Source organism: Epinephelus fuscoguttatus, linkage group LG20 (assembly GCF_011397635.1).
Source record: "Epinephelus fuscoguttatus linkage group LG20, E.fuscoguttatus.final_Chr_v1".
Taxonomy (NCBI): Eukaryota; Metazoa; Chordata; class Actinopteri; order Perciformes; family Serranidae; genus Epinephelus; species Epinephelus fuscoguttatus.
Genome location: NC_064771.1, coordinates 30,695,206 through 30,766,554, shown reverse-complemented (window position 1 = coordinate 30,766,554; position 71,349 = coordinate 30,695,206). Strand labels below are relative to the sequence as shown.

At 39.1% G+C, this 71,349-nt stretch overlaps 7 protein-coding genes across 17 annotated transcripts in view; 5 read left to right on the top strand and 2 right to left on the bottom strand.

Moving 5' to 3' along the window:
• Positions 1-3,171, top strand: part of tanc2b (tetratricopeptide repeat, ankyrin repeat and coiled-coil containing 2b) — a 265,575-nt gene extending 262,404 nt beyond the window's left edge. For all 11 annotated transcript variants that reach the window (XR_007448045.1, XM_049562620.1, XM_049562630.1 and 8 more), the window contains one exon: positions 1-3,171. This exon is cut by the window's left edge. The gene's annotated coding sequence lies outside the window, so the exon portion shown is untranslated.
• Positions 3,172-3,274: 103 nt separating this feature from the next.
• On the bottom strand, positions 3,275-12,499 carry g6pc3 (glucose-6-phosphatase catalytic subunit 3). The gene is made up of 6 exons (XM_049562631.1): positions 12,179-12,499; positions 9,499-9,605; positions 9,318-9,408; positions 9,095-9,213; positions 7,549-7,690; positions 3,275-7,431 (listed from the first exon to the last, which is right to left on the bottom strand). Exons 1-6 carry the CDS (start codon positions 12,394-12,396, stop codon positions 7,089-7,091), a joined length of 1,020 nt encoding a protein of 339 aa, XP_049418588.1. The 5' UTR covers positions 12,397-12,499; the 3' UTR covers positions 3,275-7,088.
• Positions 12,500-15,739: 3,240 nt separating this feature from the next.
• On the top strand, positions 15,740-28,604 carry lsm12b (LSM12 homolog b). Its single transcript, XM_049563849.1, has 5 exons — positions 15,740-15,903; positions 20,131-20,264; positions 24,108-24,217; positions 25,860-25,986; positions 27,993-28,604. Exons 1-5 carry the CDS (start codon positions 15,777-15,779, stop codon positions 28,083-28,085), a joined length of 591 nt encoding a protein of 196 aa, XP_049419806.1. The 5' UTR covers positions 15,740-15,776; the 3' UTR covers positions 28,086-28,604.
• A 1,216-nt stretch (positions 28,605-29,820) lies between these two features.
• On the top strand, positions 29,821-33,670 carry LOC125881286 (slit homolog 1 protein). The gene is made up of 2 exons (XM_049564374.1): positions 29,821-30,090; positions 32,900-33,670. Exons 1-2 carry the CDS (start codon positions 29,821-29,823, stop codon positions 33,668-33,670), a joined length of 1,041 nt encoding a protein of 346 aa, XP_049420331.1.
• A 4,974-nt stretch (positions 33,671-38,644) lies between these two features.
• On the bottom strand, positions 38,645-44,972 carry tmem101 (transmembrane protein 101). The gene is made up of 4 exons (XM_049563125.1): positions 44,823-44,972; positions 42,581-42,761; positions 40,349-40,495; positions 38,645-39,471 (listed from the first exon to the last, which is right to left on the bottom strand). Exons 1-4 carry the CDS (start codon positions 44,951-44,953, stop codon positions 39,163-39,165), a joined length of 768 nt encoding a protein of 255 aa, XP_049419082.1. The 5' UTR covers positions 44,954-44,972; the 3' UTR covers positions 38,645-39,162.
• A 7,527-nt stretch (positions 44,973-52,499) lies between these two features.
• Positions 52,500-53,475, top strand: gngt2b (guanine nucleotide binding protein (G protein), gamma transducing activity polypeptide 2b). Its single transcript, XM_049563462.1, has 3 exons — positions 52,500-52,633; positions 52,780-52,868; positions 53,120-53,475. The coding sequence occupies exons 2-3, from the start codon at positions 52,785-52,787 to the stop codon at positions 53,246-53,248; spliced, it is 213 nt and encodes a 70-aa protein (XP_049419419.1). The 5' UTR covers positions 52,500-52,633; positions 52,780-52,784; the 3' UTR covers positions 53,249-53,475.
• A 3,990-nt stretch (positions 53,476-57,465) lies between these two features.
• On the top strand, positions 57,466-66,386 carry si:ch1073-13h15.3 (inactive all-trans-retinol 13,14-reductase). Its single transcript, XM_049563463.1, has 11 exons — positions 57,466-57,622; positions 58,860-59,042; positions 61,581-61,822; positions 61,917-62,112; positions 62,313-62,510; positions 62,600-62,719; positions 62,821-62,959; positions 64,429-64,538; positions 64,726-64,892; positions 65,500-65,659; positions 65,932-66,386. The coding sequence occupies exons 1-11, from the start codon at positions 57,466-57,468 to the stop codon at positions 66,099-66,101; spliced, it is 1,842 nt and encodes a 613-aa protein (XP_049419420.1). The 3' UTR covers positions 66,102-66,386.
• The last annotated feature ends 4,963 nt before the right edge of the window (positions 66,387-71,349 follow it).

Here is a 71,349-nt window from a genome sequence, read left to right as displayed (position 1 = left end):
GTAGGCTCTATTCTATGTAATACAATATTATATGTTCAATACTGTACATTGCTCAGAAAATACAAATGGCTCAACAAAACTCAGTACTTAGAGAAAAATGACAATATTTATAATTAAGTTATATATTGTACATAGAAAGAAAACATAGTTTGCGTTTGAATTGTATTCTGTTAACCCTGCCTTTGTGTCCCACTGCTAGTCATATGGATGTGGAAACCGATCAGGGCGAGGAACGAGGGACATCGACCAACTTTGAATGACGTAATTACCTCTAATGTGTCGAAATAAAAAGGATTCTGTCGTGGTTTAATGCAAGAAGATGCTTCCTATGCTGCAGTAGGTCCTGAAGGACGTAACTAGCAGGTTTATCGATTAATCTGCAATGTTTTTTCTGTAAAATATCGGAAAATAGAAAAAATATGTCCGGTATAATTCCCGCAATCTGAGAGCGGAAGCTTCAAATGTAAGGTTACCATCAGAAAGTTTGGCCAGTTTATTTCCTGTCAACTGAGCTATAGATTAATTATTTTTAGCTCTACGTTAATAAACACACGAGAATTCAGATCTTACACAAAGTACCACAGAGTGCTTCAAAAGTTTAGCTGGAATTAAAATGCTTTTGTCAGAGTTAAAAATGATGCTGACACCTATTTTTGCATCTTCTTTTGTTCATTAAATCATTTTTTGAAAACTACGTAAATACGTAAACTATGATTTTCTATATTTCCTAACTGTATCACAGACCTCATGATAAGCATTCATGCAGTGATACTTAACTTTTTTGTACTCTCAATGTAAATAAGGCACCAGAGTGCACAGAAAAGCTTAAAAATCAAGCTTTATTTTGGTAAAGTGCCAGGGGAGGAACCTCTAGACCCCCCAGCAGACGTCCGGACTAAGCCCCACCCCTGCGTACACCTGAGCTGTGCTGCGACTGGATTTGCCTTTTAGCAAAGAAGTAAAGATGAGTGAGGACAGCAAACATTAAAAGATTAAACAGGGCTGCACCATATGCAAAAAAACATATATAGTTTTATTATTTTGACAGATACTGCGATTTGAGTCACAATTTTAGCGGTAATAGCAATTTTTGCATCTGATTTTCACTTTTAAAAAATGATGTGATTTTATGTTCTGGGGTCTGTGCCTAATAAGCATGTTCCTTCACATCTGGAATATGATTACACACACATTTTACCTTTATCAAAAATTGCAGCTCCCATGATTCGGATATTACACTTGGCAGTATTGTGATTTCTATAATATTCCGATTTATAATAATAATAATAATAATAATAATAATAAACTACTTATAAAGCGCTTTTCAAAACAAAGTTACAAAGAGTTTTACACAGTTGATCCTGCATTCAAAACAATGCGGAATTCAAGCCAAAAAATGAGGCAATTTTAAGAAAATGCAAAAAACAAAAAATAAAATAAAATACCGTCACTGAAGCAGATAAGCAAAGATGGCAACTAATTGCCGTGTGGATTGTGCTGAGGTACAGCAGATCAAACAATCAGAGTAACATTCAGCCCTAGTTGAAATCAGGCAATTCATTTATTATATATACTGATAAATATTGTTAATGTTTATTTACTGGCCTCCTGTCATTTTTGCAAAAGTGGCCCTCGGGGAAAGCAAGTTGAGATTCTCTGCTGTAGTGTCGAGGCTGCAATCTCTACACGTAGTCTGACATATTGGACCTGCTCCCTGTCAGTAAACAACTTTGAATACTAGCTTGATCAAACAGGCAGAGCATCAGTTGCTGTAGCTTTGTACAAGCTCATAGGATTGTTTTTGAGTCAACTCATAGAAGTCAAGTTGAACAAAAATCTGGTTTGTAGTTTGAATCTCCAGCTCCAGGAATCTTGCGGGTCAGATGATGAGTGACTTCATCACGTGGCGCACGAGCATCAAAGTTCGCCTTTGTCCCTCCTCCGCGGGTGATTACGCTGCGTGTTCCTAACAGAGAGCGTACATATGCTAGTGATGGGTTAACATGGATAGTGCTCAGCGATTAAAAGCAAGCAAATGCATACACGACCACTGTTACAGACGTTTCCCTCTCTCCTGCATCACCTCATTTCTTTTTACCCACGATGCATTTTTATTCCGCCACTTCTTCTGCACTAAAAATGCCTGTTAAGTTCTTAACTAAGGGTGCACTTTATGTATTTTACTTACTTTTGTTGTTAACGGTTGTTGAATCTGGAGAAAGTGGGCGTGTGATCAGGCAGACCTCCGACCAGTGAGACTATCATAGACACTATTGTTATGATTTACAAACGCAGCGATGAATGACAATATGAAGAGCAAACAATGTTTTTAAACCGGTGAAGATGTATAGACTTTCTAGCACAAGTTGTATATACTGACTCAGATGTTCCACTTCGGGTCCAGCGCGGGTTTGTGAGTGAAGCAAGATCATATTTAAGTATTCCACATCATTAGAAAATATCCATTAAAGTCCTCTATCTCTAAAGGAGCCAGTCTAATCCACTGGTCTTGCACACATCTTGAAATTAAGTCAAATCTACTGCAACAAAAAAAAGTGTGACTGAGGTTCAGTGCTCAGAAACTCCATATTTGGAGTTTGGGGTGATCGAGAAAGTGGAAGAATATTCAAGTTATTTGTATATGTGGGAAAAGTTACGGACCATTTGTCTGTAACGTTTTATTTTGGTTTCTCTGATAAAGAATATCTAAAGAGTTCATTCTCAGTTTCACCTGCTACCAGAGAGATGCCCTACTTATCTTTACAGAAATGAAGGTATAAACTGTATTATACTTAATTTAAGAAGACTTCTAGGTTGAGGACATTCGAGGGTGTATGGTTTCAAGCTGTCTATGTATATTAGTTTGCTGTAAATAGTCTGATGCATGTTCTATTCTTTCCATGAGCTCAAGCGGAAACATGTATAGCAGTGTTCTGACTCTGGTGTGCGACACGCGCGACGCTCGGATCAAGATAAGGAGACCGCTCTCCCCCCCTGAACTGTCCTTATCATTTTCCCTTCGACCTCACCAGACAAAAAGCAAAAGGTTTTCTTTTCTTTTATTTTAATGTATTTGCTTGCTGAGCAGAGTTCTCTTGTCTGTAAATGTGAGCTTTCAGATCGCTGTGATAAAAAGTTTAATTAAAAACAATAAAAAAGAATGTGTTTTTATCTCATGATAACTGATTGTAATCTGTACAGTCAAACATATGTATTGGAGGAAACAAAAAAAAGAACATATTTATAAATGGTTACCAACTGAAACACGCCCTGCATGTCAGTCATTTATTTTAATGATTATTTGGATCTAACATACACACGTCATTTTCTTATTTTGGATGATTTTGGTCCACAAAACAAACATATAACTCCAGTGTGTCGACAAGCTTCTGTGCAACATGATGCAATTCAATACAACTCCAGAATACACTGCATTTTTAAAGCTATTAATGTTTAAATCAAAGGTGTTGTTGCATCGGATTTCATGATATCGTTAGAGAAATACTATGCGGGATTTTATCAAACAATGTCATCCGTCTCAATCATCACTTATGACTAACTACAAGTGTGTGGTGATGCCTTTATCTGCAGAGACACTGCCCGTGTTTTCCAGCACATCGTGACTCCCAACTCGTCAAATACCGACACTTGGTCAGTTGCCCTTGGCATCAAACTATGACGCTCCAGTTACACATACAGCAACAGTTTTGGATGCTCAGGGACAGAGTGTCGGTTCACGCTTGTTAAATGCATTCTGTCCTTTCAAGCTAAACTTGGCGTGTAGGTAAAAAACTTTTGGGTTTTTTAGGTTTAAAAGTCAACAAAAAGTACGTGGTTAGGTTTAGAAAAGAAATGGCTTGTCTTAAAATAACATGGATTTTTTTAAGTAAAGTAATGTCACATATGTCACTAGCATAGTTAGTTTGCTCATTTTCCGTAACCACTTATCCTATTAGGGGTCATGGAGGGCTGGAGCCTATCCCTACTGACACTGAGCGAGAGGCAGGGTTCACCCTGGACAGGTCACCAGACTATCACAGGGCTGACACATAGAGACAGACAACCATTCACACTCACATTCACACCTATGGACAATTTAGAGTCACCAATTAACCTGCATGTCTTTGGACTGTGGGAGGAAGCTGGAGCACCTGGAGGAAACCCACGCTGACATGGGGGGAACATGCAAACTCCACACAGAAGGGCTCCCACACCCTGGGTTCGAACCAGGAACCCTCTTGTTCAACATGAAACCAAAAGGTTTGGTTTCATGTTGGACACAACAGTCTCATGGGTGAAAGTCCAGAGTTCCTGCTCACCCTATTTGGACTTTCTTGCTCTTCATACTACAGCAGTTGCTCTGAGCATCAAAAAATGCAGCTACCTGATGCATTTCTTAACACCACTAAAGGGTGCCTCGCTGCGTCGGTATCTGACACCGAAGGCTACCGTTCAGCATCAGTATTTGACAAGTTGGGAGTGAGACCAGATTGCTTTCTATATTTTCTTCTTTGTTGTGTTCAGGGCGTTCCTGGGCAGCACAAAGGTAGGGTCGGGACTTAGCGACCAGACTGTAAGCACCAGGCATCTAAGAGGAAGCTGCGGAAATTGCAAGGCCAAACACCAACTGCACAAAACTGAAGTTGCCTTTCACTGTTGCTGTTGATGCTGTTTAGCCAACAACTCCTGCATAGTATACCCTCATGTATTTTACATCGTCATACATCTGTTGGCCTTTGAACCAAAGTCTGAGCACAAGTTTGTCCAAAACATGGTGCTCATTCCTGGAAATGCTCAATTTTTAATGGTTGAATTTTACTCACAATGTTACTTTATGTTTATGCTGAGTAGTTTAAAAGGTGAACTTCACCAGTTTTACACATCAGAGTCTGTTCTGCCCTACAAAGGCAACCACAGTGAGACGAAGGGCTTCAAAGTTTCTTGTGTGTTAAAGGTAGAATCGTGATTTTTATGCCAAAAACTCTGCCTTTGTATGACCTTAAAAAGCCGTATAGGCAATCCAAAGACAGAGTGCAGTAACTACAACTAGTGATTTATTTATTTCAGTGTGAGGAAAAACTTTTTTCATTTCTTACTACATTCAATCCATATTTGTTTCTTTTATAGATGTCTGTTTCAAATAGTGACAGAATATTTTAAGTAACCCTCAGGTATTATTTTGATTTAATTTTCACTTCATCAGGTTTGACCTTTATTGAGATTCCTTGACAACATCATCTTTATCACTGATCCACTATCGACTGGTCATTGTCACGTTATCAGTTACTTTGTCGTTGGCATCATTCTGACGTTCACAAATTGCTGTAATACTCTTAGTGCAATCTTAAGTACTATATCATAGACAACTGGACTTGAGTCTCTTAAAGACATTTCGCCTCTCATCCAACAGGTTTAATCAGTTATTAGTAGGCTTGTCACGATACCAGAATTTCAGTAGTCAATATCAATACCAGTGAATTTCCACGATTCTCAATTCTCATTCTATACCATGATAAAAATCAAAAAACAGAACTCATGTATTTCTAAATTCACTACTTTATTAAAACTGTTTCGAACTTTAACTTTAACCCTCTCCACACACGACTCCTACTACCTGACTTTGCGACAAGCCGAGGTGCTGTGGCTCCAGCAGCACTTGTTAAAGCCATTGTTTCTAGCAAAGACGATGGAGAACAGGTGTTCTTCTTCGGCGCTCGTCCTCGGCACAGACTGACGCGCGTATATTGCCCCCGTCAGTTCCGACAGGAATCGACACGGCCCACTGAGGGCAAAGTTGTATCCGGTACTTACGGTACTGGAAAAAAAAAGTACAGACGTATTTTCTGCATGTTGGCATCGACTTGATACTGAAGTATCGGTTCTCATGACAACCCTAGTTCTTAGAGAGGCGAAACGTCTTCAAGAAACTCAAGCAAGTCCAGTTGCCTACGATATAGCACTTATGATTACCATGACCTGGATGACTGAAAATCTTCACCGATATGCTTAAAATGAATCCCAAGGCGGAGCGCAGTAACCACATTTACTGTGGTTTGCTTTGGGTTTGAGTTGGATTTTGTGGTTAATTTTCACACCCTATTCTCTCAAGAACAGAACTAGATTCAGCTTAGAAATATTGTCACAACATAGAACAGATATTCAAAGGTTTCATTTCAGTCAGAACTCAGGTTTGACTGACTTTGTAGATGCTGCGATTACCTTTGTAGGGCAGCGTTTACAGACTGAATCTCCAAACCAACTGTTGGTAGTTGAGTTGCTTTGTGGGTGACGTAGGCCCCAGGCTTTTACAAGGAAGAATGCAGAATAAAAAAAGGCAATACCTCTGGTTCTGTTGCATCAGTACTTTTAACTGTTCACCGTTACAGGAGTGCAAAGCTAAATCCGTTTAGGACTCTTCTGACCTTTCTTGATGACGTTCTCGCAGACCAGAATGTCTTAATGATCAGTACATAGGATCAAAAGCTCTTGACTGTCTTTGTACTCACTTTGAGAACAATGTTTTGGTCCTCAAACCTTCATTAAGTTGATCTTTTTTCATCTGATTTATCCAATCTTTTACCTGATGAAGGTCTAAAGGCTGACATATCGGTAATACACTGAGCACAAACGATTGATGGCATGTTTTATCCAGTCTTAAATGGTAACATTCACAAGCTAGACCCTGCCAAACAAGGTTTTCAAGTCATGTATCATATTTTTTATGTACAGTACCTCAAACCTGCACATTTTACCACCAAAAAAGCGAGATATTCCAAAAATACTGTAGTATTAACACTTATTATTACTGCCGTGTATAGATTTACTGTAAATGTGCAGTAAATGAACAATCTGATACAATCTCCTCACTGAAAAACCAGGAAATCTCATAAAAAAACATTAAGTAACTGACTAGAGACCGCTGCCAGCTGAAATGTAAGAGAACAAGAAAATAATCAAAGTGAATGAACTACGACCCTCACCCATGAACAATATAAGACAGACATTTAAAGTGCTTACAGAAACCCAAGAGGAAGCTAAAGTCCTTGAAGGTGTGACGGATACCCCCAAACATGGAGCGTAGACAGTGTCTAGGCCTTCTTCTTTTTGTGTGTGAACAGGTGAACCAGCCCCGGCACCAGCACCATGACCACCTGAGGCACTATGACGAACTTGACGAAGAACAGGCCGTAGAAGAGGCCTTGAGGTCGGACCGGGAGCGGCAGACGATGGACGTGATACAGTCCCATGGATGAAAAGGCCAGAGACAGAGCCCGAGGAGCCCACGGCAGAGACCATCCGCCAGGCTTCCAGTACTGAGCCAGGCCCAAACCCAGAAGGGCCCCGCAGTCCCGCGTCAGAGAGGAGAACGGAGCAGTGTCCAAACGAATCCACTCAGCATGGCTGCACCACTTCTTAGCCAAAGCAATCGACCTGTGGAAGAGATCAAATATGTCCAGTCAAGGCAAAAAAAATGTACTTCACCTTCACAGAGCTCATTATGCACCAAACAGACACATCAGTGCTCATAAATGTAATAAGAACACTGACCAGGAGAGGTTGATTCCCAGCTGCTGCAGTCCGGCGTGCAGCATCAGGGTGCCGAACAGCAGACCGATGCTGAGGCAGAAGAAGAACAGCAGGGGGCGACCTTCTGGGACTCTGCGGCCCAGAACAATCCCCAGAATGAAACCTGACAAGGCAATAAACTCAAATCAGTGAAAAAAACGCAATAAAAAAATATACCTGATGTTTACAGAGGACAAAAAAAAAATATAAATAAATAGTGGACTAAATAAAAGAATCAATAAGTGCTGAAAAACATGGGAATAAATAAATAAATGCATTAATAAAGGTATACATACAGAAGTTAGGACCTTCTACCTCATTAACATACAGACAGAAATACATAAATAAATTAATTAATGTAGCGGTACAAAAATGTATAAATAAATTCAAGATATTTATTTATTTCCTGTTTAATTGTCAACTTTATTTATTTATGCATTTATGTATTTGTTTTCTTATTTATTAATCTATTCATTTTTGTTTATTAATGCATTTATTTATGTCTGTATTTATTTGAGCATATTTTTATTTGCTATATTTTATATTATTTACTTATTTATTTTATATACTTTTATTTTTTTCTATTCATTCTTTTAGGTATGTTTGTATTTATTGCAGCATATTTTGTTTTATATTTTTTAAATATACTTTATTGTCATTTTTTTCATCTATTTTATGTATTTAGGCATTTATCTATTTATGTTCATATTTGTTTCAACATTTATTTATTTATTTATTTAGTTATGCAATTATTTATGTCTGTATTTATTTTAGTATATTTTTATTTGCTATATTTTATATTATTTACTTATTTATTTTATATACTTTTATTTTTTCTATTTATTCTTTTAGGTATGTTTGTATTTATTGTAGCATATTTTGTTTTCTTTTTTTTTAATATACTGTATTGTCAATTTTTTTCATCTATTCTTTAATGTATTTAGGCATTTATCTATTTATGTCCATATTTATTTCAGCATATTTTTATTTCATACATTTTATTTATATTTTATTGTTTTTATGTTCATATTTTTTATTTATCCTTTTATTTATGCAATTATCTATTTATTTCAACATTTACTTATTAATTTAGTCTTTTATTTATTTCTTTATGCATTTATTTGTCTGTATTTATTTCAGCATATTTTTATTGAATATACATTGTATTTTATATATTTTATTTTCATATTATTTATTTACTTGATTATTCCTGCATTTCTTTACACATTTATTTAGTTATTTATTTCTGTATTTTTTTTATTTTTATTGTCATTTTTCATCCTCCCTAATTTTTTGCTTAACCTCTATAGATAATCATCTCCATGATATGATGATACATCCCAGGAGTTAATATCAGTTTCAGCTGATACTGTCTGGTTGTTTTACCTGTTTATGATTTTCCAGGAAAATGTCACATCATGTACTGATGTTTTTATGTCAAATTATACATACAGACTTAAGAGGATTTAATCCATACACTGATACCCACACTCCACATTTTAACTCGCGCATGAGACTGTATTCAGACCTGTAATGGAGCCAGCGACGACCTGGTGAGGGAAGTGGGCGAGGATGAAGATCCTGGAGATTCCAACCGCCGCCAGCATCACCACATAGAGCAGGTAAGGAACAGCTGATAACAACACACTGAAGACACAGAGACAGAAAGAGTCATTAAAAATATCTCTGACATCGTTTATCTGTGCATTTCAAGCCAAAACAGCAGCTAAGTTTATTTTTAATGAGCATACCTGCGAGTGCGTGAGTACAGGAACGACCCCAGCGAAGACACCACGATCCACCAGACTGCTGCCGTCACCATCGCATGTCCCGACGGACTCCCTGAGAGACAGACGCCAGCTTTAGAGCTCTGACTGACTGAGCAGTGAGGTTAAAGTGTACTCTCTGTGAGTGCCTCTGAGGACTTCTCACCTGGGCCGGTTTCACACGTGGAGGAAAACTGCTGAACTTTGGGCTGCTTGTTGACAAACAGACGGGATTCACCTATCCACCAGAACGGCCTCTCACCAAACAGCATCCTGAGAAAAATACACAGTAATTCAAATTTCTGTACATCTGTCTATTTCCACCCACGGTACCAGAGTACCTTGTATGTGAGTGATGCAGTCCTGCACATCTTCACCTTCATTTAGAGACAATTACATTTTCTTTTCTACACCAACCTCCTATAAATTCTAAACCTATAACATCCCCCACCTTTAATGCCTTTATCTCATATTTCCTACCATTATTTCATTATTTTATATAGTTTTGCTGCAGTAACACCAAAAATAATTCCTAAAATATCATTGTTCACCAGCAACCTTGTTTCCAACTACTCTCATATATTCATGCACATCGTACCCAGTTTCTGAAGTTTAATATAAATAAATCAAGACGGCCCGAGCTATGCATTTCAGCAGCGATATTTCAGTTTAATTCTGATTGTTTTATCCTCCTTTATCCATTGTAGACTGGTGATAATAACAGTTGTGGTGTGGTGTGTGTGCAGATAATCTACTGTATATTATTTCAACAATGTGTAACACATTTGGGCCCCTTGATCCAGCTGTCAAAAATATGTAAATACTAGACTGTTATCATAATGTAGACTGAAGGCTGTGTTCCATATGCCAACCACACACTGCCATTTGAAATAATCATTAGCAGATGTAATCATAGTCATAAATAAACCTGTCAAACTTTCATTATAATAAATAAATAAATCAAATCGTCACATGCCACTGGACAATGTGTAAATGCAAGTTCCAAAAAACACATAAAGATGTCTGCAATATTGGGATGCTTTTCATTAAGGCACATGGATTTTCATGAGGGCTATAAAACTGATTAGCGTATTTTTTTTTTTTTTAATCAATAGAATTTTAAAAATAAATGTTAAAACACACACCTTTTTTTTATGTTGATCAAGAAGCACATGAGCCTCGTGATGCTGAACGTAACAGCTCAACCTTTTGTGTAACATTACTTAAATCATCTAGGATCTTTGTTTCAAAATGCTTATAAATGGTCAGTTTAGATGTAAAGTTTCTACAAATTTCTACAAAGACCTGCCTACAGGGTTGGGAAATAGAAGGCAAAAAACTTTTAGTAAGGAGTCCTAGCTTAGGAGTGCTTGAGGAACGTTCTCAGAGCAACTCTGAGCAAGAAGGAACAGAATCTTTTATCTTACTGAGGAGGTGTGGTCGACCTTGTGGCTAGGTATGATGCATTATTTTAACAGATGTGATTGGTTGTTACAAACACACCTAATGTGAGCCTGCACAGTGTGGACACCCAGTGGAAATGGAATGAACTGCTGACTGTGAAAGTGTTGTCACTGTTGGTGTGATCACTCTGCTGATGGAAGGTAGAGACAGACCCAAGTCATGACTGCTGCACTGTTGGGTTTTTACTGTTTTCAAATATCTTAGTGTTGTGATCATTTGGTTCTGGCCTCATAATGTAAGATGGGAAATATGTGTGTACCCCTAATTATAATTTTTTTAGAATTTCATCACTGGGCGCTTTGTGAACACTGCCCCAGATTTCTATGTCTTTGTTGTTTAAATAAAAGGCAGGTATTCTGTAGGTGCTGTATAAATATTGTTAAAGTGTCGAAAATCTCACTCCAATTTATTTATTTATTTTTCTCCAGATTTATATTCCTTCTGGCTTAATTACATAATTTTATTTATTATGCCCTGTCATGTCTGACTTTGGTTAATATGTGTATTCATGATTATTCAACACAAATCCCCTTACCCATCACACCTACCTGTAGGTGTGTTGTTGTTGTGATGGACTATATTTTGTAGACCATGTGATGCGACTCATTTGAATATTATATAATAAAAAATTGTATGCCATGAAAAAAAAACTCAATCCACAGAGAAATGCACACAGTCCACATTCAGAAACTGTGCCTTTAAAGGAGCAGTCAGGATTTGGGGGAAGTTGTGATGTCACAACCATACTGTATATATATATAAAGGTAGAAAGTGCCACAAAACTGCCGTTACAGTCATTTTCTCGGCTGCGATGACGGTGCAGAAACGCTGAGATCACAGATGTGAAATAGCCAGAAACACCAACCAATCAGAGTGGACTCTGCTCGTTTGGGAGGCAGACGCTAAAACTGAGCGTTTCAGACAGACAGTGAGCTCAAGTATAGTCAGGGAAACAATATGAGAACAGTAAAGTGTTTTTTGAACATTAAAGCACGTAAACATGTTCCAGTACAACCCCAAAGTACAAGCTTCAACCTGAAAATGAGCAAAATAAGGGACCTTTAAAACCAAAACGCCATAATGTCACAATTACTGTGTATAAAAGGTTCCGCTTCGAGGTGTTTCCCCCCGGGCAGTATACACGGTCGGACCGTCTAAGCTGCAACGTCAACAGCATAACATTCAATAACGTTTCTGACTTATTGTGAATAAAAGGACAAATAATACATTAAAGCTGTGGTTGTCTCTACCTGACAGTGCCTGGTGTGAATGTCAGCAACACAGTTAGCATCATGCTAACATGCTAACATGATGAAAGACACGGTCAGAGGGTAAAAGCTCCTCATTTAAACCATGTTTAAAACATGTTGTTTTATCCTTACCATTTAAACACCAGGTTCAACCACTCTGATATAGCTGCCACCCAGAGCACTTTGACTCCGGCTCGTTTGCTGATGAAATATGTGAAAGGAAAGACGAGCAGGAAGGCTGCTTTAGGGTCTCCCATGTGAGTGACGACCTGCCAGGTCTTCTCGTGATTTATCGTCTTCTGCTGGAGACTCTCAGCCATCCAGATGCCCTGGGTGTACACGGCCTCCATCCTGCGTCCTCTGCTCCCACAGCATACACCTCAATGTCGATTAAAAAAATGCACTGCTGATTATTTCGTACTTCAGGAAGTGCTGCAGCAAAACCTGCAGTGCTGTCATGTCTCCTGTAGGGGGAGCACTTTGAATGGAGAGCGGATGAATATGAATGAATGAATATATTTGCATTTAACTTACAATAAAAGCATTTAATAGACTATTTAATGATATATCGCGGGGTTTGACAGATTGAATTAAACATATCAATTGTCGTATTTGAATAAATGACCAAAGCACGTGTTTTTTTTTAACTTTCTTTATTGTGCACAAATTAATAAACAGAAATACAAATACATACAAAGACAAAAAAAAAAACTAAATAAGAATAAAAAAACAACTACAAATAAAGAAAATAAGTAAGGTGTCCTTGAGTGCTCTGACAGGCGCCTAGAAATAAAATGCATCATTACTACCAGTATTATTATAATCATTATTATATGTTATTATTATTGTTTTATAATTCCAGAGTTTTTGTGAGATGCATCATCCTACAATCATTTCATAATTTAAGGGTCTTAGGGACTGTTAGTTATTTGTGAGGCGGGAGAGGTGGTGCGAAGATGGGTAGGTAAGTCAAATAACTTTTTAAGCACTGGGTAGGAACTAGCGTTTTTTATTTTTTTTATCTTTTTTTGTTTATTTATTTATTGGCATAGGAGAGGGGCATACAACTTAAAATTGTTGCATTTTGTATTTATTTTAAATACCCTCTGAACCCTGAAACCCGCTGCCATGTTTGGAAGGTATGTTTATTTATTCATTTTTAATTTAAAATAAACATATATAAATAGATTATTATTATGAATATCATAAATAACAAACAGTCCCTAATGGGGACTAATAATTTTATCAACAGAGAAGTCAGATTTTAGTAAAAGCTTGATAGAACGAACTGGATCAAACAGCTAATTGGGAAAAGTATTCCAAATATTATCCTTGTTTTTGTAAGTATTCCACAATCCATTTAATCTTAAAGGTCCCATACTGTGAAAAGTCAGATTCCCATTTCTTTTTTCATATAGAGCAGGTATGAGCAGGTGTATAAATACTGTGAAAGTATAAAAACAGTCCAGTTCAGAGAGTTGTACACAGTTCATGTTCAGAAACTGTGTCTTTAAATGAGCCGTCAGGATTACTGTGAGTTTGTGATGTCACAACTATACCGTATAAATCGTTTCCAACTCAAAACATAAACATTCTCCAGGGTCTTTTTGTATTTCCTGTTGGAATATTTTCCAGTGTATGTGAATCACATCAGCTGACAGGAAGTAGACATGGACCTAAGCTGTTCACCGTGACATCACGTTAACAACAACAATCACTTCTGGGTAGAAAACTAATTACAACTGTGGAAATATCTAAATTAGCCGTAACTGTTAGGGATGCATGATATTGGATTTTTTGCCGATATCAGTTATGCTGATATATAACGACTCATTTGGCCGATACCCAATATCAATATAATCTCTTTTTTCCCCCCCATCTAATTTTAGTGATCATCAAGTCTCTTGTGTAGTGGAATTAACATCATATTATACATGCATGCTCGCATCGTGACGGCCCACCAGCAGATGGAGACATGAAACAGAATGCTTTTCACTGTATGTAAGATTCATTCATTGAGCAAATTAAGCATAAGCACATTAGCTGATTCTGCTAGTTCATTGTAAAGCCGATAATGGCCGATACCAATGACATGCCAATGTCATCATGCATCCCTAGCTGCTGAAACATTTAAAGATATGTAGAAAAACATTGTGGTCAGACCTATCTGACGTTTATGCTGTGCTTATTTTATGTACTTTGCTGCTTTCTGATTATCCTTGATAAACCAAAGATTGTGCCTTTGCGGTAGCTGCTCCAAAGCTTTGGAATAGCCTTCCACTCTAAATTAAACCCCTCTCCACCATTGACACTTAAAAGACAAATCTTAAAATGTACATGTTTTCAATGGCCTTTGGTTGTGGTTTTAATATTTCAGTGTTTTATAATCTGTTTCATGTTTGTAATTGTTCTTACTGGGTTTATTCTTGTGTATACATTTTATATTGCTATATATTTGTGTGTCAGTCATTTATTTTGTACAGCACTTTGGTTGTTTTTAAATGTACTATATAAATAAACTTGATTTGATTTGAAATCTACTGACACAGAAGTTAAATAATTTCCTGCTTTGGACGCACGTATTTCAGCCACCTTAAAAAAAAATCCATATGGGTGTAAATAGAGTCCAGTGGTTTTTAGATTACAGCTTCAATTCAAAGTCGTAAAAAGTTATTAGACGGCAAGGCAAAGCAGTGAAAATATTTTACATGTAGTGTACACTGATACTGATTTTTTTTTTTTTAAACAAACTAAAAAACTAACTAATCGAGACAGTGTCATGTCGTTTAATGTCAGGTACGCAAGGTGAAGATTTTCTTTTATTTTCATCAGTCTCATCTCGTTATTGGGTTTTCAACATTGTACAGAAAAAAGAACATATAGTCAGGTGTGGATTTTCTACCTGGAAGTTATTGTAACTGAACATTGTTATTCGGTCTATATTGGTGTTATATTATGTTACATTATATTACAACTGCTGCTGACTTTCCACCTTGATTGTACATAGGTGTAGAGTATCTTCTAGAGTGTCTTGTCTATTAGTTATACTGCTTAGTTATTATTTTTATTTTCACTTGTATATATTGTTTTTTATTGTATTATTAATATTCCAATTTAGCTTTTTTAGCTTTTAAATTGTATGACATTAATACTAAGTGAGAGGGAAACAGCATTTTGTCATGCACATATAGCAAATTGACAATAAAAAAAAACAACTTTTGAACTTTTTGAAAAACTTTAAAGGCAGAAAAACGGAGCGTTTCAGACAGAGGGAGGTTGCATGAATATTCAGGCAGGCAGTGTGAGGAAAAATAATGTGTTTTCTGAACATTAAAGCATATAAACATGTTCTGGGAGAAACCCAAAATACAAATATGAACGTGAATATGAGCACATTATGGGACCTTTAAATGACTTGGAGAGCGGATGAATGAAGAGTGCAGCGTGAACCCAGTGTGACGTCACCCACTGGTTTGTGGCAGTGGGAGACAAAGCCTCAACTTTGTCCTTCGGTTAATTAAATAATATTCACATTTACGCTACATTTTAAGCGTTAAGAAGGTGGTTTAACGATAAAACGCGGAGTTAAATTGATAAAATGGTGAATATAAATGGCCGTATTTGAATAAATGACCATAACGCGACGTAGTTCGACACGCCCAGGTTTCGTCTGAATACGACATCGCGTCGCTTTACGTAAGGCAGGCGCTCCGGTTTCCTGGCGGAGAAGATGGCGGCTCCTGGACCGGGGGAGTATTTCAGCGTCGGGAGCCATGTCTCTTGCCTCACCTGCTTGGGCCAACGTCTGCAAGGAGAAGTGGTCGCGTTTGACTACCAGTCCAAGATGTTAACTCTGAGTATCCTTTTGTTTGTGTCGAGCTGCGGTCGGCTCGCTGGCCTGCCTGGCTGCAAGGGCCTGTAGGGTAACCGAAAATATGTCAAATAGTGATCCGCGCAGGCGTAATTGGTGGGAGCTGAGTTAGATATCTTTGTCCTTTTTAAATATTTCCACCGGCGAGGTACTCCTCCGTTTATCTCGTGTGTGTCGAAGACGCTGTAGGTGTCGCCGGGTCATTTCACGGCTTCTCGCTATCTGCTGAGGAAGAGCATGTGTTTTGAATCCACTCATTGTATTGCCAGACCCCAACATGGATCACTATCTGGCAACGGAGGCATCATGGCTGTGTGCTCTCAACAGGCATAAACCGTTGCTAGTTAGCAAGCTAACTGACATTCACCGCATCTCGCCCGGGCTCTCGCGCACACGTTGACCTCACATACTCGGTGGTGTCATTTTTTGGGATGTGCCAGCGGTTTGTTTCCCCAAAGCTAGTGATGAATTGACACGAGTTCCCCTCCACGCTACAATCAAGTTGCTGTTAGCTCGGCTAGCATGCTAAGTTTCGGTCAACCCCACACTGCCGCTACTAGCTCAATTAACGGTATTAGCATTCCCGAGCTTATCAGCTGGGCTTTCTCCCCCCGTGTCTCGTCCGATTCTGGTGACATTGTGATTATTGGGTGATTATGGGGTGGAGTTGTGTTTCATTTCACTAAGATTCAGGTAGCAGAGGCATCATGGGTTCATCAGGGAGCGTATCTGTTCCCCAGCTCAACATCCTGTTAATGTGACACATGAAGGAGGCATTTCAAAGGGCTGTATCTTCTCAGGAGTGTTTCCCCTTAGGTCAAATGTTCAGTGTATGTTTACCTTGGTTAATATGTTTTAATCATCCACCTACAGTTTATAGCCTTCTGATGTTATACTGCTTAAAACCCACGCCCTCAAATTGCAGGCAAGACAGTTTTCCTGACTTTAGACGTCAGTGTCGCCACATTAGAGGAACAGATTTTTACGAATCAAACTACATTTGAAACTTCAGTTTTTCTTTATGCTTTTGCAATTTGAGCTGAGAAGATAGCCCTGACACATTTCTGACAATGTTACTTTACTTTAAAAGTCATATAAATATTTGTAAATATTTAAAATCACTAAGAAGTGTGTCTTGTGTTATATTGAGGGAATATAGAGCTGGGGGACATGGGATAATGGGACCGTTGCAACCACTCCATTCATTACAAATAAGGCTGGGTTGCTGGTGATTTGAATTGAGAAGATAGCTCTGACCTTTCTCCGACAATACTAGTTTATATCGAGACGTATAAATATTCGTAAGTGTTTAAAATCACTAGGAAGACAGGTGTAAAGTGTGTATCATGTGTTATGTTTTGGGAATATAGAGCTGGGGGACATATAGCTGATGTTATACTGCTTGAAACCTACGCCCTCAAATTCACGGGCAAGACAGTTTTCCTGACTTTAGACATTAGTGTCTTCACAGTAGATGAACAGATTTTTTTGATTCAAACTGCATTTTAAAAGTCTATCTTTCTCATGCCTTTTCAGTTTGAACTGAGAACATAGCCCTGACACATTTCTGACAATGTTACTTTACATTAAGTGATGTATAAATATTTGTCTAAAATCATTAGGAACACAGATGTAAAGTGTGTCTGGTGGTATATTAAGAGAATATAGAGCTGGGGGACATAGGATCATGGGACCGTCGTGACGACTTGCTGCTGATTTGACTTGAGAAGATAACGCTCACCTCTCTCCGACACTACTAGTTTATATCGAGACATGAAAATATTTGTAAATGTTTAAAATCACCAGGAGGACAGTGGTAAAGTGTTTTGTGTTGTATTATGGGAATATAGAGCTGGGAAACAAAATCATGGGAACGTAGCGACGACTTCATTCATTAAAGTTAACGTCGGCTTGCTGGTGAACGTGTCTACACCCATTTCTGTGTGCATGTGTGTAATGCACATTACTTAGGTGGCATGCTGGGCTACCTCATGATGCACACTAATGTCACAAGGCAGGGATACTTGATTTGCCTGTGGGACAACTTCTGCAAATTGGCAGGAGAGTTACAAACATTAGTAATATTTAATAGTCTATATCAGGGGTGTCAAACTCATTGTAGTTCATGGTCCCTATTCTCTGTATTTGATCTCAGGTGGGCCGCACCAGTAAAAACCATTGTAGAATGACCTTGAAATAATAACAACCTTCACATTTTTCATCTTATTTCAGTGTAAAGTTCAAGTACATTTTAAAAATATGTATCTACTTAATAACAGATGATGACCAGCCTGAGATATCGTAAGGAAAAAAGTGCAATGTCTGCAGTGTGTCTCAGTTTTTCCACATTCAGTCAGTCTGCGACTCGCTGTCATTATATTTTTCCTTACGTTTCCACTCTTGCAGTAATGCTGGCATCACCACACAGAAAACTAAAGCGGAAGCTATTTAAGAAGCAGGTTAAGTTATCCCTTGCCTCACAAACTATTTACGCATCCAACAAAAGTGTTTTGTACTGGCGCAGCTGGGTGACAGTATTTTGCACAATGTTCAATATCTTTAAGTGCGACCATAGTGTTAATTTTATTTTCAGAGAACTGTTTTCTGGTCCGGGTGGAAAAGCCTCTGAAGCAGTATTTTACGTGAATTAGGATACTCATTACTCAGCCTTCACAACTGCTTCAGTATTAGCTGTGCAAAGTCATCTAGTGGGGCGTATCGGACCTTTTGGAGGGCGGTTTGACACCCCTGGTCTATATAATAAATGAAATGCCTGTTTTCAACCTGTCAACATTTGCTGTCCATGCTCATCTTGGCCAGGGGGCATATCCAGTCTCAGCAGCCCCGCACAGATCAGGTGCATAAAGGGGTGTGTCTAGGATTTGCCAAAAAACACAATAGTAATCTATTGAGTGGCTGATAAATATGGGGATCCAGCAGCCACAGTGGCAGGTGGACTAAAAAGTAAATTTCCAACCCTGTCCAGCACCACGAATACATTCAAAGTACAAAAACATTCATCAGTTTATTTTCGTTGTGAGTTAGAAATGATCGTCACGCCACCTGGCACCTCACAGGCTGTAAGTTGAGTATCACTGTCTTAAAGTGTAGTAAACGCCGATGCGGACAAGCTGTGGGGTGAGACGCTGAATGAATGAAGTTAGTACAGTGTACAGATTTGACAGTTGGCATCACAGGCCTTTTGGCATGTTAAAACGGTTTAACACTTGAGTGCCGTCCAAGATAAACTGAATTAACAACACAGTCAAACTAGTTTTTAGTAAACCATCAAAGTCAGTTAGTGTTGGACGTTCACACGAAGCTTTCTACGTTAGGTTTAATTTAATGTCGTACAGCTCAGAATGAACCGAGGATCTGTCCAGTATTGAAAGTTTGAGCTTTCAGACTTGAAGGTGATGCTGTCAAAGTTATGACAGGTTAAATTCTGTTCTGACTTCTGTCTTTTGTTGGATCAATCAGCCCCCAAAAAATTTAAGAACCCTTTGAGAGCTGATGCAAAACGAATATGTAAATCAGACTAAAATATGGAGAACGCCTGCCGTGCCATCAGCATCACAGTGACAAGTCTGACAGGCTGCTCCTGTGTTACTGATGTTCCCGATAGGGTGAGCCTCGAGGCCCTGGTCTGTCAGGTTCTCTGAAAACCACAGATTTATGTCAAGATAAAGTTGCAGCAATTGCCTTTTACTTTTTGTGTATATGTTTCTGTATGTAAATTCAGAATTTGGCTGCTTTCACTTGAAATTTTAATTCTGGGAAAATGAACAAGACTTCATCAAACCTGAGTTTGTGTTATAAAATCAGGCGCTCTGTAAAATAAGTTGAGCTGCATTGCATAAGTCAAAAGATAATTTAGTGGGCTTTTTTAGCAGAGAAAGTCATTCAAAATCACAATGTTAGCACTTGGTTTGCTGCTATGTACATGGGCATGAGCAGTCTAAACACATTTCCAACCATTCTTCATTCATTCATCTGTGATTACTATAGGTGGCAGCACTGCCTTTGCCTCTGTAACTGGCACCACCTCTCACGGTCAGTGTTACTCAGCCAGTGTTCTCTGTATCATGAGCCTCTCTGTGCAGTCTAACTGATGGTGTTCAGGTTCACAAGGGGTCAGATGTCAGTGGTCATTTTGTGTCGTGATGCCTTGTCATGAAGTTGTGTTTGTGCCTTGACTTTACTTCTCTCAAAGAATGTGCTTCCTCCAGCGGTAAGCCAAACCTCAACGACGTCATCCTGATCAACTTAGCCTATGTTTCTGATGTGGACATAATTAATGACCGCACTGAGACTCCACCCCCACTAGCATCACTGAATGTTAGCAAGGTAAGTGCGTCCTGTTTGTGTTTGTCCTCTTCATGTGTCGATGTGCGCCTCAGTTGATGATCACGAAGAATGTGATGGGAACGATTACTGTCAGAGTCTGATAAATCAAAAGTATATATCATCATGTAGTCTGAGCCGTGACTCCATTCAGGAGCTGGATTCCCTGAAATATGTGGTCAGTTACGGCAGGTCCATGACAGGATGTGCAAACGTGAGTGTGAGGCTCGTTCCCAAATGTCCAAATCTAATGGTGCATTTAGGGGAAATTTGTCACTTGGTAGTTTTTCTCATAAAGCCAGCAAAGTGGAGGTTGTGATTTGTCACCTCAGCACATGATGCAGAACTAAAGGTTTACTCTGCAGGTATTGCTGCTCACTATTTGTAAGCGCAACATTTAACCATGGCCGCTCCTCCCTACACTACTTGTAGCTCACATTGTATCAGGCTAACAAAGCTAACACTAGCAGTAGTCTGACCCACAGGATGTAAAGTGTGAGTAAAAGCCTGCCATTGGCCGGCTATTTCAGTTGACATTCCACTCCCCTCTGTGTGCTACCATTGTGTAAGGGCACTGTTGCTGCATCCTGGGTGTAGCACTGCCAAAATAACTGTGATTGGTTTAGAGAAATACAAACAACCCAGAGCATTTTTTTCCCCACTATACCAGAATGAAAAGAGTGCTGGGTGACACAGCGCTGTGGAGACAGGTCAGGCTGCGCTAGACAATGGAGGCACCTGCCCGAAAGTGACGGCCAACCCCAGATTCACTCATTTTAGAACGAAATCTCTCCGTTTAGTGTTTCTGTTTGCTATATTTGTGTTTTTCGGGGATGTGATTGTGTCCAGCGTGCTGCTACTAGTACCTTTTGACTGGACTTTATGAAGTCCGGATCACCTGCACACTGTTATTTGCTGAGGCTACGTGCCCGTAAATGTCCCGAGTACAGCAAAATAAGAGGAAAAACCAGGCGGAGTCAGATAAATACACGGAGGGATTACTTTTGTACAAGTATGTACATTGTTTTTTTTGTTGTTGTTTTTTCGGAAAATCCTACTTAGTATATATTTTTTAAAGGAATACTTCAGCCACAAAATGACCATTTGTAAATCAGTTGGCGTGTTACCTTGCCTTGCCTTACCATGCCTCCGTGGAAAACAGCAAACATATTGATTTATTGGTCAATTTGGACCATTTATAACAACAACAGAACTATATCAAAACATCTGTTTGCAATTTCTCACAGAACTTGTGCTGTTTAATCCAAGTCCCATTTATCCAGTTGTGTGCTCAGTTCTTCCCACACATGCATTTCCCTAGAATTTCAGTATCTGATCCTGGCTCTGAAGAGAGCAAAGAGAAGTTTCACTTTCACTTCAGTTTTAAACAGTAAGGTTTTCGCAATAATACATGTGTTTGGGAGGTACTGAGCACAACTGGATAAAAGGGACTTGGATTATACTGCAGGAGTTGTGTGAGAGTTTACAAACTGATGTTGCTGTTGGTAAACATGGTCCCCAGTCAATCAATAAATCAATATGTTTGCCATTTCCCGTGGAGGTATGGGAGAGAGTCTTCTAACACAGCATGACTACCTGATTTACAAACAGACATTCTGTGGTTAAGGTATTCCTTTAAGTAGAAAGCACTCTACCTGATAAATATGACAGTCATTTAATATTTCCTGATGTTATGAGCTCAGGAGGGTCAGTGAATGCACCATAAAAGAACCTAGCAGCCACAAAGGACTCTTTTATAATGAGGCTGGAAAGTGTTTGCTGTTAACTGCCTTGTCAGCTTGTAAAGACCTATTTGGTGTAGAAATATGGACCACGGAGGATCCAGCCCCTGAACTGGGACACAACAGACAAAAACCCGCTTATAGACGGATCTGTTACACTGCTTAAATAAATCATGTGTTAGATTATGTCTTATGATTAGCAGGCGGCTTACTCGAGTTGCTTTCTGCTCACTGAAGGCTGGGCTAAGCTCTTCACTCTTTGATCCTACATGAGAATACTTGTTAGGCAAGTCAGTGAAAGTGAAATGTAAACTTATATTGTTGAGCAAACGAGAGCAATCCATAGAAACAGAATGAGAGTAGAACGGACACTCCCATTCAAATAAGCAGTCAAAATGGCGGCCAGTTTTATGTGTACTGTTGCCTTTGCCTTCCTTCCCGATTCCTGAACTTGTGTATTTGCGGATATTGAGTACTGATCCGATACCACTGCTTAAAAAAAATAATTAGCATCAGTATACTAGTAACCCTGTATGGATGTGAAGTGGCATGGCTCAGGTTAAACCCTCTGTAACATGAACAAACATACAGAGAATGAACGCCATAGAACTTTATTGTGCTAAATGCCAACGTTACACTTTTTACAAGAAATCCGTTCTTCTTCGGCGTTCATTTGCCAGCAGCTGCACAGGTTACTTCTTTTACACTGGTGAAGAATTGATTTTCAGGAAACCTGCTGTTCCTAGTGTGAAGCTACTTTCAAGTTTATCAATACATTACGTGGTATCGGATCAGTGCCAGTCCAGCATTTGAGGCAGTATCAGAGGCATTTTCAACACTAGTATTGGTATCGAAACAACTCTACTAACTTCTGTATAACTTCTGTAAAACAAACCGACATGCGGCAAGAAATAAACTCACTTACCTAACGGCCCAGTTCAGTACATTTACATGCACAGTTAAGTTGAGCTACGGTTATAGCGGCAAGAATGGGCCTACTGGACTTTTTAGATTTTAAGAGAAAATGTGTAGTGCAAACATGTATGTAAATGTTTTGTCAGTTGATTGCACACAATTTAAGTATTGTATATTGTAACCGAAATAAACTATTCAGTCATTCATTCATTCATTCATAGCTAGACGAGGCCATTTCATTGGACTACTGTCCTTGTCGCAGTACAAGCACAGGAGGGGAATTGATTTATTGACCGAAGTATGTACAACACCACCACAATAGGTGGCGATATGCCCCCTTTCAGTTTGTTAGTATTTGACCTTTTTCCAGCTGACCTATTATGTCTCAGACCAAACAATCGAGCGTCGTCCAGCTGTTCTGCCACGTTTTTGACCAGGTCGCCATTTTGTTTTTCCTCCCATCCGTATATTTTAAAATTAACTCTTTTCAGCTGACACAGCATGAACTGTGTCCCTTAGTGCGTCCAAAAATGCACCGCTCTGGATGTAGATTTCTCCATGTTGTTACTGGTTGCTTCTTCTGTTACGCATTTTATGCCATTTGACTTCCGGGTCAAAGCCCAGGGCGGACACTGGAGCATGCATAGCGTGCAAAGCAATCTGGGTTGGATTGACTGTATACATGCAGGAGGAATTCAGCTCCTGATCGCATTGCCTGGGTGTGTTAGTCCAACTTTAAGAAATTTGATTTAGCGCAATGTGTTTTAAAAGTCTGGTTTTAGTCGGACTAACACAATAAATCGATTTTCTGTAGTGTGATGTAAACGTGCTGACTGACTTGTGTTGGTATCGTAACTAACACCAATTGCCATTTTCTTTTGAACTAGTCAGAGGACCACGGCACACATCTTAATGTCTGCTCTACTCTCATTCTCTTTCTATGGCGAGATCACTTTGTTGTGGTAATTGTGTATGCTAATTAGACAATATAATCTGTCTCTTATGGAGCAGAAGCTCGTGAGTGAGATTTCCTCGAGGTGTTAAATAAAACAGCAAAAGAGAAAATGTTGAAACTGTCCCGACGTTCTTACTGCAATTAAAAATAAAAAGCTGTTCCCAGTTCAAAGCCGTAGAATCAAGTGATGTTTGATGTTAAGAATGCCTTTTTGTTCTGTTCAACTCTTCACAGCTTGCCAATCGAGCACGGACAGAAAAGGAGGACAAGCTGTCCCAAGCCTATGCAATCAGTGCTGGGGTTTCTGTGGAGGGCCAACAGCTATTCCAGACTATTCACAAAACGTAAGAACTTCTTCTGTCGTTTAGTTGCTGATCAGGTCAACAGCGTCAGTCCTGCTCAATGTTCTGTAGTGAAGTTTCACTACATATGTGTCAGGCAATTAAAAGCAACTGAGTGTCACCAAGACAGGGTTTCTACACAGTGTGGAAAAGCATGAAGTTTAGTTTAGTTTAGTTTAGTCATTTCCAGGTTTGGATAAGTATGGGAAAAAGAAAAGAGTAGACAATTCTATATCCAGACTATTGCCTCAGTTGTGTTTTTTAAAATACAAAATTCAACGATTTCTAAAAATAAAGTGTTTTATGGTGTTTAGAGCTCAGCAAGAAGGCGAGTGCAAAGCAGAGCGAACTTGAAAGCATCACAGAACCAAATATTGAGCTTGTCTGAACATTTTCTGAGTTATGCAGTGATGTATTTATCAGAAAAGTAAACTGACTACTTTTATGAGTTATGAAGCCTTTTATGGCTGTGCACGTCTTGTTACCATGGACACAGTGAATAAACAAAGCTGCACAAATGCTGTGAACATTAAATTATCTAACTTTTTATTAACTCATTTTTTGTTCCTCTTCATAAAAGAACTTTAAACATATGGGGGGAACCGTAATATATGATTTACCACCTCCACTCCAGATATTTCAGCTCTACCTGGATTGCATTTAAAATCATTTTGGGGTGAATTGTGTGCAGGTTGTAATCAGTAAGCAGCGGCATGTCCTATGTTTGTGTGGCAAATGAAACAAGGCTGTTAACTCACCTGGTTTGTGGCTCCGTCAGTCCAGCTAGAAAAGTCTTAACACACAGTTTGTTTTTGCTGTTAGTCGCTGTAATTGTTAAATCAGGTGTCAGATTTTAGCTGATCTCACACCAGTTTAAATAAAAAAAGAAATGCACACTGAGATCTGGAACAAAATGGCCACAAAATATCTTGCCTTCAAAAAGCCAAGCATGATTTTATTTCATGGTCTTGACATCAACTGTCAAACTTTTTTTGTGACAGCTGAAAAACAGGAAAACGGAGCTTATGTGTAGTTCACTAGCTGATTATTTTATCTTCATATAATAAAACATGAGCAACAGTTTCCTTCCTGTCTCCTTTGGCTGTCTGAAAAAGTTGAATTTGTGTGTCAAATTCACATTTTGTCAAGTGACATGTTTGATGGTTTCAGATTTTAGTCTCAGATGTCTGATCAGACTGTCTTTAAGTCAATGGTACCACTGTGTAGATGTTTCCCTACTTTATAGGACAGATGCAACTTTCAGTCAGTGATCAAGCCATCATTAAATTATTCTTATTTCTTTTTAAGAGAATCATAATTTTACTCTCATAGTTTTTTGTCCTGTCAGATAATTCAAGGTCATGTAGAAGTTTTCTGTGTTCCAGGTCTCTAAATTTTGGGAAGGATCAAACACATCAGCAGCCAGATTCATTTATTCACCATATTTGACGTAGAAATAGTTACATGTTAGTGGATACTGTATTCGGACATCCTCCAGTCATAACAGTCATGAAAGTTCTTCTGCTGAGAAAACGTTCTGATAAATGTCTGAATGAAAATCACTTCCTGACATGTTTCATAGTTTGCTTCACAAACACAACATCTTTTCAGCAGCAGATGGGATGATGTTTACTTTTCTTTGCAGCATCAAAGACTGTAAATGGCAGGAGAAGAACATTATTGTGATGGACGACGTCGTAATCTCGCCGCCTTACCAGGTTGAGAACTGCAAAGGCAAAGAGGGAAGCGCTTTAAGTCATGTACGCAAAATAGTAAGTATGCTTTTTATCTCTACAATATTTCACTACAGATACTCGACTTCAGGGCTGCAGCGAACAATGTTCATGCACATTGTCCAGGGTCTGAAATTAACATCCGCTAAGCACCAAATGCAGGTAGATTTTCCCACGATGGCGGGTTAATGTTTGTACCAAAATAGTCATGTAATAAATAACTAACTATGCTGAGAGTCCCAACTGCATTTTGGTGTCATTTACAGACGTACTGCTATCTGTGTTGCAGTTTGAGACACACACACACAGACTACCTAGATGTGTTTTTACATGGGGCTTAACAGCATGGCTAAACTGACCACCGTTGTGCTCCTAGTTTCGCAGCACAGTTTACCCCTCAGGACATCAGCTACGCCACTCAACTATCACTTGCCAACAGTCTGCTGCTTGATACCGCTGTTTGGGTTGGTTAAAAATCTTGGTCAGTTTTTTTCATCTACTAGTCCTCTTGGCCGGTGAGACAAAAAGTTAATTTCGGACACTGGTACAGTCGTGTGCATGTGTGTACCTGTCTGCAGATACACTGCACCCCTGTTCCTCACACACATGACTCCAGACACACTAGATGGGAATCTGTTGAGTGCACCTTTCAAGTTTTCATTAACACCACTCTTAGAGTATTCTGTCCACACAAGCACCTTCACACTCCTGAAAGTTTTTCTCCTATTTGACTGTCAGCTGGTAGAGCTTCAGTATCATACCTGCTGCCATCTGCACTCCATTTAAATGAATATATAGTTTTTCAACATGTTTTATACATGAAAAGCCCCAACAGTAGTTGTGAATGAAACGAGAGCTAGAGAGAGAAGTGAAAGCTTTGCCTTATTCTCGGTTTTGCCAAATTACTGAAAATGACGGACTCAGCACACACATAAGTTTCAACTTTGAAAAGGTGTAGGGGGACAGACACTCTGATTGAAGCATATGGACACCTTAAGGCCCAGACACACCAAACCAGCGTCAACTGAACTAGCATTGATGAAAGCCCTCTGCTGCGTCGCCTCTCGGCCAAAAAGTTGCACATGAATGCACCAAACTGACGGCAAACAAGTGTGTATGTTCTGCACCTGCGTGAGAGGACATACCCCCCCACACCAGCAGGTGGCGGTCATCTGTGATTGCAACTCAATAAGGAAAACTGGAAGACCGCCTTGACGCCAGTTAGCATATTAACGACACAATCCAGTGTTGAACGAACAGAGCAATATTTCTCATGCCCCACTGAGCAATAACACAAATCATCAGAGTATCCCTGATCTAGATAAAGTAAATCGTCCACAGTGCACCGAGCTAAGTCTGCCTGGTAGCCTTGTGTGTCCCTGAGGCCTGAGTATTTTTTAATTCTTTGCAATGGGAACGCTGCATTTTTACACAAGGCTACAAATGCCAGCGTCAGGATTAGGCACTGAGTGTCTATTTTGCACTGAGCGCTGCATGTTTGGCCCTTTTCTTCTGGTCACCGAGAACTTAAAACCATTTACTGTCACTTTTAATTCAGCTATTCAATCGTGGTGGAGATGAGGCAGGACAAATACCACAAAGACTGATTGTCACATCTTGCAGACATGCTCTATCTCTTCATGCTTCAGCCCTCGGTTCATCCAGAGCAAGTACTTTACCTTGTACCATCATTTTTACTTCCTTCGTCATTTCATATCGTAGCAAGAAGATGCAACCCAAAAAAAATGCTTTCAGACGTTCCCAGCTGGATGTTTTCAGAAGAGCGTCTAGTGTTTTCAGCCGGGGGGAAAACCCTTAGGAGGAAACATTTTCCGACCAGCGGGTATTTGGTCAGACTAGAACATATCAACCAACCGACCAGAAAATGTCAGCCCAAGTTTTTAGGACATGTATTTGTGATTATTTTGAGACAACAAGGTTCATAAAATTCAATAGTCTGCTTTACTGTGTTGCTCAATGAACGGCACGAGACGTGTTTCAGAATTGGTGTCTGATTTTTAAATGTCGTTTTATTCTTCTTCCAGGTTGAGAAACATTTTAGAGACGTGGAAAGTCAGAAGTCCATGCAACGTTCACAAGCACAGCAAACACAGAAGGACTCCACTTTATCTTCTTGAGTTGGCAGTGTGGGTCGGCCGGGGAAGGCGACGCGGGTGGTTTTGTTCCCACTGCCAGACTAAGTCGGCATTCCTTGTCCTCAGTCTGAGACCACAAGGAGGAGCGCTGAGGGCCCTGGATCCAGAAGATCAAAATACCATTAAATGAAAAAGACAAAAAAGAGAGGAAAGATTAAATCTTAAATTAGACTTTATAAAGAATAATTTAAACATGAACCATAAAGCGACCATAGTTTCCTTAACTAACTTGTCTCATTCTGCCCCTACTCCTCCCCATCCTCCTCCCCTCCTGTCCCTGAAGCCTTTTCTTTTTCCGCCCTCCTTCCTTTGCCTTCAGTTCCATTTCAAAAAGAGAAAACTAGAGCAGTCAGAAAGGCTTGTTAGCTTTATTTTCTGTCATTGTTTCCTTTTTTGCTGTATCCATGTTCTACTGTCTGTATTTTCTGTATTTTAAACAAAATGTGACTTGAAACGCCACACTTTAAAGGACATTTTCTAAAATAAAAGTAACAAAAATTCTGACTGTAATACTGTAATTTTCAACAACTTTTTGACGGACTCACGAAGAACAAAATTTTATTAACACATTCTGAAACATTCCTCAACTGTGGGGGCTTTATTGCAGGGTAAAACACTGAGCTTGTGTCGCTGGAATATTTGTGCTTTGCTTGTAAATTCGCCGTTGTCCTCGGGGTGACCATCAGGTTTCTTTTCATGGATTGTCTCGTAGCCTGATTTGTGATGCAACCATGTAACTACAGGGAATTGAAGCCATCACCGTTTCTAATTAATTATTTAAATTTCACAGGCCTCTGGTTTCTCTAAGCTGCTTAATGACATTTACAGCCGTCCTCTCGGCGTCAAAGAGCACTTGACAGGAAATCAGCGGCATGAATTCTTTATTGAAATATATAATTTACAGAGTTAACTGAATAGTGCTGATGCAGCTGCACTGGTGTGGAAAATAGAGCAGTTATTTGTGTGCTTTTGGGCTGCATTACAGCTAAATTTCTGGAACTTTGATGTGGTTTGATTGTAGTTGAATGTTCGCTTATCATCTCTAACATCATCAGACTGTTTTAAAACACCAGTTTGTTCTGGAAAATGTCAAAAAATGATGTCGAATTTCCCATAGTTCAAGTTGACCAAATCAGACGTCTTGTTTTGTTTGATAAATTGTAAAAAAAAAAAACCTTGAATATTTTTATGAGGACAAAATACATGCAAATATTCTCATCTGAGAAGCTGTTTCCAGATATTGTTGCTTACAAAATGGCAGTTAAATCAATAAGTAAAATTATACAGGCTCATTATTTTGCCTGTGTGAACCCCATTCTGCTGATTTCCTCACCAACTCAGACATGTAGTCATGAGAACTCCATATAACCTCACTGTATGTGATGCGATGCAGAAATACTGAGACAAATCAAATGCTATCATGAAAAAAAAACAGCTCCCTGTATCCAAACAGAGTAACAGATGTAAATCCTGATTTTAGGAAAGGATCCAAAACAGACCAGGTTTGCTCCCCAGATAAGGTTGTTTTATGATGATCTGTTTAAGCCCATAATCCCTCTCTAATCAGGAATATTCAATGTCTGCTCATAGAGAATTCACCAACATGACATCAGTGTCAGGTTGTTTGTAGGAAGAATGTAACCATACCTTTCAGCAGGAGCGTCTGACTCTGATGTGAACAAAGATGTCCGTCAGTGGCTGCACAATGCTCGATGCGATGCCACTGCTGCCTCTTCTTCTTCTTCTGAACACAGCCCTGGGCTTTAAGCTGTGTCCCAGCCACTGCCTGTGCTATGAGTCCTCCGAGCTGGTGGACTGCCGGTCTCGTGATCTGGTCCGGGTCCCGGTCAGTGTCCCACACGGCACCTGGCTGCTGGACCTGAGTGGGAACAAGCTGACTGAGGTGCACTCCAGATCCTTTGTGGGGCTGTGGTCACTGAAGATCCTCCTGATGTCCAACAACAGCATCCAGACTCTGCAGCCACAGGTACCACAAATATGAGCTGTGCATTCAATGTTACTGTGCATATTCTGCATTTAAGACTGTTTTAGACCAGAGGTGGGAACACTACTCAGATCAGTAGAATAAATAATAATACTACAAGGAAAAACTTGGCATTCTTAAGTGTACTTAAGTAAAAGCATACAAGTATTATGAGCTGAATGAGCTTAAAATATCAAAAGTAATATGTCATGCAGGAAAATATGGCCTGTCTAATTATTACATTGCATTATATGTTGTGATTTAATCATTATTATTGGTGCGTTTATGTCTGTGCAGCATTTTAAAGTAATTTATACTCATAATACTCTATAAACCATGGAAGCCCAGAGAGGCACACAGGAGACATTGTCTCCTACAGAGGAGAAAAACTATTCAAAGAACAGATCAGACTCTGTTTCTGTTTCTTGCTGACTCGCTTGCTGAGCAGATTGTGTATGTGCGTGTGTGGGAACTTAGATGTCACCAGTGGGGGGTTCTTGTGTGTATGGAAAATAATCCTGCATTTGAAAATAATCCGGCATTTTGTGTTTAGTTAAAGAAGATAAAACCTTTTGTTTTTGGCTGAACATTCAGTGCTCCTTATATGGTGCGCAAATTCTGTACATTTTCTTGAGATAATAATATAATAATAATCTTTATTCATAAAATGTTTTTCAAAACAGAGTTACAAAGTGCTTTACATGTCAATAATTAAAACAAAAAAATGAAAATAACTTTTAAGAACTGATAAAAACACTTAAGTGTGTAAAAACTGAGAAAATAAATGAATTAAAATGAACTTAGAACTCAGTAAAATTAGGAAAGGCTCTCAGATAAAAGTATGTTTTAAGAAGAGATTGTTCTACAGCCTTGGAGCCCTGACAGCAAATGCTCTGTCCCCTTTGGTTTTCAGCCAGACCTCTGGAACAATCAAAAGGCCTCAAAGTACGTCCTATGGCACTAAGACGTCAGAGATTTAGTTGGGAGAGAGGCCATGCATGAAGAGCCTTAAAGTAATCAGTAAAATCTTAAAATCTATTCTGAAACATACTGGGAGCCGGTGTAAAGGGGCTAAAACTGGAGTGATGTGATCACGTCTCTGGCAGCTGAATTCTGAACAGCCTGGAGTCGATTAATAGATTTTTGGGTAACAGTTTACTTGAAGGTATCTGACATTTGACATTAATCAAAGTGACATTACCAGAAGTTGTCTTTGTCATGACAAGTTGACATTACATTTGTTCAGGATGTCCTAATAATGACAACTTGACATTAACATAAAGACATCTTCTGGTAATATCATCCTGTAATATACTGCTAGTTTAATCTATAAAAATGCACAATGTTTTATATTCCAGTTGTAATTCAGTTGATCTTTGTATGTGAACTCTCAATATAGATCTAACTATTACAAGTAAAGCTGTCAACTGCAACTAATGAATATTTTAATTTTTGACTAATTCAATAATACATTTTTCGGTTAAACATTTTGGCTATAAAATGTCAGAAAATAGTAAAACAAAACAAAAAAAGTCTGCCTATTGTCAGAGCCCAAAGTGACATCTGCATGTAATAATAATAATAATAATAATAATAATAATAATTATGATACAAATAATAAACTATTACTACTACTTATTTATACAGCACCTTTCAAAACACAGTTACAAAGTGCTTTACAAACCCAAATAAAAGACAAAGCAAATAAAACAAGATAAAAGCAATAAAATTAAAAAATCACGGAAAGGCAGTTTCAAACAAGTAGGTTTTCAGAAGTGATTTATAAAATGAGACTGAATTTGCGGCCTGATCTCCTCAGGTAGCTCATCCCAAAGTTGAGGAGCTCTGACTGTAAAGGCTCTGTCACCTTTGTGAATTAATCTTGACCTCAGAACAACAAGAAAATCTCAGGGTACGAGAAGGAACACAATAAAATATGTTATATCACTTGGAGCTAGGCCTCTCAGGGCTTTGTAAGTAATCAATAAAGTCTTAAAATCAATTCAAAAAGCAGCAGGAAACCAGTACAGGGAGGCCAGGATTGATGTGATGTGGTCATTTTGCTCATTTTGCCTGATCAAGAGTCCAAAGTCACAAATCATCAAAATTAAAAAACTAAGAAGCTTAAACAAGGAAATGATAAACGTCAGTTTGGCTCCATGAATGACAGGATGTCTGACACTTAAATTTAATGCCTTATATGACCTTTCAAGATGATTTTAAAACCAATTTAAGGCTGATTTTTGAACAGATCATCTTTTCCTTCATCAACGATAGCAAGTAAGTCTAAAGGTTAAGTAGCAGTGAGTCGACAGGTCAGTACAAGTAGGAAGTAAAAAGACAGGACTTTCACTCAGAAGAGCTTGACTCACTTAAAAAAATGATTTTAAAACATGGATAAATAAGTTAGATCAAATGTTTGTAGCAATTAAGAATTCACAGTTTCAAAAGTAAGACTATTTGATGACATTTAAGAACTAATATTTATAAAATTCGTAGACATTTTAAGACTTGTGGAGTACCAGCAGAGACCCTGGAATTATAAACAGGATTGATTCATTATCGAAATTGTTGCTGATTGTTTTGCTCCACTGACAGATTGATTGTTTCTGCTCTGTGGAATAAAAAGCACAATATTTCCCTCTGAAATTAGAAGTATAAAGTAGCGTAGAATAATAATATACAGATACAATAAAGTACAATTACCTCAAAATTAGTAGGCTGCATTTCATAGTCTGCGTAATAAACTTACATTTCACCACAGTTTCTGATCAGCTGGTCACAGTGATGTCTGAACTCTGTCCTGTTCCAGTCTCTGTCCTCGCTGCAGTTTCTGGAGAGGCTGGACTTGAGTTATAACCGTCTGCGTTGGCTCCCTCAGCACTTCTCCCAGAGTCTGTCCTCCCTCAAGGAGCTCCAGCTGCACCACAACCTGCTGCTGCACCTGGACTCCACCTCACTGGGTGACTTTGAAAACCTGAGGAAACTGGACCTCAGCTACAACCGTATCCAGGCGATCGACGTCGGGGCTCTCAGCAGCCTGTCTCGACTGAGCGTCCTCAACCTGGAAGGAAACAGGCTGAACGTGCTCAAAGATGGTTTGTTGAGCCGCCAGCAGAGCCTGGAGGTGCTGCTGCTCAGCCACAACAACATCTCACTGATCGAGACTGAAGCTCTGGCTCCTCTGCGGAGTCTCACTCTGCTCGGTCTCCGTGGAAACCAGCTGGAGCACATCAGGTTCAAGACCTTCCTGCAGCTCCAGACCACCACCACCCACCTTCAGATGGCCCTCAACCGCTGGACCTGTGACTGCGAGCTGCAGCGCGTCTTCGACAAGATCCGTCGTGTTCGCCATCTGCACGTGGACGACTACAAGGACATCATCTGTCGTGCTCCTGCTCAGCAGGTCGGGACCTACCTGGTGTCGCTGGACGGCCATCTGTGCATCGCTGAGACCGCATCGGTCCTCATTATCACCATCACCGTGATGGTGGCTGTGATCAGCACCTTGGTCAAAGCAGAGCGCAACCGGAAGAACAAAAAACCTGTAAGTGATCCCGAGTCAGAGAGACAAGAAAAGTGATGTTTGATTAAATGACCAGAGGCCTGTACTAAGAAGCCTGCTCAACTTACCCAGGATATCTTGTTGTTATCTGGTTTGACTAACCCTAACATCGACCATCCAGATATCAGGTACTACAAATGTGGTTATCAACTAGTTCAGTCAACTCTGGGTTTTCCTATCCAGCCACAAGCACTTTGAAAACAATATCCAAAAATTCACCGTAGGCCAAGACTTAAATTATTTGGAGGTATCACCAGGCTGTATGTGACAGTAGTATAGAGTATGTTTTGGACATTCTTAGACTTTCGTCCATGGATACTTGTTTCTTCAGTGATGTGACTGGTCAGAGGTCGGGTGTTGACAGGTTGTGGTCAGGTTAGCTGTTCAGCATCAGTTACCATGGTGATTTATCCTGGTAAAAAGAGAACCAGCTTTGTAGTACTGAAAACCCAGAGTTAACCCCGAAGTCACCTCGCTAACTCAAATCCTGCTTGGTAGTACAGGCCTCAGGTGTTCTGGGGCTGAGGTGCAGCCTGGTGTTGGACATTGTTGCCCCATAGGTTGTATATAGTGGCCCTGAAACCACATGTCGGACTTTAGTTTAATGTTTAGATCTCCTTTTAAGCTTTCTTTCTTTATAATGTCCAGGAATGGAAACTATTGTAACAGAAAGCAGGGAAAAAAGCTCCATGGTATGTGCAGGAATCTTAAAGTTAACTTTAATACCCATAACAACCTTTTTCCATGACCCTTTCGATACATTTTAAAACCTCATTCTCTCTTAGAGCTCCAACCTGCTATGTTGACAACACACTTTAATTTACATTTATTATACTTTGATTGTAAGATAGCACAACTGAATAGACTTACTTTGTGATAACTCCCAGGTTACTGTGTCAGTGCAACATAATTCAGATAGACGAGAATGAACTGACTGACCGAATGCATACTTTAGTAGTTGTAGTTATGTGGAGGGCGTTTAATCACCCACAGTCCATTTCAGTAGCATACATTTAAAATGATTAAATTTGCGTCAATCTGTGTCCCCCAAACTAACATCTGTCAGGTTATAAATGACAACTTATAAATTAACTCTATTAAGTTACATGCTGAAGATTATTGTCCATGAATTTGGACGACATGCTATACTATGACTTTTTTTCATGTTTTAGGACGACATGCTATACTATGACTTTTTTTCATGTTTTAGGACGACATACTATACTATGACTTTTTTCATGGTTTTGGACGACATGCTATACTATGACTTTTTTTTCATGATTTTGGACGACATGCTATACTATGACTTTTTTTCATGATTTTGGACGACATGCTATACTATGACTTTTTTCATGGTTTTGGACGACATGCTATACTATGACTTTTTTTCATGTTTAGGACGACATGCTATACTATGACTTTTTTTCATGGTTTTGGACGACATGCTATACTATGACTTTTTTTCATGTTTTGGACGACATGCTATACTATGACTTTTTTCATGGTTTTGGACGACATACTATACTATGACTTTTTTCATGTTTTAGGACGACATGCTATACTATGAACTTTCTTTCGTGGTTTTGGACAACATGCTATACTTTGACTTTTTTTCATGGTTTTGGACGACATGCTATACTATGACTTTTTTCATGGTTTTGGACGACATGCTATACTATGACTTTTTTTCATGGTTTTGGACGACATGCTATACTATGACTTTTTTAATGATTTTGGACGACATGCTATACTATGACTTTTTTCATGGTTTTGGACGACATGCTATACTATGACTTTTTTTCATGATTTTGGACAACATGCTATACTATGACTTTTTTATGATTTTTTGGACGACATACTATACTATGACTTTTTCATGGTTTTGGACATGCTATACTATGACTTTTTTGCAGGTTTTGGACGACATGCTATACTATGACTTTTTTATGGTTTTGGACGACATGCTATACTATGACTTTTTCATGGATTTGGGCGACATGCTATACTATGACTTTTTTTTTCATGTTTTTGGACGACATGCTATACTCTGACCTTTTTTTCATGGTTTTGGGCGACATGCTATACTATGACTTTTTTTCCTGATTTTGGGCGACATGCTATACTATGACTTTTTTTCATGGTTTTGGACGACATGCTATACTATGACTTTTTTTCATGGTTTTGGACGACATACTATACTATGACTTTTTTCATGATTTTGGACGACATGCTATACTATGACTTTTTTCATGGTTTTGGACGACATGCTATACTATGACTTTTTTTTCATGTTTTTGGACGACATGCTATACTATGACTTTTTTTTCATGGTTTTGGACGACATGCTATACTATGACTTTTTTTCATGGTTTTGGACGACATGCTATACTATGACTTTTTTCATGGTTTTGGACGACATGCTATACTATGACTTTTTTCATGGTTTTGGACGACATACTATACTATGACTTTTTTTCATGTTTTGGACGACATGCTATACTATGACTTTTTTCATGGTTTTGGACGACATACTATACTATGACTTTTTTCATGTTTTAGGACGACATGCTATACTATGACTTTTTTTTCATGGTTTTGGACGACATGCTATACCATGACTTTTTTTCATGGTTTTGGACGACATGCTATACCATGACTTTTTTTCATGTTTAGGACGACATGCTATACTATGACTTTTTTTCATGGTTTTGGACGACATACTATACTATGACTTTTTTTCATGATTTTGGACGACATGCTATACTATGACTTTTTTCATGGTTTTGGACGACATACTATACTATGACTTTTTTCATGTTTTAGGACGACATGCTATACTATGACTTTTTTCATGGTTTTGGACGACATGCTATACTATGACTTTTTTCATGGTTTTGGACGACATACTATACTATGACTTTTTTCATGTTTTAGGACGACATGCTATACTATGACTTTTTTCATGGTTTTGGACGACATGCTATACTATGACTTTTTTTCATGGTTTTGGACGACATGCTATACTATGACTTTTTTTCATGTTTAGGACGACATGCTATACTATGACTTTTTTTCATGGTTTTGGACGACATGCTATACTATGACTTTTTTTCATGTTTAGGACGACATGCTATACTATGACTTTTTTTCATGTTTAGGACGACATGCTATACTATGACTTTTTTCATGGTTTTGGACGACATGCTATACTATGACTTTTTTTCATGTTTTTGGATGACATGCTATACTATGACTTTTTTTCATGGTTTTGGACGACATGCTATACTATGACTTTTTTTCATGGTTTTGGACGACATACTATACTATGACTTTTTTTCATGGTTTTGGATGACATGCTATACTATGACTTTTTTTCATGGTTTTGGTAGACATACTATACTATGACTTTTTTCATGGTTTTGGACAACATACTATACTATGACTTTTTTTCATGGTTTTGGACGACATGCTATACTATGACTTTTTTCATGGTTTTGGACGACATACTATACTATGACTTTTTTCATGTTTTAGGACGACATGCTATACTATGACTTTTTTCATGGTTTTGGACAACATGCTATACTATGACTTTTTTCATGGTTTTGGACGACATGCTATACTATGACTTTTTTTTCATGGTTTTGGACGACATGCTATACTATGACTTTTTTTTAATGGTTTTGGACGACATGCTATACTATGACTTTTTTTTCATTATTTTGGACGACATGCTATACTATGAATTTTTTTTCATGTTTAGGACGACATGCTATACTATGACTTTTTTTCATGGTTTTGGACGACATGCTATACTATGACTTTTTTTCATGTTTAGGACGACATGCTATACTATGACTTTTTTTCATGTTTAGGACGACATGCTATACTATGACTTTTTTCATGGTTTTGGACGACATACTATACTATGACTTTTTTTTCATGATTTTGGACGACATGCTATACTATGACTTTTTTCATGGTTTTGGACGACATACTATACTATAACTATTTTTCTTGGTTTTGGATGAGATACTATACGATGACTTTTTTTCATGGTTTTGGTAGACATGCTATACTACGACATTTTTTCATGGTTTTGGACAACATACTATACTATGACTTTTTTCATGGTTTTGGACAACATACTATACTATGACTTTTTTTCATGGTTTTGGACGACATGCTATACTATGACTTCTTCATGGTTTTTGAAGACATGCTATACTATCACTTTTTTCATGGATTTGGACGACATGCTATACTATGACTTTTTCATGGTTTTGGACGACATACTATACGATGACTTTTTCCATGATTTTGGACGACATGCTATGCTATACTATGATGTTTTTTCATGGTTTTGGTAGACATGCTATATTATGACTTTTTTCGTGATTTTGAGCGACACGCTATACTATGACTGTTTGTCATGATTTTGGATGGCATGCTATACTATGACATTTTTTCTTGAATTTTCATGATATCACTATGACATACTATTCTATCACTGTTTTGTAAACACTAAAAAAACAGTGACATAAGTAATAATATGACATACATACTTGACTTTTTTATGAAATTCAGCATACATACTGCACCATGGCTTTGTCATCACACAAGTCACAATATAGCATGCATCATATGGCATGCCATAGTTTGAATTTTTTGGTACAGTATACTGTGAAATACATTATTTGAAAATTGTTCATGAGTTTTTAGTTACATAAGGATTTTAATTCTGCGCAACACTGTTCATTTTCTGTAAAGTTGAGGTGATAATTAATATCAAAATCAGTGGTACTGCACCATAATCAGTTTTTGCACGATTCAGTGTTTTAATGGGACTCAAGTTAAACAAACAAAATACTCTAACATGGATAGTAACCTGCAGCATGTAACTAAATTGAGTTGCTTCATTTAAAGTCTTTACACAGAACATTAAAAGTTGTGCTTATTAAATTTAATAAAATTGACATTAATGCACAAGTGTTAATCAACACAAATAAACAGTTTATTACCAAATGCATTGTAGCACTCCCATTTCACAGAAAATGCCACATAGGTTAAACTTTAAGTTTCCCTTTATTTGCAAAATACTTAAACAATATACTGTAAAACATTATACCATTTAAGACTATAATTTCTGGAGTAAAAGTATTTTCCCTGTAGATATACGGTACCAATACTCAGTGTCATGTTTCAGAGCATAACAGACAAAAACATGTAAACATGAATCTTAATAAATTATTAAATTGCGAAATGGAAGCTCATGTTTGTTTGGTTTTTTTTGTTGTTGTTGTTTTTGCAAAAGCAAAGTTACGATCTGGTAGGCAAAGACAATCGATGCGGCTTACATCCAACAGTCTCAGTTTAGTGTGTTTGAATCCTGAGAGGTCACTGAGCGACAGCAGTTCTGTGTACAAAGTCGGACTGTGACGTAAAGGCCAACCATCTAATCCTTCACTGACACCTCGATTTGTAAAAGTTGTCTGTGAGAGCCCAAGGGTTCAACCGTCAGTAGCCAGGATCAGCACAGCGCCAAAGATGCCCACGTTATGTCCTATCAGCTTCATCTGGTTCCAGAACTCCACCTTGCGAGTGTGGTGCCAGTAGCCAAGGTTGCCGTCAATGAGCAGAATAACCAGAGGCAGGACGGTGGCTAGGATCTGAGCGGCTATGCGGATGTAGCAGCCAGACAGGAAGGCCAGAGCCAGCACCCCAAACAGCACCTCGAGCAGTATTAGAGTGATTTCTCCTCCAGTGATGTGGTTCAGATAGGCCTGCTGGTCCTCTTTGCTGTGCTGGAGGGAGTACACCTAGTGGGGGGAAGTGATACTGTGTTAATAGAATGACGCTGGAGACAGGCTTTGGTTTGTATTCTGTTTGATGACTAATGTATTTTAAGAAGTTGTGTGATTATTTTTAAATATGCCATAGTACAGTATGACATTAAAAAAAAGACTCACAGTATAGTATGACAAAATTGTCATCATGTCATATTATGCTGAAACAAGTCACAGTATAGCATGTTGAAAATGTCATAATAAAGTATGCCAAAAAACGTCATAGTATAGCATGTCGTCCAAAATCATGAAAAAAGTCATAGTATAGCATGTCGTCCAAAATGATGAAAAAAAAGTCATAGTATAGCATGTCGTCCAAAATGATGAAAAAACATCATAGTATAGCATGTTGTCCGAAATCATGAAAAAACGTCATAGTATAGTATGTCGTCCAAAATCATGAAAAAAAGTCATAGTATAGCATGTTGTCCGAAATCATGAAAAAAAGTCATAGTATAGCATGTCGTCCGAAATCCTGAAAAAAGTCATAGTATAGCATGTCGTCCGAAATCCTGAAAAAAGTCATAGTATAGCATGTCGTCCGAAATCCTGAAAAAAAGTCATAGTATAGCATGTTGTCCAAAATCATGAAAAAAGTCATAGTATAGCATAGTAGTTAGTCATAGTGAAAAAAAAATGTAATACTATATTATATCATAAAAAGAAGTCACAGTATAATCTGCCAAAAAATGTCATAGTATGTCAAAAAAAAGAAATAGTACAGCATAACATAAAAATATCAAGATTGCCACAAAACAAACAAACAAGTGATTGCCATAAAATGGTGTGGTGTTGTATGCCAAAAAAAGTCATAAAAACAAATAACCTATCTCAGTGAACAGGGTCTTACCATGCAGATGAGGTAGATTCCCAGGAAAACTTGTCCAGTGGACTGGAGGGATCTGCTGCGAGGTTTCTGTCTGTACACCTCCCCCGCTCCACTGGCCAGAACCAGAAAACCTCCAATGATTGCCAGCGCTCTGGAATACATCCGTACCTGCAGGGTCACAATGTTCAGGCTGTTATAACCTATGACACACTTCTCCTACAATGTCAAACTCTGTTACAACAATCTACTTCTAGTGGTGGCCCAGATTCTTTTTTCTTCCATGTGTGACACAGATCTGCTTTTAATTTTTGAACACTGATGTCGGCCACTTTCACATGTGCGTCTAAATCTGAATCATATCTTAATTTTGTAGAAATAAGACATCTGTCTGAACAGTAGAAACTCAGCAGGTGAGGTAAAGAGGTGTGTAACACTGCATTAGTACTGTTGCTTCATTGCAAACAAAAACAGGAGTGGATAAAGTGCTTGTTTAAACGCATTTTAAAAGAGACGGCTGATTTTAAGAGTTCAATGCAGTTGCAATATCAAGAGCTCAGGATCTGAAGTGGCTGTGACAGGATAACTAACTACAACATATTTCCTATCCTAGGAAATATGGTATCAGATATGGGCCATAGAAAGAACATATGTTAGCTGTTAATCATAACTGTGCACTTAACTCTTGCAATGTCAGCATAGCCTAAGGCCCTGTCTTTACGTATAGAGATATTTTGTGTACAAATACTCTCATCTGTCTTTTGGCCTCTCGTCTCCAGGAACACTGAGTTTTAGGTCACTAAAACTGGGAAAATCTGCACCTTAGAAAATCTCGAGTTTGTTATTTGGTCCACCTCAGTGTCTGGGGTTTAAAGTCCGCCATTGTGTCGCCTCTCCCACTGTCTTTGAGGATGTTCCAGCCAACCTCATCGGGCAGTTGGCTGATGTGGGAGTGGCTGCCTTGATTGACCTCACCTGGGCCTCATGTTTTAACTCCCTCTCTATTCCTACAGCAGACGTGCATCATTGCTTTTTGGTTTGCACCTTCAACACCTCCACCGTACAACTAACACGCATCCATGCATGGCTTTCATTACTGACTTTGCCTTTGGTTTTTTATGTTAATCTTAGTTTAATAAACAATGCTTGTTTTAACTAGATCTTTTGTGTCGACTCCCTACTTGTCAGATTCACTGAGACAGTTTGACATCATAAACAGTCAGATAACAAACTGTCAGACGATGAGACAATGTCAAGCGTGGGATTGTTGTTGATGAGGACTGAAAGAAAAACTTTGTCCAGAGTATCACGCTAATCTTTAACTGAGCTCCACTCTACTTATATCAAAGGGTAAGTAACATTTTGAAAAAGGTAACACCAAGATGATAATACACAGGTATAATTATACACCAGGCAGGGACTCATGGATTATGTTTACAATTGAGGTAATAGTGAAACATACTTTTTCTCCATTTATCGTGGGAACATTCCTGTGAACAAGTTATTAAAAGTAGTGGAGGGTGGTATCATAAACTACAGTCTACTATTGAGTCTGCCTAGCTGTGTTCATTGGAGGACAGGTCGCTCCTACAATCTGACTATCCAAACAATAATATTAACTTTCAGTGGCAGCCTTTAATGCCATTTCAAGGACAGTTCTCTGCCAGAATGGTTCAAATTAATGATGGATTTTGCCTCTTTGGAATCTCTGACAACATGGACTAATAACAATAAAGGAAATTTCTATAAAGTTTGGTCTCATTTTTTCATGTCTATAAAAAGTAATTAAATGTTCCCACCATTTTACTGTAAAAATGTGCTGCCCCCATTTTGTGTGTCAAATTTGATTTGTACTTTTCTACATGTCTGAGTTTGTCTACTTTGATTTGTTTGAGATACTTAAATGTGACCAGATGTGTTGTGCTCGTTCTGTTAACTATATACTGAAAGGATGTTGCCTCGTGTTGCATTATGGTCTTCATGTGTATGAAAAGTTATGGAAAAACTTCAATTACAAAACAACAAAAAACTTGTGGTGATGCTGGCACTATTGTCAGATAACCTAAAATAATTTGTCATTAATAAAAACATCATGATGAATATTTGTGTCATGAGAAACGTTAAGCCTCAGGCTAACCTCTACAACACCACAACTGATATTTGACTGGTGTATGATGATACCTGCATGTTCTTATCAGGCGCACACGGGTAACTGAACAGCAGCTTTGTTACTGTAAACCACAGAAGGTGACTCACCTTCAGCCAGTCCCCGTAGTACACCTGCTCTCCAACGTATGATGCGTACGTGCTGACGGCCAGCTGTATGGCAGCAGCCATTGCAAACCACCTCCTCTTCACCCCAAATGACATGAAGCTGGCGCAGAGCACTGCAGCACCCATGTCCACGTACAGGTACGGTACACTGATGTCTGGCTTCCTGCAGATGACAACAAATGAAAGCACTTTAAATCAAACTTTATCTTGTACAGCAGCTGCTTTATTTATAATCATCTGCTGTATGTTGTCTGTCTACTATTACTGCATCTGCAGTATTGACAATAAAATTGTTTTAAGAAGGGCTTTAACTACTCATTTTTAGTCACTGATTCATTTATCAACTGTGATTACTCATTTAGTTTCATTTATAATTACATTAACAATAATACTGCTCAACAATCATTTGATATCATCATTATCATGCAAGATGAAAACCTGACTCTTGAGCTGCTGTAATGTGTAAATTTCCCTGGTGTGGAATTAATTAAGTCTTCTCTTATCTCAAAATAAATATATATATATATATATATATTTTTTTTTTTTTTTGGCGAAAATCTGCCACTCACTGTCATTATTATTTTTATAGTTATGTTGTGAGATCTTTAACATTTTTATTACTGGATTTTGTCTTAGTAAAACCAAATAATAATTTAACTTTTTAAATATTTTAACACACATTTTTACCCCAAAATTTAATACTATAACCCATGCTATGCTATGACCAGCAACATTTTGATATTCCCTTTTAACTATAAAGGTATACATAATAGGGTGAGAACCAGAGGGGCATAGGTGAATTGATTTCTACCTTAAACATCAAAACTTCATGAACATCAATGACAACACACATAATGTTACTTAATAATAATAATAATAATAATAATAATAACAGAAAACTTTCACCTTTCATAAAAGAAATGCAGCACAAAGTGGTTTACAATAAGAGCATTATAAGCAGAGTGCTTCATATGAAAATAGACATAATGGACATAAAACAGACAAACAAGGCAATTCAATTTAAAAGGACATTTAAAAACTGTTAAAAACGTGGATTAACTGATTCAACAACTTTTCTATCTTATTAATCAAAATCTCATTCAGTATTTCTTCTTGTGTCACCTCTCAGGCCTCTGACATCAACTATAAATCATAAAATCAAGTAAGATACAACATTTTAAAAGTTTCGCAGCAGCGTGAAGTGTAATAACTGAGTTTCAGACGTGTATTAGGAAAGTCAGAGCAAGTTAAAGGCTAAAGTGACCAGATATGTTTTTGGCCTTGATGCACCACAGATTTTTTTGTTTACTGTATTTCAGCGACAAAAGCACAAACTCTTTATCAGGTATAGAGGATTCAAAATTGATTTTTATTTCATTTTATAAAAACAACTGAATCTCGACTCAGCTCTTGAACCAGATGGGGATGTAATTTGATTTTTCTCCACGTCGGCCAACCCATCGTTTGGTGTCCATTAACAGCTAACCCAGCAGTCAAAAAACCTACAGGTGGCTTCTGTGTTAAACGCAAGCAACTATTCACATTCACATAGCATCATGTTTAAGTAACAATCCAGTAAAAACTGAGCACTGTCTTTGTGCTACATGTTCCATAAATAAAAAGGTTTTATTAAAAATGCACCTATTAGAGACTGAGAGGGGAATTAACTCAGCTTAAAGCGACAGGCAGGTATGACAAATGGTGTATACATTTTCCTCAGAGTTGCCATAATTACAGGACCATTCAGAGGGTGTGGTTGTCTGAGCAGGTCTGAGGAAGACCAGCCCACCACAGACTAAAACAATACACACCCAGTTTACATCGTAAGAGATTTAAACCACCATTAGCAACGCACCACAAAAATTACAGCCTGTCCTCCTGTCCGAGGGAAAATTACAGACCGAGGAAAATGTAACTTGTCATTTTAATTTAAACAACTCCATGTGGCTGCAACTTTCTGCCTGATGTTGAGTCTAATTGCTGAAACATAACCCCTGTTGAGTTAGCTAGTTAGCAGGTTAACACCTTCAACAGAAAAGAAACGATAAAGTTAGCTAGCTCGCATGTTGTCCGGTAATTATTTAACTATAAAACGTTACTGCTTCGATAGTTAACGTGATAATGAAGTGTGTTTTCGTACAAGACGGATGCTAAGATTTGCTGTTAGCTAGTTTGGAAGCTAACGTTAGCTACTCTACAGTGCTCCATTTGGCGCTCTTTTTACCTTTTAGAGTCCGCTCGCTCAGCGAACAGCATCAACATGCTGAAGCAGTTCCAAAACCCGAACCGGGTCAGAATAAACCCTCCTAACTGGCTGAGAAACCGTAACGTCTGCTTCCTACTGGGAGCTGCCATTGCTGCTGCAATCTATCCGCCAACGACACTGAAGCTACTCGAAGCACTTCCGGTCAAAATATTCACACTTGTCGAAATAAAAGCATGCGCCTACCTGCGTGTATTGGAGGCAGCTTCGGCACAGGCGCCTATGCTCTTATTTTCAAAAGCGGTTGTGATGTAGCACAAATACGCCCTCCTATTGGCTGATATATCCAAGTGGGCGGGGCAGATTTGCTCTTTGGAGCAGGGGGAGTATAAAAATGTTCGACACCGACACCTGCTGGACAAAGTAGATCATCACAGAGGGAGGAAGTCATCAGGGGAAACTGTGTCTGAGGCTACTGACCTTATTATCTCTCTATTATTTTCTATCTAGTTAATTAAATACTGGTTCTTATTCTGCTAGTTTTGATGCATTTTATGTCTCTGTTTTAGATCATTCTTACCTAGCTACTAACTCAATTTTATGAGCTAAACAGCTTTTTGTTGGGTGGGAGGGTTTGGGTTTTCTCTTTTCTTTTTGTTTTCTATTTGGATCTTTGTTGTTTTTAACCTCTGTGAGGCACTTTGTGTTACTGTTGTATGAAAAGTGTCATATAAATAAAGTTGATTTGATTTGATTTAAAAAAAAAAAAAAAAGAAGCTCAGTAATACTAGTACTAGGAAGGAATTACTACTGAGTTCAGTTTATTATTCAAACACTCATGAAAAATATTAAAAAATAATTACATAAAATAATAAAATAATTAGGAACTAGGGCTATAAATACTGATAATTTTCACTTTTGATAAATCTATTAATTTTTTTAAAGACTCATCTATCAGTCTAATCATTTAGTCTGTACAAACCACAGGAAAATGCTTATAACCAGAACAGTAGCCAGAATTTTACAAACACTCTTTTTTTTCCTCTGTATTAACCGTTGGTTTAACAGATTAAATTTTTACAGCAAATTTATTGCCAACCATTTTTCAAAGGTTTCCCCACAATGCCAGGAATATAATTATATGAAAATACAAATGTTTAAATTCATGTTTTTGCCTTAAACAATCCAGAGAGTCCAAAAAAGTCACTATTGATTATAATAATAATAATAATAATAATAATTGATTATCAATAATGATTACAAATAATTTATAAATAATTCATTTCATTTAATAATTTATTTAATCTATGTGTTTATTCATTATGTTATTAGTTTATTCAACAGGACAGTGCACAATAATGAGCATGTTATTTCATTTTAAGTCGATGGACAAATATTACAGGATCATCCTATATAGAATTACTGTCTTGAAGAGTTAACAAAACTTGTTATAATAATTTATAAGAATGCAGATCAAGAACAAAAAGAGAAGCAAATATTAATGTTGGTAACAACATCATACAGGTCACCATTATATCACATTATCAGACACTAAATATGCAACACAGATGCACATAATGCAAGAAATGCAGAGCACTGAAGTAGGGAATATTAATATTAATAGAAATATTAACTAATTAAGAAACATGTGTAATTATAGAATTTAAACTGGCCATTAAAACCAACATATTCCCTGAAACCAAACCAAGGACATCACAGCGTCACAAGCTCCCAGAGCTCAAGCAAACACAAGATCGACATTTTTAGACTGGCTTTTAATTGAACTTTTATTTAATTTATTATTTTTTTCAATTAGTTAATTTATTTAATTTTCTAATTTTTCATTTATGATTATTGTGTATTTATTTATTTTTATTAAAAAAAATCCTGGCATGTTTTTCTATTTCGTTACTCATTTATTTATTTTAACTTTTTTTTTTACAGATATAAAAATGTTTTTTATCCAGATTTTTTTATGCTGCCTCTGGTGTTTCCACACTTATGATAGTGTTTCCTGACTTCCCGTTTTTTTGGAGGGGTTTTTTTTGTGTGTGTGTGTGTGTGTGTAAAGCACTTTGTGTTGCATTCTGTTTGTATGAAAAGTGCTACATACAGTAAATACAGTTTGACTGACTGATTGAAGAAGACATCTTCTCATTGCTTATTCTGTCCAACCAACAGCCCTAAACCCACAAAGATTTAATTTACAATAATATAGCACTGAAGTAACCATTTCATACTAACATTTATGAGCTGGAACCAGAGAATATTTGGCATTTTTGTTTGCTAAATGGCTTAATCAAGCAAAATTTCCATTTGTTTAATCTTCTGCTGACTGATTTATAATTTCAGCACTTGATTTGATTTGATTTGATTTGGATCTCTTTTAGCCATTGGCTAATCTTCCAAGAGTCCACATCAAGATTAAAAACAATTAAACATACAGTAATCATAACACTTAAACATATAATCATATACATATATAGATTCACTCACTCACGCACACACACACACACACACACACACACACACACACACACACACACACACACACACACACACACGCACACACACACTTAGCCAAAATACATTAGCACAATTTGAGTACCACATATGTCTACATATATACACACATTCATTCACACAAATGCATGTATGAAATGAAATATTCATGTGAATGAGATATTCATTCACAGAAATACCACTACTGTGCAAACCTACTTGCAATATAATATTGTGATAATAACAACATTTAAAATACAAATACAAATCCTACAGTCAACAATCCAACTGCCAAACCGCTCCTGAGTAATTATTGTAATGAATTCCATAATTTAATGGTTCTGAAAATGAAAGTCCGCCTTCCCATTTCAGTTTTTATTTTTGGTAATACATAATGATTTTTATCTCTTATTCTAACGTTGACTTGATGTTTTTCACGCACTAATAACAACTTGTCCTTGATACTCACTGGCTTGCTAAACTTTTGAATCTTTGAAATTAGTGCAATAGAATGTTGTCTCACATGCTCTACTACTGTGGGCCATCCCATCGTAGCATGAAGTTCACTTACTGCTTTTTCAAACCCACATCTTAAGACCATTCTAGCTGCCTTGTTTAATGTAACCTGCAGCCTCCTCATATCTCTCAGAGCTGCATTACCCCACACTGCACAGCAATAACTAATGTGACTATAGATTAGACTATGACATATTACCTTAAGAGTGTCTTTGGATAAAAACTTTACAATTCGTCCAATCATTCCTGCCATTTTCATCACTCTTTTAGAAAGATCAGTAATATGAGCTGCCCAAGAGAGATTGTTTTGTATTTTGACTAACTGTTAAAATCTCCTGTGAAACACTAAAATAAGCCCCCACACGCATTAGTGTCAATGAGACACCCTGTGTACACTTTGTTTGACAGTGACACAACTTATTGAACTAAAACAGGACATAAAAATGGGGAGGAGCTTTTCATCAGGTGACCAATGACACTCTGGGCCTTCATAATGACCAGGAGCATCTCCTCACTGCTGTTGATCCACGGTGACGTGTTTCAGGGTTAATCTTCAGTAGATGAGACTAACCCAGATCCTGAAAATGGCTTAGTGTGAGTCCTGCTGAAGGTTTAGTTAAGGATCAGTAGCATGTCTCAGATGAAATGTCAGCTAGAGGTGGGCAGCAGAGTAGCGGGACTACTTTCACAAGGCAGGGACATTTTTATAAAACCTTTAACTTTAGCTTAAGAAACATTAGTTTGAATGGATAAAGTTATGTTCTCTGTATAAACACAAATCTTGATTTTTACTAGATCTGTTATTTTTCTGTTTATAAGCCATGTTGATGCTGTCGGCCTATTTCCAGCCCAACAGCCCTCCATCAACTATACCTGCTCATCCTGTGCAGGGCTGCAGGGGACTGGATTCTGGAGCCTATCCCTGGTTAAACTGGGTGAGAGGTGTAGTTAGTAAGACTAACACAATGCATAATGAAACTCACGCTCCCATTGATTTCTATGGGCATTTTAAAGGGTCAAACAGGTCGATGGATTTAAACTCAGGTCCGCTAAAATTCCTGATAGCAATCACATAAATGAAACTAACCTGAGTTACAGGCTCTCTCTGTAACTTTTAACATTTATCATTTTTTATTGTCAATGGGTAAACAGGTTGTAACGTAATAAAAAAAAAACTTTCCTGGAAAATCCAAAGGACGTGACGCTATGTGTGCCCCAAAGCACCACAACAACAGCGATAACCCACCACAACAGAGTCCACACATGCTGTGTTTCCATGACATATGTCATACATTAACAGTGGTGGCCCAGAAACGGTCCTTTATTTGGCTGCCGTCAGCTTTCCACCTGGAAAATAGGTCTTCAAGTGGCAACAAAGTGAGGTGGAAGGACGATGGGTGGGCTGATAAACAGTGAATTCATCAAATTCTGTGCCCCCGCTGTAAAAAAAAAAAAAAAATCTAGAGGAAGCACTGAGGTGAAATACTGTTGACTAACGTTACCTTGCTTGCTAACACCGATGAGTTGCTGGCTCGCTAACACAGTGAAATATTTTCTTGAGTGGATAACATTAGCAAATTCATTCATGCAGACTCCCAGGGTTGGTTTGCAAATTACTTTATCAGCTAACATTACAAAGCAACCGACATCAGATCAATGCAGCGTAGCTGAGTTACAGCTAGCTGGGCAGGCAACTAGCTAACTGTAGTCTAAGCCAGTGGTTCCCAACAGGTGGGTTGCAGTCTAAAGTGGGCACAGAGCTTTTATTAGGCATTTGACAGAGCCAACCATCACAAGCTCTTCACCAAGCTCAAGCATAGGGTTGTTCCGGGTAGCATCATACGTATCCTGGCATATTGGTACGACAGGCAGACTATGCAGGTTAAATGGGGGAGTATCTTATCCTCTCCCTTCAGAGTTGGCAATGGGGTACGGCAGGGTGGGCTTCTATCCCCAGGCCTATTCAGCCTGTACATGGATGACCTGTCAAGGCAGTTGAGAGACTGTAGAACAGGGTGCATAATGGGTAACACCTTAATCAACCACTTTATGTACGCTGATGATTTGGCCATTGTATCTCCCAGTAGTGCAGGGTTCCAACAGCTTCTCAACATATGCTCAGACTATGGACTCAAGTTTGACATCAAGTATAATGCCAAAAAGAGTATGATAATGATATGTAGGACCAAGGAGGATCAACATCTTAATTTCCCAGGTTTCTGTTTGTCTGGTCAAACCCTGTCTGTGTGTACCAATGCAAAATATCTGGGCCACATCATCAATGATAAGATGGAGGATGATGCTGACATGCTTAGACAGAGAACAATGCTATATGTCCAAGCCAATATGTTAGTGAGAAAATTTCACTACTGCTCTGGTGAAGTGAAGGTGAACTTGTTAAGAGCTTACTGCACCCCTATGTACACGGCCCCCCTCCGGGTGAGGTATAAGAAAGAGAGCTTGCGTAAACTCCAGGTTGCATGTAATGACTGTCTCAGAGTCCTGCTCAAGCAGCCCAGGGGTAGTGGTGCCAGCAAGCTTTTTTGTGATTTAGGGATAAACACCTTCCAGGCCACCCTGAGAAGACTGATGTTTAAGTTTATATGTAGACTGCAGGGGTCCCAGAATAATCTTATTATACAGTTGACCAGCCCAAGGTGTAGTTCTGTTAGATACCAATCCTATATGTGGAAACACTGATATTTGTGCCTTTTATAAAATGTGTATAAGCACTTTTTAAATTGCATTTTTTTGCTGCTCTTATTTATTAGATGCCTTTTACTGAATATGCACAAGTACTTTTTTAATATAATGTGATATAACGCCTTTTTACTGTATTTTTGTTTTATGTACTGTATGTGATTGTATGTTTATTTGGACTTTGGAGTCTGCAATAAAGTTTGATTGACTGATTGATTATTCTATTCCTGCTGTAGAGTGAGTGACTTTTGGGTTTACTTGACCTTATACTTCATTCTACCTAACTTAGACCACAATACACTAATCTGTAGCCCTTTTTAAACAGGAATTGTGCAAATTTGCAGGAAAGCCCAATCAGTCTTTTTTCAGCATTGGCAGTATAAAAACAAAATCAGGGAGTGCAGCAAAATGCCGCCTACCTACTTTTGTTTATACAGAATGCGCCTTTTTCGGGGCAATGGGGGGCGTGAGCAAGTAACAAAACATGTAGCTCAGCATGTGACATAAACAGTGACGTGGCTAGTCAGGCGCCAATTTTCTCGTAACTTGGCCTGTCCTTCACCGTCCCCGTCATCTGACGGTTAATGGCCTCTTCGTTTGCGAGGGCAAGGAGGGCGCACAATTCCTTGTCTCCCCAGTTGCTCATCTTTACAGTGTCTGTCAGGTTTGCGTTTCCCTCTTGCTACTAGCTGCTCGCTAATTCCTGCTATCAGCTGTTTCCTGTTTATCCACCGCCAGTGGGTCGCACATGTGGCGTCATCAACAGCTCCTCCCACAAGTCATCAACAGCCCCTCCCGTGGTGGAAGGACACCTCGGTCTGTTTAAACTAAAAGGGTTCCACCAATAAAATTGGGCACCTTGGATCAACTCGCCAATCCGGCTCTGTGTGTCCAAACGCTCACAGCTGTCCGGCAAAACAGCCCAACATTCGCGGAAAATCTGGCAGTGTAAAAGGCGCTTGTGTAAAAACAAGATGGCAGCCATCTCTGCCGAGTCAGTCTGCAGCCGATCCCGACACAAAAGTGGACAAGGTCCAAAACCTGGTCACATTTTATGGTTGAAACTTATTTATAAATGATTAATAACGTTTGTCGTTTGATATGGCAACAAATTTGACCAGTTTTAACAACAATAACAAGATAAGACACTGTTTATTAGGAAGTACTCGTTAGAGGACACTGGGACTTAATTATCGTTCACAGTGTTTAGTTTCTTATACTCATCAGGTCCTACTGATCCATAAATAGGAACAAATCTGTCTCTGTAAAGATGCCTTCAGCAAAAATTAATCTATTTATTCACAAAAACAACAGCGGCGTCAGTCCATTGCATATTAAGTGGCTTCTTCATGTCCACCATTTGTTTACTAGGATGACGTTGCGCGACTTAAAGCAACTGACTGGATAGACTGTGAGATTAAAGCATGTAATCAAATCAGTGGCGAAGACTTGGCCTCCTTCCTCTTGGCACACGACCCTGTGTTTATGATGGTGCATAGCTACTCCACATGTAAGGGTTAGCTACTGATAGGATATTAAAATAACAGTAACGTGAAGCAAGTAACTTATAAGCTTAGAGTCATGGATGGATTACTGAACGGGCCTACTGTGCACAGGCCAAGGGGCCCACAGTGTTGGTTGCAAAATGTGAGATGTCAGATTAGCACATACCGACCCGGTAAAGACACAAAACTACCACAAAGTGATGGGGCCCTTTGTCTCACACTCCGCCCCTGCCTAACATGTATGTGTTTTGGTATGTGCACCACAGTTTACAGTTAGTAACACACTATGTGATGTTCACACGTCTATCATTCTATTTCAGTGCTCACTTTCTCCACCTCGTCGTCAGATCTCTTCCCTTCCTCCTTCCTGTTCAGAGGTTACGGCTCCTGATTGTTTAATCTCATCACGGGGGATTGGTGACATCAGGTCCAATCCTGTGCCGACCTCTCCCAAAAGCCAGCAGCGAGGGATCAGCTGGGATGAAGAGCAGTGGGACGGCACGGATCAGTCAGTGTGAGGAAGCGACCGGACGTCAGGGAGGCACACAGTCGATGAGCTCTTAGGAGCTAACACAGTTCTCTGATTTTGGGGATCCCACCATTCAACAGGTAAAGACAACATGGCTAAAACATTTGTCTATGCTAGATTTATATTTAATTTGTCAAAGGAGTGTTACTGAAACTGAAATATATGAAGAGTACGCTCACGTCTGGGCCTCTGTTGTGACATTTTTGATTTTGATTTCCTCCTACAGTCAGGATGGCTCGGGATATGTCAGATAAAGAAATCTTGAAAATGGAGTTGGAGCAGTTGAAGAAGGAAGTTAGCACAGCTAGGACACCAGTAAGTAAAACAGAATATCGTCTTTTCTTGCCGTCAAATGTAAAAAAAATATGTTTAACATCATATTTAATTGAAGCTGCAAATGCCTTGACACAACAGGAAATACTTTATCTACTTTTGTCTTTGGTTTCCTTGTGCAAAATCTGCTATTAAACATGCAGCATGCCTCAAATTTCCATCTTTATGTCTGTGAGAAGATGATTTTGTTTGCCACACTTACATTTGTCTCCATCTCTCCTCTCCAACAACAGGTGGCTGCAAACTGTGCAGACACTGTTTCTTTTGTTGAGGCACTGATACCAAATGATCCGCTGATAAAGGGCGTTCCAGATGACAAGAACCCCTACAAGGGAGACAAGGGAGGCTGCATAGTAACATAGCAAACAGACCTACAGGGAATAGTCACACAGTTTTTTATGAGAGCCGGTTACACTGCTGGAATATCCCTGTAGACGTCATGTGGATGAAATGTACAGTAGTTAAACAGATCTGTAATGCTACCAGGAGAGACCCTTTCCCATCACTGGACTACTGTATGTACCTGTTGATATGAAAATGTTTCTTTGTCAATTTGTAATTAAATGCAAATAGCTGTACAAAGCTTTGACCTGACCTGACTCCTCTCGTCATTGATCCACACGAGTATATCTCACTTTTATTGCACCTCCATCTCCTGATATCATCGTGGTTAATCTTTGACCAGATAGTGTTTGATGCATAAATCAGCAGAGGTCAACATGACACTGATCTGTGCTGCTGTACGAAGCGGGGCAAAGTCACAGGAGTCGCGCAGCTACTGCTTAGTCTAATTCTTAATAGGATTTCTCTGCCGCGGCACAGTCGGTCACAGTGTTGACACAGAGCTGCTTCCTGCATCCAAGTCTTTAAGCTCATTCCAACGGCTTCATCCCGGCTTCCACTTCGAGCTCTCCATCCAATTAGTGTCATTGTCAATCTGCGCAGCAACAAATACACATTTGTTCGCTCAACATTCGCAGCACAGCTATCAGTGTGAATGTAGCTTCTGTTCTCTTAATTTCTACGATTGTAAAAATGTGTAAACAAACAAAATTCGTGCAACATTAAAGCTTTTTAGTCATCATAGTGACCTATTTATGATCACTTATCATTTAGAGCAGTGGTTCCCAACTGGTGGGAACTGGTGCTGTTTCCTGCTGTAGAGTGAGTGACTAATGGACAGCTACTTGACAGAGACAGCAAACTGGGTCGACGACATGGCCAAACACAAGTATGACGCTGAACGTATTAAACTGTGTGGACCTTGAACTAATGACTGAGGGGAAATCTGGACCCTGTGGCTGCACCAGTTGGGAACCACTGATTTAGAGGACCTTGGTGATATTTTACTTCAGTGTCAAAGTCTTAGCTTGGCTTAACACAGAGGTCAACACGGCCTCTGAACCTTTAAACTGCCCACTTCAATTAAACTGCAAAGGATGCTGTAACACTGGAGCTGGTGGCACTGACGTTGATACCCTGATTTCAAATATGTAACTTCAAAAAATATTAATCTCTTCCCATGTTTCTGAGATTCTACAGAAATGTAAGATAGTATATGTCTTAAAAGGAAACTCAGTTTTTTTTTTTAAAGGAGTTCTATTTAAGATTCAGAAGTTGTCTGCACACAGCTCTCAATATGGAGGCGCCTGAGCAGGAGGGTAGCAGCTAACGGTGCTAACAGTGCGAACAGTGCAAACAATGGCAACAGTGCTGACAAACAGTTAATCAGGGGGAAACTGGAGGGTGAGCGCTGCGCTACACTACAATGATGTCATCCCTCCTAATATCAGCAGTTATGGCTGTATGAGTGCAATTCAAAGCTACGGAAGCTAGCTAGCCAGTGGCATATACACACAGGGTCTCACAGGCAACGTCAAACCACAGAGAAGCTCGGATTACAACACACTCATTCTCTCTCAATCTCTTAGTTTCTTTAGAGCGGTAAATTGGCAGAAATGCAATCTTACTATTTTACTATATAATGACGAAATCTGTGTGTGTGTGTGTGTGTGTGTGTGTGTGTGTGTCTGTTTCACGTTTTTCTCCTCTGGCTTGGTCAATCCATGTGAAATTTGGCACAGTGGTAGAGGGTCATGGGAGGATGCAAATGAAGCAATATTACATCAATTGGCCAAAGGGGGGCGCTATAGCAACCAAGTGAAATTGCAAACTTTGAATGGTCATATCTCATGCCCCGTATGTCGTAGAGACATGAAACTTTGCACAGAGATGCCTCTCCTCATGAGGAACACATTTGCCTCAAGAACACATAACTTAACATAACGCTTATATAGACTCTTCCTAGGAAGTTTGAGTGATCTGCATGAAACTGGGTGAACATAATCTAGGGACCAATATCTAAAGTTCCCTCTTGGCAAAAGTTGGAAAACTTACTCAAACTGAGCTTCTATAAGGCAATGAATATTGCGGAGGGCGTGGCTCATCACATAAAGGTGTATAACATCTCAAGGGTTTCACCCATCACCACGCAACTTTGTAGGCATATGACCACACATAATCTGAGGGGACCCCTCCATTATTGACCCCATCAAACAAAATGGGGGCGCTAGAGAGCTCATTTCTTATCTAGGCCTAACCGCCATATGGATTTTTACTAAACTTGGCAGATATGTAGAACAGGACACCTCAAGGTGACTGGAGAAAGTACTAAGTCATGGTATGCTGTACTCAATGGGTATGGACTAGTATAATATAATAAGCATGTTTCTGTCACCTGAAAATAAGAATTGTCGTGTTTTTGTTACATTAGAATGAGCTGTTTATATTTACATAGGGAGCAGGTCTTCTTCTACGAACCCTGCCATGTTGCACCGCCATGTTTAGACTGTTGCCCCAAACAGACAAACCAAACTCTGGCTCTAGATTGGGCCTATCACATTTTTTACGTTGAAGTGAAGGCCACTGTAGGTCCTCTATGTCATTGTTTCTCAAATGGAGGTATGCTTACCCCAAGGGCTACTTAATAGTACTGCATGGGTACATGATAATAATAACAATAAAACATGGGAAGAGGGCAATGAGGAATGAAAGAAGAAATGACCCAAAAAATTGCAAGAAATCAGTAAAAAGAGAAAATTAAAAACAGGAAAATTAGTAAGAAAAACAAGAAAAAAAGAAAGGAAGTTAAAAACAAACAAACAAGGAAGTGACTTGGAAAGAGAACATAAAAATTATAATAATTCTGTGACATAATTTTAAAATATAATAATAATAGTAATAATAATAATAATAATATTAATAATAATAATAATAATAATAATAATAATGGTTCTAAACATAGTTTTCCTCTATTTAAAAAAAATATTATTTATTTTTATTATTATTTATTATTTTTTTTATTATTTATTATTATTACTATTTTTCCTTTTTATTGCAATTTGTGGGAAATTTCTTACCAAGTTGCTCATTGCCTTTTACCCCCATATTTTTAAATGAAATCACACCAATATGCTGAAGGTTCAAAGGTTTAAATACTTGTGAAAGGCATCTGAACACAGCACAAGAAAAGTGATGTCAGTCCAGGTTTTAAAGGGTTAAAGCAATGCAAAATGACCTAAATGTACAAGACTACTGAGGGCGAAGAAGACCAGTGAATAGTATCACTAAATATAATCTATGTATCAGATGTCTGTCACTTTGTTGTGATTTATCTTATCACTGGCTATAGATTTAAGCTATCAGTTAAGATGAATTGAATTAGTGTGTAACTTGAGTACAAAAGTCCATGTCAGGGCTGTAGTAAAAAAAATCTGTTATCGCATAGATTACATGAGTTACAGATTTACGTTTAACATTTATTATCCTCCTTCAGGAGAAAAATATTGTGGATATGGTAGGACAATTACCTCCAGTGTTATTAGAGTGATTTGCACAGTGAAATGACTCAATGTTTTGCATCTCAGAAATAAAAATCTAGACCCTAATGCTTCCCCAAGGACACAGACTTATTATTGGATCTGAAATGATAAGCTGCAGTTACAACAACTGCACTGTTATAAAAACATAAACACAGCATAATGTAGTCTTTATCTTAATTGTCTTATTAGATAAGAGCAACTGTGGGCATATGTAGGAAGAGCTCTTTGTGATGACAGAATAATCACAGAACAAACAGGAGAGAAACAAAATGTGTCGTAACCTTCAGATCAGAAGTGAATTTTTGACCTCTTAACAGTCAATTTGTTTACTTTAAAACCATTGACTTCCATTGTGCCGATTACCTCCACATGTCTATATATAATAGTTCTCTTAGTGCTTTTAAAAGACAAGTAAATAAATGGAGCAGCTAAAAAAGAAGTGCCCTTTATTTGCATTTCAGAAATGATCCTTTGCCTAAATGTCACATTACTGTGATGTGTACAATGTCGTCGCAAAAAACCTTCCCCCCTTTAATCTTTATTGCTCGTCATAATACATATGGCGTTACATGAAAACCTCCTGACCCTCCTCTCCAGACCTTTGGCACTCAGTGCGATAAAAAGGAGCCTCATGAGGAGAGCAGCGTTCAGTATAAACCTGCCACTGCTGCTCAAACAAAGATTTCATCGTCTCCACGATGTGGCTTTTAATTTTCTTAGTCTGGTTGGTTATATGGGCCGGTGGCACTTACTGGTACCTATTTGGGAAACCGAGCCCTTTCTCCCTGGAGTCAGTGAGACCCCCTGAGCCTCGAGAGTTTGATCAGAAGAAGCGGGACAAAGTCATCAAGCAAGGTAAAATTACTGCAGCTTAAAAAAGCTTTTCTGCAGCATCACAATTAATTGGTGCAATACTTTGATATAAGAATGCATATTCTGCCAGTAAGCCTGATGAGCTCTGTAGGCACACAATTTAACAAGAAACAATACATTCAATAATTATGATATTATATTAATATGTTAATGTATGACTTGTCTGTAACCTCCCAGACAAAGTGCACACTTAAAATGTAAAATGTGGTCTAAAAATGTTAAATCACAACTAGATTCTCGATTCCTGACTCTTTTTATTCCATTGGTTATACAAAAATATTATACACTAACATGTCAGTATGAGTTTTTTGTTTTTACAGCAAAAATTTAACACCTCAGTGAGCATCTGTCAAAAAGGAAAAAATAGCAAACAAAAAATGAGCACAAATTTACTCACTTATCATAATAAAATGGCAAAAAATCCCATTAAAATTACAATGAATGAACCCATTATGTTATTATTTAAATGCATTTGTTGATCTAGAGTAATTGAGAATTTTATGGAACAAAATCGTCAGGACTGTGTGTCCTGGACGCAAACACCTACATGGAATGGAGTCATCTCTTATGTCATATATCTTACGTTCAAATATCTGCCATGAAAAGGTCCCCTGACAACATAATGACAATATTTTCAAACACTTTAAATTGCACATAATGCTGTTTACTAAGTCATTACGACATTTTATTGTGTAACAAACTCTTGACACCACTTCAAGTGAGTCTTGGGTGTGTTGTGAATACCTAAGCAAAAGCTATCCTAGAATAGTTCAAAGGATGTAAGAGAAGGCAATAAAATAAATTTCAAAGAGGATACAGTACACAATTAGTTGACTGTACAATATGCTGAGGTGTGCTGATACAGCTATCTAAATGACCTGTTAGCTGTGTCATAACTCAGTTTAGATAAGACCTAAAAAAGCAGAAGTACAGTTATTTTTTTTCCACCTGTGGGCTTTATCTTAATTAGATTATGGCCTAGAGGATTGTGTTCCCACTCTAATCTACTGTTTATTACCAAGAGGAGATCAGATACAGGAACTGGATCAGCAGACCAGAGAGGTGTGCAGTGAAACCTTCAGACTGTATTATGCAAACACTTTTTGATTCATCACTTGCAGCACTTGCTCTTAATAACATTTACAACTTTATCTAAACTGACTGAACTGGAATGATAAATGTTACCTTGATAACACCAGCTCTGTGTGTTTCTGTCCAGGTTTCAGCCTCGACAAAGTGCCCCAAAACCTGGATGTCATCGTCATTGGGAGTGGTATTGGTGGGCTGGCGGCTGGGGCCACGCTGGCCAAAGCAGGGAAGAAAGTCCTGGTGCTGGAGCAACACGACCAGGCAGGAGGCTGCTGCCACACCTACATAGAGAAAGGCTTTGAGTTTGATGTTGGTAAGAGTGCTTGTAATTTATGTGACTGATGCATTTCTTCAAACAGACTGAAAACAGACCACTTTTCACTTTAAATGAAAACTGATCAAAGCCTAACAAATACTGCACATACTGCATTTTGTTTTCCATATTTACTTTGGATTATTCCACCACCTGACATTTCTGCTACAGAAATGCGACCTTACACTGATACTCAGGATAGCTACAGGGGACAAACAAAAGCACTACCCTCTTCCTGTGTTGGTTGTGCCGGAAATCAAGCTTTCATTCTCTCGGGACTGTCAAAATGTCAAAGAATAGGCAAAAATCACAATTTTCCAAAGCCCAATGTGACGCCCTCAGATGGACCTCCTAATTTGTCCAATTAAACTCTGAAACATTCCAACTTTGTCATCAAGTATGATGAAAAGCAGGAAATCCTCATAATTTAGAGGTTGGAACTAGAGAATATTTGGCATTTTGCTTAAAAAAATCATCGACTGACTGAAAAGCTTTCATGCTTTTCATCTGCTTATCCGGGGCCAATCGCAAGGACAGCAGGCAAAGTAAGGCACTTGCGACATCCCTCTTCCCGGCAACATTTCCTAGCTGTTCTTTTATTTATTTATTTTTTTTTAACCTTTATTTAACCAGGCAAGTCATTAAGAACAAATTCTTATTTACAATGGCGGCCTGGCAAAAGGCAAGAGCCTCTTGAGGAGAAGGGGACAGGGATTAGAGGGGTATCAAAAGATAAAAGAAACAGCAACACATGCAACGTGCACCACATAAAGGACAAACAACATAAAGTGGCTAACAGAGAGCAGCATCACGCAGCATAGCACCAACAAAAATAGCGCACACATGCAGCAGGATGGACAATGCAACATCAGCAAAAAAACAAAACAAGCAATGCAACAAACAACAAACATACAAACAGACAAACAACAACAATATCAGCAGGAAGAAGAAGCATACAATGAGCAAACAGAAGGCAGCCGACAGACAGAAGTTCCAGAAAGAAATACTACTGGGTCAAGAGCAGCTGCATGTTTCAGTGAGAATGTCCAAAATCGTGCCCTTGAAAATTGACTTGGGAATGAAGTTTTCCAGTTTTAGCTTTTTCTGCAGGTCGTTCCAGTCCTTGGCTGCAGCAGCCTGGAAAGACGACTGTCCAAGTACACTATTTGTTTTGGGAATTTTCAACAGAATATGGTGAGCAGAATGAGTGTCTGTAGGCAGCAGATGTGGTTTGCAACAAACAACACAGATAAGGAGGAGACAGACCAAGGAGAGTTTAATATATAAGCATAAACCAGTGAATATTACGCCGGGTATGTAGGGATGGCCAGTTTACAGAGGAGTAAAGAGTGCAGTGATGTGTTTTAAATGGTGCATTTGTAGCAAACTGGATAGCAGAGTGATATAGAACATCTAGTTTCTGGAGCAAGCCCTTGCAAGCTGACCTGTAAATGACGTCACCATAATCTAACATGGGGAGGATGGTCATTTGAACAAGAGTTAACTTTGCAGAGGCAGTGAAAGTAGAACGCATTCGGTATAAAAAACCTAACTTAGATTTGACCCTAGACTGTAACTTGCCAATGTGGTGCGAGAAAGACAAAGTGCCAGATACCCAGATATTTATAGTCAGTGACTTGGTCTAGCACAGTTCCGTCAAGAGTAGTAATATTTAGTGGTGGAAGGGGCATCAAACCCTTCCTACCAAACCACATGAACACATGAACACCCCACATGTTCCTGGGGGATCCCAACTTGTTCCCAGGCCAGATGAGATATATTATCCCTCTAGCGTGTTCTGGGTTTGCCCCTTACCAACTGGACAAGCCTGGAAATCTTCAGGAGATGGGAGGCGTCTAGGAGGCATCCTGATCAGATTCCCAAACCACCTCTACTGGCCCCTTTCGACGCAAAGGAGCAGTGGCTCTACTCTGAGCTCCCTCCGGATGACTGAGCTCCTAACCCTTATCTCTAAGGCTGAGCCCAGCCCTTTCTGAAACTTATAAGATAAGATGTATCCGCAATCTCATTCTTTCGGTCACTAGTCAAAGATCATGACCATAGGTGAGGGTTGGGACATACGAACGGTAAATCGAGAGCCTGGCTCATCTCCCTCTTCACAACAACAGTGCAGTGCAGCACCTGCATCACTGCTGACTCCACCAGACCACCTGTCCATCATGCTCCATTTTATCCTCACTTGTAAAGAAGACCCCGAGATACTTGAGCGCATTCGCTTGGGGCAATAACTGTCTCCCAACCTAGAAGAGGCGGTCCACAGTTTCCCAACAGAGAATCATGGCCTCACACTTTGAGGTGCTGACTCTCATTCTGACCGCTTCACATTTGTCAGAAAACCGCCCCAGTACATTTGTGTTCATGCATGTAAGCTAGAAATTAAATGCTATGTGAAGTGAAATTTTGTACATTGTGACCTCAAGAGGAACAGCAACGCATTAGGATATCAAAGCTGTTTATCTCCTTAGTGTGTCTTCAGTAACTCTAATCCATGTTCCTGTTCTGCTCTTTCTTCTCCAGGGCTTCACTACATTGGTCAGGTCCATGAGAACAGTCTGCTGCGCATTGCCTTCGACCAGCTCTCCGAGGGCCAGCTGGAGTTCCAGGAGCTGAATCAACACTTCGACACCATCCAGATTGGGCTGGGCGATGAGAAACGAGACTACACCATATTCTCCGGTAAAACTGAGATGAAAGCCCATCTGATGAAGCAATTCCCTGATGACACAGAGGCCATCGAGAAGTTCTTCAAAATCATGAAGGTGCTTGTTAACTAGAGGACACATCTTTCAGTGTCGTCTGTCCAAAATATAATAACAAAATTATGAACCCCAAACACCGTCTGTGCCCCAACAGGTCTCAGCTAAGAAGACTCACTACCTGGCAACTCTAAAGCTGATCCCACAGTGGGTGTCTTTATTCCTGCTGAAGTCAGGCCTCGCAAACCTTGTCACCCCGGTCTTCCGCCTCTCTGGCACATGTGCAACAGACCTGGTGAACACCCTGACCAGCAACAAGGACCTCCACATCATCTTTTCCTATCTTTTCTACGGTGGGTTGCATTACAAGTGTTCTGTGTTACAACAAGTGTGCTTTTTTGGGCATTGAGTGTTGGGGTTGACCAAACAAAACCCAGAAGAAGCTCTTCTAAAAGTTTTTATGAGTCCTATTTGCACTATGTTCTTTTTGTTAATGACAGTAATTTAGGGTCTTCCGAGTTCAGAGTTTCAATTTCGTTCCGTGTATATTTAGGTGTACCTCCAAAGGACTCCAGTATTCTGATCAATGCGCTCCTGATTCATCACTACAAACGTGGTGCCTACTACCCTAAAGGTGGTGCCAGCGAGATTGCCTTCCACATCATCCGCACCATTCAGAAATACGGAGGAAACTGCCTGGTCAGAGCTCCCGTCTCTGAGATCCTGGTTAATGACAAGGGAGCAGCTTATGGTACGAAATTCAAGTTCCATTTTTTACATTTTTTATGAGACACCATCCTCAGCAGGTAACTGACTAAAGACTTCCTGTATGTGCGACAGGTGTGAAAGTGAGGAAAGGTCAGGAGGAAGTGGAGGTTCATGCACCTGTGGTTGTTTCAAACTGTGGCATCTTCACCACCTTCCAGAAACTTCTTCCCCCTGAGATCCGAGTCAAGACAGGTGAGCAACAGATCCTTCTTAAATAAATGAATACTCTGAAATATATTAACTATCATTGTGAAAATCAGGAGAAAGTGACTGTAAACTTTCCCATATTGTAGATATTCAGGAAAGACTGAACATGATGAGACACGGCAGAGGATCATTCCTGGTCTTCTCAGGCTTTGATGGGACTGAAGAGGAGTTGGGGCTCGAGTCCACCAACTTCTGGCTGTTCAAAAACAATGATATGGACAAGTCGTAAGTTTACAAAGCACTGATCACACTGAACATTGATACTTTATGACCACAAGGTGGTGCTATTGTATAAAGAGTAGAATTCAATAAACTCACACAGGCAAAACTGTTCTCACAGTAGAGGCCTACTTCCAGGAAGTTTATCATTTTTATTTCCTCCAAAAGAAAAAAAAAAAAGTGTAGCTAAAGATTTATTTACTACTGACATAAAGAACTGGACTGTATATCAAAGCAATAGTTAGTAACTTTTATTAAAATAACTTACTATATTCTCAAAGAAGTACATGTGACAGATAATCAGTGGAAAAAAATCACGTCCCTCCTCTTTTTCCTACTGCCTCTATTGGCATTTGCTAGAATCAACCAGGGTTCACCAAAAACAACCAATCACCGCCGAGCAATCTCTAAGGCAACTGTCAATCACTGCTCATTACCTGCGGTCAGACTTTGAAACTAGGCAGCACTGATCAAATATGAGCCAAGATTCTGTTACTGTATTGCTGATTTCTAACCTCAAATGTTTGCAGAGACATATTTTAGTGCACTGTTTAGCTGTAAAATGAGAAGGTTTGCGACCCAGCTGCCATGTTGAAAATGGTCGACCGACATGGAGATGGACATTTGAGGTGAGAAACAGGCAATGCAGTAACAGAATCTTGATTAAAAGTTGACCAGCACTGCCTAGTTTGGGGTGACATGGTGGAACATTGGTTAGCACTGCCACTTTATAGCAACAGGGGTTCCACGTTCGAATCTATCTGCCAGCCGTCTGGACCCTAGTGTGTGTCTGCATGTTCTCCCTGTGTCAGCGTGGGTTTTCTCCAGGTGCTCCAGCTTCCTCCCACAGTCCAAAGACATGCAGGTTAATTGGTGACTCTAAATTGTCCGTAGGTGTGAATGTGAGTGTGAATGGTTGTCTGTCTCTATGTGTCAGCCCTGTGATAGTCTGGTGACCTGTCCAGGGTGTACCCTGCCTGGGATAAGCTCCAGGCCCAACTTGACCCTGTACCAGGATGAGCGGTTACAGAAAACGAATGAATGAATGCTTAATTTGACAGTTTGTACAAATTCACAAACAGTGACTGACATAATTCACAGCTGCGTTCCAGACTTTTCAGCTCGAAATGTCTTTTTACTTCATGTGCAGAAAGGTCAATAGAAATGCTACAAGGCAGACAGTGGGCAGAGGAGTATGATTTTCACAGATTCTCTGTCATGACATGACCATTTTCTAAATAAAAGTTACCAACTACAGCTGTACTACATGTAGGTTATTTAATTAGTAAGTTAAAGTTCCCTTTATCGTCCTCTAGATGGAGCACATGATCAGCCGGGTTTCAGTTCCAGGATTTAAATACCATACTCATGAGTTCTTACATGTGTGGCCACACTGCAGATAAAAGCAGCCCAGACTGCTCTGACTGATGGATGATTTTAATTTTACTTTGTTTTTTTGCTGTTTGTTTGTTTAGGATGGACGACTTCTTTGCAATGAGCAAAGAGGAAGCACCAGATAATATCCCCATGATGTTCATCACAATGCCATCAGCCAAAGACCCAGAAGCCAAAATAAGACACCCTGGTACAAACACCCCCAACCCTTACAAACAATAGGAAGATAAAAAAGACAGATGTGTCTTTCTATCTTTTATTTTAAAAAGATAAAAGACATGTTGTGATCTAAAGATGTACTGCGACTAGAACATGATTACCAAATCTGTGTGCCGATACAGATTAAGTGAGATGTCTTGTTTGTTTCACGCTCACAGGTAAATCCTGCATGACGATACTGACGATGGTGAAGTATGAATGGTTTGAAGAATGGAAGGACACAACGGTGCGCAAAAGGGGCGACGAATACTACAACTACAAGATGAGATTTGCTAAGAACCTCTTCGACTGGGCCTGTACTCTGTTCCCTAAAATCAAAGACAAGGTAGGATCTGTCACGCGTGAACACACAAAAACATTTAATATCCAAAGCATGAAAAAGTATCAATTTATAGTTACGAAAGTATATTAGTTTGCTGTAGGTTGTTCGTGAGCCTTAAAACATCTAAAATGTTTTAAGGCTGGATATTGGCACTTGATATCTTATAAGTATGGATCAAAATAACCCAGTACCATGTGGTATCGAGATTTCTTCAGTCAAACGATACCTGTATTCAATCCTTTCTGTACCTATTTCTATGGTTTTGCTCACAGCCAATCACTGCAACCCTTGTTTGACATAATTTGAGTAGTGATTGGCAGCTACAACCCACACAGTCTTTGGTGTGGTGAAGTCAAGTGGGGTGTATTTGACAGAGTTAGCAGTTCAGCGTGTCGAGATGCCACCTAGACGTTCAAAAGTCTGGCTATACTACATGGCGTCTGGTGGCATTTACGCAACTGAATGCTTCCATTAACATGATGGGTATCGAATGAGGTACTCTATTAGTATTGGTTTTACTTCGAGGATACTGGTATCATAGTTTTTTCAATGATACCCAGTCCTGATATGTGTTGACTGCATGGTAAAAGAAGTACGTTTTGTTTTCCAGTTGGTTTTCCAGGATGTGGCCACCCCACTGACCAACATGCACTACCTGGGTGCCCAGCGTGGAGCCATGTACTCTGCTGAGCACAACCTAGACCGTTTCCATGCCGAGAGTGTGGCGAGGAACAGGTGCAACACCCCCGTGAAAAACCTCTACATCTCAGGTATAAATGTTATAACATGGGTTGAGGCTTTTCAGCTGAAAATTATTCTGCATGCACAGTCAATTCTTAGTGTTTGTGATTGAGTGAAGTTTTCACTGGCATAGAAATGTCTCAACAAGTCCAGAAATTGACTGACTTCAGAGGGGGGGAGCTCTGATGCTTTGAAATGTGAGAGCTTCTTTGCAGCGTCACCTACATTAGTGTGCTGGTACAGTTAAAACACTTAAAAAATGAGTGCAAGAAAGTCACAAGTGTTTCTGTTTCTGTTCCAGGCCAAGACGTGTTCAGCTGTGGGATAGCAGGCGCTCTGCACGGTGGACTCCTCTGCGCCTCTACGGTGCTGGATCACATTGTCTACATTGACTTGCTCCTCCTCAAGAAGAAGCTAAAGAGGAGGAAAGCCAGAGAGTTGGCCCAGCTGGCTAAGAAGAAGCTGCAGTGAGAGCGCTCTGTACTTCCCCTGCAGGACAGTAATGAAACTGCACAAACCAGGTGCAAAACGACCCCTGAAAGGATCAAACCAGCCTTGAGTCCCTGATCTATTCTACATACTTATGAAGTCTACACATACTAATGCCAACCCAGAATGATCACCCGATTCTGGTGGAACATTTGGTCTGGTCTGAACTAAGACCTGACATGGAAATATAAAATGCTAAAGAGTTAGCATGGAGCACTGGAGCGCATAATCTACTGCAGACTTAACAGATGATTTTGGCTTCAATTTATAATAATTCATTAGAGTGAAAGGCCATAAAATGAGAATACAGAGTGCAGCATCTGTTTACAGTACTGCAGTAATTGTGTACATATATGTAAGGAGCTGGAGATGTTTTTGGTTGGTCCTGCACATGCTGGGTCAATTTTCTTTTTAGTATTTCCAAAGTTTCACCGGTTTGCCTGAAGGTAACCACAAGCAATACAAAGTGTTTAAGTGCCCAATATCTTGACTTGAATACACTGTACCTAAGTGATTCTCTATTTAATACCCTGCTGTGACTCTGCATCATTGTTTAGGAAATGGTCCATTTAATTTTTATTTGGGTGTTCTTAAAATTGTACGCCTCCACAAACCTGTCACGTTTCTCTTACGGCTAACGTACATGTAATGGATGCTTCACACACATCTTCCCCCCGACAGCACAATCAGCACAGTTTCAAGGTGGACACTCAAGATTAGAGTCACCAATTCAGTATCTGATCAAATGTCTCCCCTTCTGTTCCTGAGTTATGGCGCTAAATAATAGCCAGAAAAGTGTTTTTGCAGAGCATTATAATGTCACCGTGAAGATGACCTTTGACCTTTTGGACATTAAATACCAACTCTTTTTATCCTTTGAGACATTTGTGCGAAATTTAGTCATCATTAATTAGCTAATTAACAAGAATTATGAATTCATGCGTTTTGGCCAAAAACACGTTCTGTCAAGTCACAGTGACCTTGACCTTTGACCACCAAATTCTAATCAGTTCATCCCTGAGTCCAAGTGGATGTCTGAGGAAATTCCCTCAAGGCCTCTTGAGATACTCTGTTCACAAGAACGAGACAGACGCAAGGTCACAGTGACCTTGACCTTTAGCCACCAAATTGTAATCGGTAAATTGTTGAGTCCAAGTGGACGTTTGTGCAAAATGTGAAGAAATCCCCTCGAGATATTATGTTAATGAGAATGAGACGGACGCAAGGTCACAGTTACCTTGACTTCTGACCTTGGATTACCAAAATCAAATCAGTTCATCACTGGGTCCAAGTGGATGTTTGCGCCAAATTAAAAAAAAAATGACCCTCAAAGCATTCTTGAGGGAACAGACGGATGGACAAACAAACCCAAAAACATACTGGATCTGGTGATCACTGGCAAGGAGGTATATTTTATTGCTTTATTTGGTAGTCTGTGAAAAATGATATTTCTCTCTTTTTTTGGCAACATTCAAGTATATTACAATCTTCATCAGCTGTATCAGGGGAACAATTTAACATCACCTTGTTATTTTTCTAAATGTACAACTAAGAAATATTGACAAATGCTTAATGATTGGTATGACTGCATACCAACTTTTAAATTTTAAGATTTTCTAATGCCTGCTTTTGTGCTGTATGTACTGATATTTTTCTTGTCTCTCCAAATTCTTCTACAAATGATAAGAGATTTAATTAAACAGGAATTAACTGTGAAAACATCAACTAGAAGTGTAAATGTGTAAATATATTCATATAATTAAATAAAATATTACCTATAACAAATGATTAATCTATCCAGAATCATCACCAGCATCAGGTATGCCGGGTTTACTAATTATTTACATATCACTTACTGGTGAACTGAGACTGAGAGTCCCCTCTGGTTTCTCAGTTCCCACCTATGTTGTTCTGACCTGACTTATAACCCCAGTGTTGTTTGGGTAACTGCTGAAATCAAACGTACGGGGGGAAACCTCAGACTTCCTGCACTAAGTGAACATTTCCTCAGTAAACGGTGGGCATATTGGCTGACAAACTGTGGTCTGTAGGAGACGACCGGGGGGATCCGAGGAGAAGAATGCCTCTTCTGTCCAGCCAGCCGGTGGGATGCCAGTACCTCTCTTGCTCTGCTTACCTCCATCCCTCTGCTGTACAAACTCAGGGAAAGCTCTCCCCGCTGCTGCACGTTGCTACTGTTACCGTTTCCCTTTCAATACTTGTGAATTAAAAAAGGCAAAAACTAGTTCAAGTTCAAGGAGCAAAATGGTAGGGAGAGAAGTTAATTATATTGACTCTGCCTGGCTGGGAGTTCAGTAGGCCTTAACGTATAATTACTGTGGCATGATAAAATGCAGAGCTTCACCAGAAATAAACATCTACAGTAACTCTTACTTTCCTCTGCTGTGCTCTGACTGACTCATAGTGCTATAAACAAACCCACCTGCCTTTTGAGCTCTGAAATAAAGTGAACCCACCCTTTTTTTAGCCATGTCGGCTTGATGGTTGTTTGGTTAGTCTACCACTTTGGTCCAGACTGAAATATCTCAACAGCTATTGAACAGGTTGTCATGAAATGTAGTAGAAACATTCAAGTTTCCCAGAGGTTGAATCCTAGTGACTCTGCTGACCCCCTAACTTTTCCTCTAGCGCCACCAGCAGGTTGACATTTTTGGCCTTCAGTGAAATGTCTACACAACTACTGGATGTATTACAATGACTTTGATACACCCATTGGAATAAGAGGCAAAGTCCCTTCCCTCCCAGTGTCTCCCATGGGACCTTACTTCGTAAAACAAGACAATTTTTAACCCCATTTGAATTCTGCGATGAATGTTTGTCAAATTAAAAGATCAACTTTACAAGTCAATAAAGTTGCAGCTTGTCATAGCACTGAGCACATAGCACTAAACCGCTAAAATAAATATCATATCATATTTCAACAGCTTTATGACAAACCACTTTATTGACTTGAATATGCATCTTTTACATTGACAAACATCAAATGTAAAATTCATGACACAATTTAAATGTAAATCAAAAAGTAATTTGTCTAGTCACCACTGACTACCGTACAGATTTTTTCTGAAATAAGGTCAGGACTTTGCCTCTCTTTTGGAATTCATGTCATCCTTGACATTTTGCAGTTGTGTGATTTGATGTTCTCCTCATGCTGTCAAATAAAAAGAACTAAAACTATTAATGAAGGTTTAAATTATCAGTCATAAACCCTTTTAAAAGAATATCACATCAAAAGTTTGTACCATCATTTGTCCAAGAAAAAGAGTGACAATATGATTAATTTTGATTTATAACGGAGGTTTTAATGTCTTGTAATGCTCACGATTACCACATTTTACACTGTACAGCCCCTTTCACACATGCACTGCAAACCTGATTAAGCTCAAATGTGAACTGTGAGAATTCACTGCGAGTCAGTGGGTGTAGTGATGCCAATTCTATCAAACGTTTGCACAAAACCAGATGAAAACAAACAGCTGAGGGTGACACAAAAACAACAACAAAAATGCTTAACTGGAGAGGTGACGAGATTCAGGAACTTCTGTGGGTGAGGGCCGACATTGGGTGTGGTGACATGATGGCTTCTCATTCAGAATGAAATAAATCTGAATGAAATCATTCGGAGTTAAAGTCTTTCCAGGTAGTTTACACACGGGAGATCAGTTTAATCGCCTTTATTCGGGCCCACGCAAGGTTTGGGGCAGGGAAGGTTTCTGATTGGATAGGGGGCAGGGCAGATGTTACGTGTTTACGTTTACCGGAAGAAAACACCGTAGTCCTCGCTCCCAATAACAAGATGCTTGACAGCGCTGTTCTTAGGGCCTTTTTCGTGCTTGTTTTGCTTATATTCTTGAAACAGCAGTACGACAACAACCTTGTTCTGCTAATGCTTCATCCGTTGAGGAGGAGATGAGAGGTAGAAGATCATGCTTCTTAGAAGCTGCCATCTTGTCGCACGCGCTATATATCGCGCCAGAAGGGCAAGGAAACGAGCATGTGCAGAAAGACCGGAATGAACTTAAAGAGGAATGAGGGTTTACAAGTGCGAGAAATTCTTTCATTCGGAATTAGAAACGGAATATTCCAGCCCCTTACATCGGGGTGAATTTTCAATCTCATTGTCCATTTTCATTCCGCATTAGGTGTTTACAAGATCACTTTTAATAGGAATGAACTTTCATTCTGAATGAAAAGGGAGACAAATTTAAGTAACTGCAAGAGACTCGCTCTATCCAGGTGCCACCCCTTGCCTCAACCAAACGGAGTACTTTCAGTAGGTGAGAGCACAACAGATGATCTCTGTAGCTACATGCTACATGCAGCACACAACGGGAGAAACTGTCTGGAGTTAACGCGAGAAAACGTCTCACCATGACATCAGTAACAACAGAAATTCCTCATTAGTGTAGTTTGCCACTTATTACATGTGTAGACTGCTTATTAAACATTTTTAACTTTGTAGTAACAAAAGGATTTTCTGTATAACTGCAGAGAAAGTGAAGAGGAAATGTAACTTGTCATTTCACTAAGTTATTAACTTTGTAGAAAAGCAAGTCATGTCAGAAAGGGCCGATCTAAGGAGGAGGAATTTGAGTTTCTCTTGACCAGCACAAGCACCACCTCAACCCCCTCTTCTCTTTTTCCTCTAGCAGGCGGCTCCCACATGTTTAGACACGCTCTTACATCAGGAGAGGCCCAGAGGGTCGAATCTTTAAAACAGCAGTCCACTCTTTCCACTCTCTCTTTCCACTCTGACACTCTCTACCCAGCAGACGCACACGTTTAAATAAAATTAATAAACTTCTCTCTCAACTTAAAAGTTTTATTTAGACAAAGCAAGCTGTAATCTTGCAAACACTACAGCGACAGGATTGGCTCGGGGAGGATTCGTGTTGCTAGGCTCTCGTCTCTGTGTTTCAGCCAGCTTTTCTTCTTTTCCAGATGTTAGAGCTCCTCCCCGCTGGCCTGCCGCAGCCTCCCACAGCTTGAACCCAGCCAACAACCACAGCTGCTACCAATCTGAGGACTCTCAGAAGAAACTTTCAGACGACCCAGATGAGAGGAAGAGCCAGTCTGAAGATAGTACCCCGGATCAGACTGAGCTTAAAGGCGTGAGCAGGTGATAGAAAGCAACACAGGTCATTTTGAAAGGGTCTCTACAACTTCACCACCATATTTTAGTCAAGTATGACGTCCTTAATAGATGAAA

Bases quoted from the DNA above. Each gene is read 5' to 3' on its own strand.
- g6pc3 (XM_049562631.1), bottom strand. From the start codon at position 12,396: ATGGAGGCCGTGTACACCCAGGGCATCTGGATGGCTGAGAGTCTCCAG. The intron at 9,214-9,317 runs GTATGCTCATTA...CTGTGTCTTCAG, and splicing joins CTGTACTCACGCACTCGCAG to TGTGTTGTTATCAGCTGTTC. The intron at 7,691-9,094 runs GTCTGAATACAG...TTGCCTTGTCAG, and splicing joins CGTCGCTGGCTCCATTACAG to GTTTCATTCTGGGGATTGTT.
- lsm12b (XM_049563849.1), top strand. From the start codon at position 15,777: ATGGCGGCTCCTGGACCGGGGGAGTATTTCAGCGTCGGGAGCCATGTC. The intron at 20,265-24,107 runs GTAAGTGCGTCC...AACTCTTCACAG, and splicing joins CATCACTGAATGTTAGCAAG to CTTGCCAATCGAGCACGGAC. The intron at 25,987-27,992 runs GTAAGTATGCTT...TTCTTCTTCCAG, and splicing joins TAAGTCATGTACGCAAAATA to GTTGAGAAACATTTTAGAGA.
- LOC125881286 (XM_049564374.1), top strand. From the start codon at position 29,821: ATGCCACTGCTGCCTCTTCTTCTTCTTCTGAACACAGCCCTGGGCTTT. The intron at 30,091-32,899 runs GTACCACAAATA...GTCCTGTTCCAG, and splicing joins TCCAGACTCTGCAGCCACAG to TCTCTGTCCTCGCTGCAGTT.
- tmem101 (XM_049563125.1), bottom strand. From the start codon at position 44,953: ATGGCAGCTCCCAGTAGGAAGCAGACGTTACGGTTTCTCAGCCAGTTA. The intron at 42,762-44,822 runs GTAAAAAGAGCG...TGTCATCTGCAG, and splicing joins GAGCGAGCGGACTCTAAAAG to GAAGCCAGACATCAGTGTAC. The intron at 39,472-40,348 runs GTAAGACCCTGT...TCCCCCCACTAG, and splicing joins GAATCTACCTCATCTGCATG to GTGTACTCCCTCCAGCACAG.
- gngt2b (XM_049563462.1), top strand. From the start codon at position 52,785: ATGGCTCGGGATATGTCAGATAAAGAAATCTTGAAAATGGAGTTGGAG. The intron at 52,869-53,119 runs GTAAGTAAAACA...CTCCAACAACAG, and splicing joins TTAGCACAGCTAGGACACCA to GTGGCTGCAAACTGTGCAGA.
- si:ch1073-13h15.3 (XM_049563463.1), top strand. From the start codon at position 57,466: ATGTGGCTTTTAATTTTCTTAGTCTGGTTGGTTATATGGGCCGGTGGC. The intron at 62,113-62,312 runs GTGGGTTGCATT...GTGTATATTTAG, and splicing joins CTTTTCCTATCTTTTCTACG to GTGTACCTCCAAAGGACTCC. The intron at 62,960-64,428 runs GTAAGTTTACAA...TTGTTTGTTTAG, and splicing joins AACAATGATATGGACAAGTC to GATGGACGACTTCTTTGCAA.